The sequence below is a fragment of the Cetorhinus maximus genome, chromosome 3, assembly GCF_964194155.1.
Source record: "Cetorhinus maximus chromosome 3, sCetMax3.hap1.1, whole genome shotgun sequence".
Taxonomy (NCBI): domain Eukaryota; kingdom Metazoa; phylum Chordata; class Chondrichthyes; order Lamniformes; family Cetorhinidae; genus Cetorhinus; species Cetorhinus maximus.
In genome coordinates this window covers 102,052,690-102,124,778 of record NC_135881.1, presented here as the reverse complement: position 1 = coordinate 102,124,778, position 72,089 = coordinate 102,052,690, and the positions used below count along the sequence as shown (strand labels likewise).

Below are 72,089 nucleotides of genomic sequence, written 5' to 3'. Positions count from 1 at the left end.
GCTCAAATTCCAGAGGGAAACTTGAAACAACGACCACATCTGTTGTGCAATTTGTATTTTTATTTCGAGATTTCATTGAATTCAGCAGTAATAAGACCACAGAGTCTTAGAGGTTTTTTTTACAAAACTAAATTAAACATTTATTAATAAAATAATTGATTTTAAGCACTTACAGAGGTCTATATTACAAAATTACTGCTATGATAACTCCCAGCTCCCCTAATTAATCTCACTCCCAGGTACACCTCCATTAAAGCAATAGTAAAACAACATAGATTTCAACAGACCCAGGCAAAACACACAATACCCTGGACAGAGATATTTAAAATGAATTCTCTTATTTTTGGTTCCTGGAGACAGCAGCTTGGTACATAGAGGCTGGAGGCTTTTCACACTTGTTGGATCTTAGAATGCCTTCTTCTTTACATATCTCATCTCCTTTATACATGTTTCTCCCTTCTTAATGTAAATTCCATGGTTTCAACATGTCTTTGCAACTTTGCATTCCCCATGATATAAATCTTTCATAGCACTCAAATTATCATTAATTTTGGGAAAATTAAACAGACTGTTTGGCTTAGCCTCTGTTGGCTAGGTGTAACACCTTACCATCTCTTTGAAATTCACTACTCGGGTTTATCTAAAAATGCAAATGTTCTTCACACCTCATATTCTAAAACTTTAATTACGTTTATGTATTTAGCATTTCAAACCTACTTTCCCTTCTGATATACCAAAGCACCCAGACTAGCTGTCTGCAATTCAATTCACACATACACACCTATACACAGAAACTACTCCAAACCCCACTTATTAACCTACCTTTACAATAAATTACAATAATATTATGAAAATTATTATATTTTTTATTATATATTTTCATGACACCCCCCCTCCTTACCAGAAAATGAACCGCCATAATTTAAAAAGACGGTTTCATTTTCTTAACCCATCTTACATTATCTCATATATTTATCTATATACCCACTATATATATATATACTATAACATTACCAGATGCATGCTTTAACATAACAATATATATACAAATCCTTTGTATCAACAGAAATCATTCCAGTCCAGTGCCCAGGGCCAGAAATATCCCCCCGTTGGGGGGGGTTGTGCAGGGGCGGGTGCAAGCCTGATCAGTGCCCCCAATTGGGTCTGCGCCGCCATTTTACTTGGGCGGGCTGAGCGCTCCCTGTGCGGGCGGGGGGGAATTCCCTGAGTGGTTCCTTGCGCTCTTTCGTACATGCACAGAGGTGCCTCAGGGAGATTTGTTTAAGTTTTAAACATCTAAATAAAGGAAGTAAAAATTTTAAAACAGTGTCACATGAGCTGGGACATGTCGATGAATTTTTAAAATAATTTTTATTTAATTTCAAAACACTTCATGAAGCCTCTTCCTGCCCGTGGATGAGGTTTCATGAAAAATTCAAAGGCCGCTGGCCTATTCACCCGCCCGCCAACCTTAAGGTTGGACAGGCAGCTCATTTAACTATTTAAGTTAGTTTTTAACAGGCCTTTGACAGTTTGGCGGGTGTGCAGCTGACTCGGCTGTGTGCCCACCGAACCAACAATCTAAATGATGTGTGGTGACATTGGGACTCCCGCCCGACGTCACTGCACGTCATTTTACGTGTCGCCGACTGGAAAACTTTCCCCCAGGTTTTTAAATGTCAAATTTTCCCTTTCAGCTTCAAATTCTTGACAATGTATCTAATTGGCAATTAGATTTTCTCGTCTAGCCACATGTATAATCTGTAGATTAAATGGTTGCAGAAATAAGCTCCATCTGAATGGTTTTGTACTTCCGTCTTGAAATTTGTCCAGAAACTTTATAAGGATTATGGTCTGTATAAACAATTGTTTCTGATGAATTGTTTGCAGTGTAAATCTCAAAATGCCGCAATGCTAACACCAGGCCCAAAGTCTCCTTTTCAATCATTGAATATCTTCTCTGTTATACATTCAACTTCCATGAAAAATAGCCTATCGGTTTCTGAATTCCAGTTTCATCATTTTGTAATAATACGGCCCCAATACCTATATTGCTTGTGTCAATGGCCAACTTAAATTGCTTGGCATAATTGGGTACTGCTAAAACTGGTGTTGTAGTCAATACAGTTTTCAAACTGTCAAATGCCTTCTGACACTGCAGTGTCCATTGAAACTTCTTGTTCTTTTTTTAATAGTTCAGCCAATGGAGCAACCACACTGCTAAAATTTGGCACAAATTTCTGTTAAACCCATTGATGACCAGAAATCTTAAAACTTCTTGCTTTGTTGTAGGCATGGGGAAATCTATGATAGCTTTGACTTTCACATCTTTCAAAGCCATCTTACCATGTCCAGTGATATGCCCTAGATATGTAACTTGCGCTTTTACAAATTCACTTTTAGCCAATTTCATCACCAAATTAGCTTCTTATAATCAATTAAGTAATTCTTCCAGATGTTGTAAATGCTCCTCCCACGTTTGAAAACTATCGAGTCATCAATATAAACAGCACAATTGCTCAGTCGTGAAATTACTTTGTTTGTCAGTCTTTGAAATGTTGCAGGTGCATTTTTCATACCAAATGGCATGACTTTAAACTGTTATAGCCCATTTGGCATTACAAAACCTGATATCTCCTTTGCTTTCTCCTATAATGGTATGTGCCAATATCCTCTTAGCAAATCAATCTTTGTGATAAATTTTGATTGTCCCACTTTCTCAATACAATCTTACAGCCGTGGTATAGGATATGAATCCGCCTTTGTCACTGCATTCGCCTTTCGATAGTCCACACGCAGTCTTTGTGTTCCATCCGGTTTCGGTACCAGTACAATAGGCGAACTCCATTTACTGCAATTATGAAATTTTGAAGCATGAATTCAATTCATTTCTGTACTTGTGATAACTTTGCCAGATTTAATGTTGCCTCGTTGAAGATGAAACTTCTACACATATATCATGTATAGCTAATTTTGTCCTCTCCAGCTTATTCCCACAGCTTTATGTAACTGCAATAGCTTCTCCAAATCACTTTGACACTTGTCTGGAAGGTAACTCAATACTATATTTACATTTTCAAGTACCCTCTCATTATCCAATTCGATTAGAGGAAAATCAATTTCAGAATCCTGCATTCTACTTCTTTCTCTTTATCTACCACCACTAATAACTCCTTTTGGTCCTCTTCCCTGTCAAAGTACTTTTAAAGCATATTTACATGACACACCCTCTGCTTCTTTCTTCCAACTGGAGTATATATTAAATAATTTACTTTGCTCAGTTTCTTTTCAATCCTGTAAGGCCCACTAAGCCTTGCTTTTAATGAATCATCCAGCTTTGGTAACAGAACTAGCAACAAAACTATGAGCTGTAGCTTTCCTGTCTGCCTTCACTTTCATCACTTGCTGTGATATTTTCAAATGTTCCCTAGCCAACTCACATGCTCTGTTCAATCTTTCCCTGAAATTTGATACGTAATCCACGAGAGTCGTTTCTGAATTTTGACCAACCAATTTCTCATGAATCAATTTCAGTGGTCCTCTTACCTCATGATCATAAACTAGCTCAAAAAGACTAAAACCAGTCGATGCATTCGGAGTATCCCTAATAGCAAATAACAAGAATAGAATTCCCCTATCCCAATCTTGTGGATAATCCTGACTATACACCCTCATTATAGTTTTTAAAGTTTGGTGCCATCTTTCCAAAGCCCCTTGTGACTCAGGATGATAAACTGTTGACTTAAACTGTTTTAATCCCAAATCGTTCATTACTTCCTTAAACAGCTGTGACATGAAATTTGAAACCTGGTCTGATTGTATTTCTTTAGGTAAACCATATCTTGTAAAATAATTAGTCAACTCTTCCACAATTCTCTTTGTTGTAATATTTCTCAAAGGTATGACTCCAGAAAGCCTTGTAGACACATCCATTATTGTCAGTAAGCACTGCTTTCCCCTTTTCACCTTAGGGAGGGGTCCTACACAATCAATCCTGACCCTAGTGAAAGGTTCTTCAAATGCTGGAATTGGAGTTAACGGTGCCAGCTTAATCGCTGTTTGTGGTTTCCTATCACCTGACATGTGTGACATGTTCTATAGAATTTGACTACATCTCTATGCAATCCAGGCCAATAAAAATGTTTTTGTATTTTCGATGTGTCTTTCTAATTCCTGAATGTCCCTCCATTGGAATTTCATGAGCTATCCTCAGGATCTCATTTCTATATCCAAATGATATTACAACCTGGTGCATTTCCCTCTAGCATGTATTTGCTGAAGCATGATAAATCCACCATTTTCTCATCAAAGCATTACGCTTAAGGTAATAACATTCAGCCTCTGTTTCTGAGTAAGCTGTTTGTTATAACAGTCTTATTTGCATATCTTTTTTCTGTAGCTTCACCAACTGCCTTGAGCTAAATACCTCAACTGCATTCTCCATTGTTTCTTCCTGAACAATCTGATCAAACACAGTGTCAGCTAATTGGACTTACACACCATCACCCTGCCTTTTAACTTCCTGTTCTTCTTGTTTAAATCTGTGAGCCTGTGACCTTGCTATCACACAATCTGGAAACAATCCAGGATTCTCTCTCTGCAACACTTCCGTTGAAAACACTTCATAGGCTGCTCAACTACCATAGGTATCACCCACATCTGTGACTCTACTAAATCATTACCTGAAATAAATTGAACCCCTGCAATGGATAATTTTTCCACTACTCCAACAATCACCTCATCTGTTTTCCATTTACTCTTTAAATTTACCTTCCACAATGGAATAGGTTTATCACCTCCATTAACCCCACTTATTATCACCTGGTCCTGCAATACATCCTCTGAACAACAAATGTCACTATACCACAACATTAAGGGTTGACTACATCTTTACCTACTCCACCCTGTACACATGGAAAGACTTCACACACAAAAGCTTTAAACATTTCTGCAACCTGCCCTTAACTCCCTTGGGTAAACTGTGAACACATTCCCACATATTTACCTTTCACTGAGTCTTCCTGTTTTAGCTGTGCACAAACCATTGTTTTTTCCTGTGCCTGAACCTCAGAATCCACAGTACTTATACTTCCAGAACTTTTCTGCACCCCAATAATCCCAACAGATTTTCCCTGTAATTTCCAACACACTGACTTTGTGTGTCCAACTTTATTACAAGGAAAACACCTCAATTTTTGAGTGTCACTTCTACCCTCAGCACCTTCCTTTTCAGTCTGAGAAAAAACTTCCTGGGAATTTCCACACACCCCTTCTCTTCCCTGACCTTCCTTTCACCTTCCTACTTTCTATCCTTATTTAAAAGGGTGAAGAAAAAAAAGTTTGGCTCTATGAGCTAACTCATAATCATCAGCTATCTCTGCTTCTTGTCTTACCGTTTTAACCCTCTGTTCCTCCATATGGGTTCTAACTACTGAAAGAATTGAATCTTTAAATTCTTCCAAAAGAATTACCTCTCTAAAGGCTATATATGTTGTCTCTATCTTTAATGCCCCTATCCAATGGTCAAAATTATTTTGTTTTACTTTCTCGAACTCAATATAAGTTTGCCCAGACTGTTTTCTCATGTTCCTAAATTTATGCCTGTATGCCTCAGGAACCAACACACGTGCACTCAAAATAGCCTTTTTAAATCACATCATAGTTCGTAGACATTTCTTCGGACAGTGAAGCATAGACCTCATGTGCTCTACCACCAACCTGGATTGTAGCAACAACATCCAGTTTTCCTGTAGCCATTTCATCTGTTTAGCTATCTTCTCAAATAAAATAAGGAATGCTTCAACATCTCTTTCCTCAAAATTCAGAAGAGCTTGTACAAATCTAAACATCTCCCCACTGGGTTTTAGGTTAAAGATTTTCTCATGATCAGAGCTTTCCTTAGCATCTGATGTCACCTTTTAAAAATCTAACTTTTTAAGCTGATATTCTCTGTCTCTTTCCTTCATTCTCTCTTCCATTGCCAGCTTTTCCCTCTGGAGATCAAGTTTTTGCATTTCCATTTTGTTTTGAAATAATCTTTCTTTTTCCTTTTCTTTTTCTGCTGCCTCTAGTTCAGGTTTTTTTTTCCATTTCCAATTCTTTTTCCTTTTTGTTTGCCTCCAATTCAAGCTTTTTAAGCAGGTATTCTCTTTCTCTTTTGCCTGCAATTCCAGTTCCAACTTCCTTTCTTTTTCCTACCTTCTGCTTGCTCCCTTTTAAATGCCATTTCTCTTTCCTTTCCTTTTAATTCAAGTTTTCTCAGTTCCTTTGCTTATTCCAATTCAGGCATCTTCAGTTCTAACTGAAGTCTCCACTACCTCCAGCTGTGACTCACTAGTGTCAAGTGTCACTTCCAACTTTAAATGCTGTGCTAACAATTCAACTATGTCTGCTTTCTTTGCCCCAACAGGTAACCACAACTGAAACTTATGTGCCAACTCTGTTAATTTGCCCTTAGATACTTTTTGTAACCCAGAGTTATATCTTCTACATCCAAAAGGGTTTTAGCCATGGATACAGCCATTTTCACGTTCTCACCACTTTAAAAATACCTCACACCAACTCCTGAATTCAAAGTGCTTCTTGTACTCGTAACCTTAAGATTCGCCAACTCCAAACCACTCAAGGAATTTCAAATATATCCTGAATGTGCCCCCAAATTTGTTATGGCACAGCAGATGGTGAATGCTGAACTGCTCGAATCCCAGGGTGAAACTTGAAACAGCTGCCACAACTATTTTGCAATTTGCATTTTTATTTCGAGATGCATGCCTTGAATTCAGGAGTAATAAGACCACTATGTCTTAGAGGTTTTTTACCAAAACTAAATGAACATTTATTAATAATATAAATAATTTTAAGCACATACGTAGGTCTATAAATTACTACTATGATAACTCCTAGCTCCCCTAATTAATCTGACTCCCAAGGCAGAATTTTCAGGTTGGTGTGCTGGGGTGGGCCCGACACGCCGACGTGTAAAATGATGTGTGATGATGTTGGGCTTGCTTCCTGATGTCACCGCGCGCCATCGCGATATATCGGTAGGCGGGCTCACTATGAGTTCCGAGGCGAGCGCGCCAATAATTAATGGGTCATTTAAGGCCCTTGAGGCAGCAATTGAAGATGACTTTTTGCAGCCTGTGCGATTTTCAGGGCGTCGCACAGGCGCAACGGTCAGGCGGGTAGGCCACATTTTTAAAAACTTCATCCAAGGGCGGGATAAGAGGGGCGAGTGGGCTTGCTACTGCAAGTAGCAAGAACTTTAGTTTTTAACTTACTGCTACTTGGTTTTGTGAACAGGACAACTTCAATTCTCTTCAGAGCTGCTTTGACAGAAAGAACGGGCTTCAGTTCAGGACTCTGGAGGAATCATAATACTTGGGACCTTGCAGGTATCAGACAACCTTCCCTTACCCTGGGAATGGTTATTGTGCTCTCCGCTGGAGGCACCTCCTCTGAGAAGGAAGAGAGGGCTAGAAGGGGGAGGAGGCCAGAACTCCATATTCAGCCTCCAGGGGAGCCACCTTTGGGGGGGCTGGTGCAGGCACAAGGGGTGCAGGGCCAACAGGAAGTCCAAGGCGGAAAGGGCCGCAAAAGATGCCACTATCCCGCTGCCAGGGCTTACAGGCGGTGATGCAGCTACATCAATATGCCTGAGGTGCAGTGCCGAAGGAGGCTCCGTCTCTCAAGGGAGATAGTCACTCCATCTGTCAGATGATAGGACCTGAGATCAGTTCCAACTGTGTGGGTGGACACCCCATGCCAGTGGCACTGAAGGTCATGGCTGCCCTCAACTTCAAGGCCTCTGGATCCTTCCAGGGGTCGGTGGGTGATCTTTGTGGAGTCTCCCAGTCAGCTGTCCACGATTGTGTCAAGCTGGTGACAGACACTCTGTTCAGGCATGCATTGACTTTCATTTGCTACCGCTCGGATGGGGCCAGCCAGGCAGAACGAGTCAGAGGCTTTGCAGCGATTGCTGGGTTCCCCCGTGTCCAGGGTGCCATCGACTGCACACATGTGGCCATCAAGGTGCCAGTGGGTGAGCCGGGTGTCTTCGTCAACAGGAAGGGATTCCACTTCATGAAAGTGAAAATAGTGTGTGACCATTGAATACAGATTCTGCAAGTCCGTGCAAGGTACCAGGCAGCTCCTATGATGCATACATCCTGAGGCACTCCCAGGTGCCGAGGCTCTTCAGTGCTCCAGCCTGGCTGGATGGATGGCTGCTGGGTGACAAGGGCTAACCCCTCAAAAGGATGCTCATGATGCTTCTCCGCCAGCCAAGAACAGAGGCTGAGCAACGGTACAATAGGAGACACACCTCCACAAGGGCCGTGGTGGAGAGAACCATCGGTCTTTTCAAGATGTGCTTCCGATGCCTGGACCGTTAAGGGGGCGCACTGCAATACCCCCCAGATCGTGTGTCACTGATAGTGGTTGCATGCTACGCTCTCTATAATCTGCCGCTGGACAGTGGGGGACACAGTGGAGGAAGAAGATGTAGATGCAAATGCTCTGGCTGCAGACGATGAGCCCAGTAGTGAGTCTGAGGACGAGCACGCTCAGGAGAACGCTGAGGGGATAGATGCCAACCCGGGCAACCTCCAGGGAGGCAGGGACATTGCTCCTTCAGCTAGCCTACCAAAGATGAACCACTGCCACATGCTAGGGCTGCAGGCTCCATGCTCGATACCTGACAGCAACATTTGCCTGGTCAGCGAAATTAACTATGTTCCTTTTCAATAAAGCTCAATGACAAACAAGTCACTCAGAACATCATGGGTTCCCCTTCACCTGTGGAACTAATGAAGCACCCAGAGGTTTGTTGAGAACCAAAGCATTTGCAGCTTGGCATACAGAAATCAAAGTCCATTAAAAGGTGTTGAACAGCACACCTACTTAAAAACAATGTAAATGTGGGGCAAAAGAAAACCACTAGTGATAATCCCGTGGTGTGCTAAAGTGATTTACGCTTACACTTGTGGATGCTACTTCTAGGTTCTCCCCCCTCGCTGGCACCAGCATTGGAGACAGCCTGCTCACTCTGCTGTCCTGTTGGCCTTGATGTCCTTGGCAGGTGTCCTCTGGCCCATGGAGCCTGTGCTGGCCCCGACTGGGAGGGAGTGGCCAGTGGCACGGCTGGCATCTCCCCAGTCACTGCAACCTCATCGGATCCCACGGTCACTGGCAGAGGGGCAAAGGAGCAGTTGCCCTCATCCGGAATGCCCTGAGAGGACCCCCCAGAGACAATGAGCAGCTCATGCGCCAACGTGAGGTCGCTTTGGACTTCCCTGCTCACCATTGATGGATGGGCACCTAACTGGGATACTAGGTGTCCAATCCATCTCCCACACTGACACTGACCACCTGAGGTCATTGCCACTGTGAGGGTTTGCAGGTCCGAGCGCACCCCCAGGAAGCACGATTGTTCTTCTGGAGGACCCTCTCCATGAGAGTTGCCACTCTCTCCATGGAGGAGGCATTGCGCTCGGTCATAAGGGTCATTGCATTGCTCTGCATGGACTCTTCCATCACGGATACCGTGTTAGGCATTCCCTCATGTATCTCTGTCAGACCCTCCCGCACACCCTGCTGGACACCCAGCATCTGCTGCTTCAGGGATGACTCCAGAGGCCCATCATCAGTCATGACTGAGCATGTTCCTAGTCCCCAGCAGTCCTCAGCCTGCTAGCACCATGGGCACTCTCTGCCTCCGCTGCACCCCAAGCGAATGTGAAGTGCTCTCACCGCTGTGCACCGAGATATTAGCTGACGATCTTATCCCCACCAAGGTGCTGGTATCTGTGCTGGTGCCTGCCTGGCTGAGAGGGTGTGACGCTGGTGCATTTATATCTCTGGGCCCTCAGGGGTCAGTGGCAGTCCCTCTGCCTCCTCAATCCGGGCGTGCTCTGGTGAGGATGAAAGGAAGAACAAGGACGTTTGATTAGTTGAAGTCATTACACTGTTAATGTGCAGGCCTGGCACCCGGATCAGGATGCGCTCCTCCTTCCATAACCAATGGGAAAACCATGTTGGATGCTGAAATTAATATACAGTCAACAGTGGAATGTTTGCACTGACAGACATTGTGACCTCAGCGGATGGCACTCTTACCTCCCATTGCCACCCCAACCTCACCGCGGCCGGTTGACCTGGGCACATGGCGTCTCTCCAGCTCCATTGCCTTCTGCTCGTATCTGGTGATGATGGGAAAGTGGGGCTGCCCTCCACCAGTCTGAAGCCTCTGTGCATTATTTTGTGCGCTGTCTTCTCCTGAAAGGAGAGAGGAGCATTGATTTGTCCACCTGTACCTGCATTGCCATTGCAGCCTGGCCAACCCCACCTGAGGAAAACCTCGCAGGGCTCAGCCGATTCGTGACCCTGGAGCCGCCATACACTCACTCCAAGCAGCCAGGGCTGACCCCCTTGCCCAGATGCTGCCTCCATCACATTTGCCACTCACACTCTAAAACCTTCCAATCCCACGAGCACTTCCACGTAGAAGGACAAGGGCAGCAGACAGATGGCAACACCGCCACCTGGAGGTCCCCCTCCAAGTCACTCAGCATCCTGACTTTGAAATGTTTTGGCGTTCCACCACTGTGGCTGGGTCAAAATCCTGGAACTCACCCCCAAACAGCACTGTGGATGTTCCAGCACCACATGCAGCGGATACAGAAGGCAGCTCAGCACCACCCTCTCAGGGGCAACTAGGGATGGGCAATAAATGCTGGCCCACCCAGCGAAGGCCACGTCCCGTGAATGAATGAATACAAAAACAAAATTCTGAGTTGGGGGGGGTGCTGTGGGGGGAGGGGGGGGTGGGGGGGGGGTGGGCGGGGCAACCTAACAGCTGTGCGAAGTGACCCATGCCAACACGGTAGTCATCCTTCCCGATCGCAAGAGGTTATTAAACCACTTGCGGCACTGCACCCAGGTACATCTCACCACATCTTGGGGGCTGACCCGTTCTGCCACCTCGTCCCAGACACTTTTTGTTAAGTGGGGGGGAGCCTCCTCCTCCTGTCCCTTGGCACCAGGATCTCGAGGAGGGCAGTGAGGCACTCATCTGAGAACCTCAGGGCCAACAGCTCCCCCGACCTGCCCTATCACCTGGCCTGCTCTCCGAGGACGCTTCCATCATCCTCCTGTCCAACATCAATGGCAGCCTTAGGCTGGCTGCCTGCATCGTTTATGAATAGGCCGCCGGGTCGCCATTGGATCTGGCGGCCATTGACCTCCTGCCGCCGCCCGCCCCTCCCTGCTGATCTCAGGAGCCATGATTTACGATGGGCGGGCCTTAATTGGCCTGCCCGCGTAAAATGGCGGCACGGAGCCAATTATGGGTGGCGATTGGCTCCGCCCCCCCCACCCGCCATAGGAAATATCCTGGTCCTAGTTACACCTCCGTTAAGGCAGCAGTAAAACAACATAGACTTCAATAGACCCAGGCAAAGCACACAATACCCTGGACAGTGATATTTTAAATTAATTCTCTTATTTTTGGTTCCTGGAGACAGCAGCTTGGTACATAGAGGCTGGAGGCTTTTCACACTTCTTGGATCTTAGAATTCCTTTTTCCTTACACATAACCTCATCTCCTTTAAACATGTTTCTCCCTCTTTAATGTAAATTCCATGGTTCCAATATGTATTTGCAACTTTACTTATTCCATAATATAAATCTTTCATACTACTCGTACTATCAGTAATCTTTGGGAAAACTCAACACACTGTTTGGCTTAGCCTCTGTTGGCTAGGTGTAACACCTTACCAACTCTTTGAAATTCACAATCCTGGTTTATCTAAAAATGAAAATGTCCTTCACACCTCACATTCTAAACTTCAACCATGTTTACGTATTTAGCATTTCAAACCTAGTTTCCCTTCTGATACATCCAAACACCCAGACTAGCTGCCTGTATTTCAGTTAAAACCCACACACACACACCTATACACAGGAACAACTCCAAATCCCACTATAGGTTAATCTTTACAATAAATTACAATAATATTCTGAAAATTATTATATTTTCATGACACCATCACCCGCATACTGAACTTCTGCCCTGAGAGATCCATTCCTGGTGGCATTACAACCAATCACACTGTGACAGCTGAAGCTGTTGAATGGATTGTTAACCTTGACATCGAACTATAACTGCTTCCCAAACCACACAAACAAAAACAAACTTTCCAGGATTAGAAACCGGTACTAATGAAAGAACCCAATGTTGCAGATAGGGACCAGGAGTTCATAAAAGCTACAGTCTGACCGACAACAGAGTCAATTTGTCAGTGTTAACAATTCTCCAAGGAAATGGAAAACAGGCGTGCTGCCTGTCATTTAATGTGGTTGATGTACCAGAGAACCTACACTCAGAACAGGAGGGTAGACTCAGTGTAATGAATCATTCCTGATGAAATCACACACCAGCATTTTAACTGTTGCCATGATGCATTATTATCTTTTGGTTGTAAACATTTAAAATGTCAAATCATTTAAATTAGAAAAGTACCCAGTTTTAGTATATTAAAAATTATTAAACTGAAAGTAAGAAGTAATCTTTTCATTACTTACTTTGAGTTTTTTAATGTATCTTACTACTACCTTCCAATGTCTCAATGCTTTCCAATGGCTAAATTATTTTATTGGATGTCCAGGCAAGAACTCCCCTTGGCTTACCGGAGGAAAGAACGCCAGGTTTACACCTATACTAAACATTTGAGAAAGGGACAGCTGAACTCTGCCTCTGACCCTTGGTGGGGCTTTGAGGGGTAAGTAAATACCAACATACCATGTCGATGCCCAGAGGATACTACTAGCAAACCCAAGGTTTCAATCTGTAGAAACAATAGCTGCAGTAATCACTGTTGTAAGAGAATCTTTAACCTTCAGGGCTAAATGAGACAGAGCTGATGAAAGAGATGGAACTGCTCAGAGGTGCATAAGAGGGGTGTGGATTTATTCATCCTCTAATTGCCACTCCATCTCTCTCTGGGAAAGGATCCTTCTATTCCTCAGTAACTCAGCATGTGGGACATTTTGTGGTAAGATGTTGATTACTCCCAGTGTCTTGGTTGACTTAGTAGCTTATTGACTAAATTGCTGCTTGAAAATTCACAATGGGGCTTTTCTGAATATAACTGCTAAGAAATGTTGACCAAGAGTATCCAAGTATGTTGAACTTGCCAGGATCAGGAGGAGGTTCCACAATTTGGGTCCCAATGTCATATGTCGACACAACTAGGGACACATCTAGGCACCCACTGGCAAGTCTGGAAGTCTGGTCAAAGATGGCCTGGCTAGGGGAATGCTGGTCTCCCACCCCCACCGTGACAGGGAGTTGCAACTACATATCATTTGGCAGGTGGACCCCAAATTCACCAGTACCCAGGAAGTTACAGTTCATCTGAACAGGCATACCACTACTGACCATATGCCATGTCACTGGAGGGGCAGAATTTAATGCCCCCCTCTCCTGGGAGTGGACTAGGAGGAGAAGGGGCTGTATAATCGGGTAGGAAGTTGCGAGATGGAGAGCCCATCTTCCTGAATCTCCCAATTAAGTCAGGGACGAGGAAGGTTGTGATCGGCCTTCCAATTGAGGGCCTTAAATGACCTCGAGCTCTCCTGTCCCACCCCTTCTACCAGCTTATATTTCATTTCATTTCTATATGTCTTAGTTCTGATGGAGGGTCATACGGACTCGAATCGTTAACTGTATCCCTCTCCGCAGATGCTATCAGACCTGCTGAGTTTTTCCAGGTATTTTTGTATTTGTTCTAGTAAAGGCAGAAGTAGGTTTACCCACTAATAATGGGGTGATGCACAAAAGACCAGAGTTGGAGGATGAAAAGGTATGGGAGGAGATTTAAGGCTAGAAAATAGGATGATAGCGTTGAGGGATTTTAAAACAAAGATGAGAGTTTTAACTTAATTGGGAGATAGACCAGCAAGGATTGGCCAGTGGGGTTTACTTTGGCATGGGAAACAGTTGGCTGAGCTTTGAACACATTATGGTTTATGGAGAATGGAGGATGGGAAGCCAGAAAGGAGGCCTTGGAGAAATTGAGTTTAGAGCTTGCAAAAGTATAAATAAATATTGGTGATCAAAGTGTGCTAGAGTCAAAGGGAGAGAAGGTTTTGGAGTTGGAAGTATATGATCTTGCTGGTTGATGCGATGTTAGGTTTGAAGCTCAGCTGTGGGACAATAGGAGGCTAAGGTTTCATACAGTCTGGTACAGCCTGAGTGAGTAGCAGGAGGAGAAGACAGAACCAGTGGCAAGAGGGCAGAGCTAATATCTTGGAACAAAAACTATGATGTTTGCCTCCCCAGTATTCCGTTGCAGCAAATTGTAGCTCATTGGGATTTGGTGAATAGCTCTGTGATCATACACGAAGTCAGAAAGACCTGGGTTTAAGTCCCACTCCAGGACTTGAGCAAGCAATCAGTGTGGTACTGAGTATGTGCTGCAATGTCAGAGTTGCTATCATTCCAATAAGATGCTAAAACAAGGACCTGGATATTTCCTATGGCGGGCGGGTGAGGGTGGGTATGGAGCCGATCGGCTGCGCGCCACCATTTTACACGGGCGGACCAATTAAGGCCCGCCCAGCATAATGCATGGCCGGTAGCGCCCAGAGCTAGCTGTGCGGGTGGGGGGAGGAGGGAAAGTCGAGGCTCATGTGTGCGAAAGAGCGCAGCAATCTCCCTGAGGCAGCTCCGTGCCTCAGGGAGATTGAATGGTTATGAAAATTAATGAAGAATGGATTTAAACATTTATTCAAACATGTCCCCTCATGTGACAGTTTCATATGAGTCGGGACATGTTTGTAAAGGTGGGAAAATTAATTTATTGATTTTATAAAAGCATCAGGAAACCTCATCCTGCCCGTGGATGAGGTTTCCTGAAAAATAAGAAGACTGCATGGGCTTTTCACCTGCCTGCCAACCTTAAGGTTGGACAGGCAGCATTCTTAACTACTTTCATTACTTTCTTAATGGCCTTAATAGACCGTTGACATTTCGGCAGGCATGCGCCCACCGAACAAAATATCGCGATGGCGCAATGACATCGGGACGCACACCCGACGTCATCGTGCGTCATTTTATGCGTTGGTGTGTCGGGCCCACCCCCGCATGCCGACCGGAAGATTCTGTCCAAGGTATTTGTTGCATTCATCCCTGAACCAATATCACCGAAACAGAATAACTGGTAATTTGTCTTGTTGCTGTCCACAGGATCTTGCTGCGTGCAAACTAGCTGCCATATTTCACCAGCTAACAACAGCAATTAGATTTAGAAAGTCACATATTGGCTATGAAGCACTTTAGAATATATTAAGGACATGAATACTATCTAAATATAGACATTGACATGGGATCATAGGAAGAAGAGCCATGTGTGATCAACACACGTGGAAGCTAATTCCATGCTGCAGATGATGTCACCGAAAGGCAACATGTAAATGAGAAAGCAGAGAGCTTGATTGTTGATTATTTTTGCTGTTGTCCTTTTTGTGTGCCTTGTTTTTCATTTAAGTTGAAACTTGAGTGATATGGTAGAATTCCTTCCAGAAGAAAAGCAGCAAGGGTGAACTAAACCTAGCAAGAGAAAGTTAGGGAGAATATTTTTGTCAATAAGTATAATTATCTCTGTGGAGCTATATAATATTGTTTTTACAAAGGTAATATGATGTAATTCCTCTGTAACAAGCAGCTTGTTCGAGTCCTCAAACAAAATACTTTTTTGAATAATCAAACATATCTCTAAGAATATAAAGAATGTCTATTGACATTTGGTGGCAATCCTTTGTTCTGATAGGTAGTTTTTTTTAAATAAGAGTTGGGTTTGTAAGGGTTCCTTGTTTGACATTGGTAGTGATATTTTTTATATGTCAGATATTTGGTTTCTATCAAAATATTTGCCAATAACTTTAAAGGTGAATTGAAATAACTGGCATGATTAAGTAAATAGATAGTACTTGTTAAACCACTCAGAAAATTTAAAAGCTGACTTTTAGTGCTAGGTGTGTGACATTTTAGTATAATATGCAGATGTGTTTCATATCCTATATACAATATTTTTAATTATATAGATGCAAGAAGTACAATAATTGACAATTGTTAATAGCCTGCAACTCTCACAGTCAATATATAGATAATTAGTTACTGAGGCAGGTTTCTTGGGCATTGTAATGTAATAGTCTCAAGAAATTTAATATTCCAGAGGTGAAGTTAAACAGATCAGGAAGGGAAGAGTGAAAGGATAAGCAGTTTCATGGAGATTACGTGATTGCTTTTTAACATAACATATGAGGTAGGTTGGCTGTTAGGGCGGCTGCTGTATTGAATTAAATATTTAACAGTCTATCCAAAATTATTTGTAGCCTGGAAACAAATGAACACATGTTCTAGAGCACTAGAAGCAATACCAAAAAAATGCATTGTATTAGGAAAATAAACTTTTAGGACTAAATCCCAGAAATATGTGAGAGGAATAAAATAGCAAAACAAAGACAGTGGACAAATAAAGGAGGTCAAGAGGCAAAGTTAAACACTATTTCAAAAGATTAACAACATCAATAAGTTATGACAGGAAATCACATGAAAATAAGTTTATGATTGTTAAGATTGACTTTGGAATATATAAGGGAAAAAAAGGCAGCAAGAATCATCTGCAGAAATTTTTGCGGTTAATTACAAAATAGGCAGAATGTCAAAGCTCAGCTAAGTCCCATAAATAGGATGTTAAATAGAATTGAGTTCAATAATTTAGGCTGAATAGGAAATCAGGAAATGGCAGATGTGTCAAATTAATTATTTATATCAGTCTTGGCAAATGAAAACTGGACAAATTCCAGATTCAGTCAAACTGGTTTGGGAAACTATAACATATGTGGAGGTCAGTAAAACATGTGTTGTGAAGAAACTTAAAGAATGTCTGCAGGGCACTAGGGCCAGATGGGATTCGCTTTTGAATCTTCAGGGAAATTAGTTAAAGGAAAACGTGGGACGCTGATTAATATTTTTTGAGTTCCATAGATGTGAAGGTGAACTTGAATACTTGAGGTTGGCATATGTAAAAAAGAAAACAGATCAGTTGATTTAAACATAAATGGTGCAGAAATCCTCAAGACCATCCTAATGGACCCTTGCATGCATTTGTTTAAAGATCCTAGAGTCCCATAATTAGTAGTCATATTGTTTTTAGGAGCAACAAGTTGTGCCTCGTGAATTTACAGAATTTCTTTGTGAAGAGACCAAATTACTGATGAGGATTATCCAGTGGATTTAAATATAAATAACAATTTAAACCCTACCTTCCTGGTGAAAACTGGACGGACAGTTAAAATCAGCTAGGTGACTTACCTGTTGACACTGCACAGATCCCGCAGTCTCCATTTTTAACCTGTTCTTTAGGGCAGGTGACAAGGGCACCTGCTTGCAGCTGGTGGGGTCCTTCTTTAAATATGCAGATCAGATTCGGAGAATGTAATTTGGTCCAGCCTGCAATTGTAAATCTGGTCTGAGTGGGAAAGCCAAAGTGTCTAACCCACCAGGTGAACAAAGCGAGAAGGGGATCCAGAACTGGAAGAGGAACAAGGATTTTTAAAAAAAACTTTGGCCAGGGGATACAAGGGTGCTTTACACCTCCCAACGTCCCAACGCACCCCACCCCCCCCAGCACACCCTGAACCCCCCCCCCCCCAACCTTGTTTCTATCCCATGCGGCCCTCCTGAATCCCCTACCTCCAATGTACCTGAGTGTCTGTGAGCCATGAAAATAAGTTGGTGGCTAGTGCTCTCCTGATGTTCACTTCCTGCCCTGGTCAGCAGCAACTTCCCACCCATAATGGCCTGGCAGCTGACCTGGAACATGCATGTGAGGCCCAGAAATTTAAAATCACCTGGGCCTCCTGCTGGCTTCAACCAGCCATCTCCCACCATCTGTCTGATTACTAATGTTCCACATGGTCATTGTAATCACCGTTCCTTCACTGTCGCTGGGTCAAAATCCTGGAACTCCCTCCCTAACAGCACTGTGGGTGTACCTACACCACAAGGGACTGCAGCGGTTCAAGAAAATAGCTCACCACCACCTTCTAAAGGGCAATCAGGGATGGGCAATCAATGCTGGCCCAGCCAGTGATGATCACATCCAATGAATGAATAATAATAAAAAATAACCAGAGAATCTGTTTTTAGTGGTGTTGGTTCAGGGATAAATATTGGCTAGAACACTGGAAGAACTCCCCTGCTCTTCTTCAAATAGTGCCATGGCCTTTATATTCACTTTAAAAGGGCCCTGGCTGCACATTTCTTCTGATAGACAGCACCTCCAGCAGAACAGCAATCTCTTAGCACTACACTGGAGTGTTAACTTGAATTATGTTCTCAAATCTCTGAAGTGAGTCTTGAATCCACCACCATCTGGCTCCTTTTATATTTGATCACCTTGTTCCCTGGATTGAGACTCTATCTGGCTAGTACCATCTGCAAACTTGGAGTGTTTTATTTCTGTCCCTGCTTCCAAGTCATTTATGTACATTTTAAAAAGGGAAGGCCCTAGTACAGAGTTCTGCTGCTTATTTTCTTCCATTCTGACCTATTCCCATGTACAACCACCCTTTGCTTCCTATTTGAGCTCATTTTCAACCTGACTTTCAACGTTGTACATAGTTATCTAGGTGACGTTTTACAAAAGTTTTGCTGAAATCTAGTAAACAACTTCACTGAGTTCCCCCAGTTCACAAGGATTTTTTTCTCCATAACAAACTCCCAGGAGATTCATCAGTCAGGCCTGCTGTGCATTTCCTGTTTTGATTTGTGATTTCTATCGTTTGCCATTTTTCTTTTAACTGTTGGTAGGTGGCCTGCTTTCCTTCACCTGTTCACTTTCCCCTTTCAATGTTATTTTGTAGAGTTAGATTTAATGTTGATGTGACAAATAAGAGGGAGTCAACTAGTCTTTGTTTAGCATTCAATCAAGTTCCATCATGTTTTTCATGTGTTTGAGGTTTCTGTACAATTAATTATTTATAACTTTGTAATACATCTATTTTAAATGGAATTAAAATTAAGAGAAACCACTTACAAAGTTTAACATGTTTTAACTTACTGATGTGACGTGTAATTATTCGCAAGTTGATGGCAGATAAGAACTACACAATGCCATAACAAATTCCTCTCCTTAACTACCACCACCCCACCATTTCCCTCCTGGCTTTTTGCCATGTTTTTGTGGGGAGGGGGGAGGAATTAAGAATGAAATTTGACCCTTGTTCGCTACACTTTCAATGCTGAAGGAAAGCAACAAATCTGAAAAGCTTATGGATCAGAGCAGTCTATTCCCAAGTTCTAAGGAGGAGGAAGTATTAGCAAAGTCACGCAAGGTGCTCCGCTGAACATTCTTAAGTGACATCAACCGCAGCTCATTAAATAGGAGGGTGGCAAAGCTGATATTCACAATACTCATTTTAAATAGTGCAGCTCCTCACTCCACAAAACACCTTTTCATGAGCAATGAATTGGCACCTGCTGTGTGGCCTGAGAATGCACTTGCTCCACTGGGGAGTGGGCAGGCCCAGGCAGGATGGAAGAGCAACAGCAAACAGAAGCCACATGCTGAGAATACCTTTGTTTCCAAAGGACTCAGTAAAATCATTGTGACAAAAACCAACATCCGCAGCATGCCACTTACCAAGCAATGATCTTCTTAAACCTTTGAAAGGGAGGAAATGAACCTCCGCTCAATTGTGTACTGATTAAGGTTAGTTGGAATGCTAAAACAGCGAAGTCCAAAAATGATTGTGATGTCAGATACCAACTTTCTTGATCTGCAGTGATGCAGCTTTTTAAAATATTATTCTCAGCCACTGGCATCAGGTATGTTGACAGATGGCGCTAAAGAAAATGAGACTTCAAAGTGCCTAGTATGCCAAAAAGGAATGTAATTTAATACAAGTCCATCTGAGTCCTTCAATCGTACTATATGTGCTCAGTTCAGAGGTGCAATCATGGCTGTATCTGGTGTACTAGCTTCCAAAAACTGATGCTAACACATGTTTTTACAAGAAATCATAGCAAATTTTACATATTGTAATGAATTAATCAGTTATAAAACTAAAAGGAACATTACTGATTAAGGTTTACTTTCTATGTAAAAATGTCAAAAAAATAATGAATGCAGCATTTCAAAATATGAATAAATGATGCAGTACATGTGGTGTCAAAATCTGTACAAACATCCCGTAGCGAGAGATGAATGTGATGAGTAGAGGGAGTAAAATGTGATCAGTTCAATCAGGAATCAAGAAGTCCAGTTCAGGTCAGGAAACATAGGACAACATTTTTACCTCGATGGGCGGGCACGTGCCCAATCCACTCGAGTGTAAAATGAGGCGTGTTGATGTCGGGAGAGCGTCCCGACGTCAACATGCAGTTGCACGATATTTCGGTCGGCAGATGGGCGCTGGAGTCGGCAGTGCGCCCGCCAACAATTACAAGGCCTTTTAAGGCCATTAACAAGGTTATTAAAAGAAATTTTTCACTGCTCATCCAACCTTACAGTTGGCAGGCAGGCGAAAAGGCCAAGTAGCCTTTGCACTTTTTAGGAAACCTCATCCACGGGCGGGATGAGATTTCCTATAGCAAATAAAAATTTTAAAATGTAATTAACAACATGTCCCTGCTCATGTGACAGAGTCACATGAGGGGACATGTTTCATAACTTATCTTTATTTTTATTTTAAACACTTTGTCTCTGATGGCACAGATCTGCCTCAGGGATATTATCAAGCGTGCACTTGCGCGCATGCACAAATTTCGTACTCGCCCCGCTCAACCTCCCGCACTGAGCGCTGCCGTTCGCGTTTCATGCTGGGTGGGCCTTAATTGGTCTGCCAGCTTGAAATCGTCTTTTGGCCTTGATTGGAGGAGGCGGGCAGCTTCTTGACCTTCCTCACCTGCCCCCGCAAAGCTCTTCAACAAAGGCAAAATTCTGCCCATAATTTTTATAATCAAAATGATCTTTCTTCTGTGCATGTTGAATTATATTCCCTGCTTTATTGCCACTAAATACAATTAGTTTTAGCTGGATTTAAATATTATACATAAAACAAATGGTGAATAAAAGCTGTTCCTGAGTGACTTGGTCATCAATTATCCTGTGGGATAAAACCATAATGTTTCTCTGTGTGACTGGGACCACTCCCCGGCACAGTCCATTGCACAAATAACCATTTCACAGGCCTCAAGATCTCTCAAAGAGTTTTATAGCCAATTAAGTACTTTTTGAGGTGTAGTCTCTGTGTAATTTGGGAAAAGCATAAGCCAATTTGTACAGAGCAAGCTCCCACAAATAGGAAACATCTTCTTAAACCCTTCTCTCCTGACTCTTCCACCCTCACCTCCAACAAGTGCAAGGAGTTCATGGACTTCTTGGTCACTAAGATTGAGGTTTTTTGTTCAATGGTCAATGGTCTACCAAATTCTTTTTATTTATTTATGGGATATGAGCATCACTGGAAAGGCCAGTATTTGTTGGCAATCACTAGTTTCCCTTGAGAAGTTCCCTTGAACTGCTGCAGCCCTTCTGGTGTAGGTACACATAGTGATATTAGGAAGTTTGTTCCAGGATTTTGACTCTCCCTCCCCCTAGTCCACTGGGCCAAACTTCCTTTAAAGCTCCCCACTGTCCTAGCCCTAAACTTCCTCCAGTACATTTCTCCAGTTTCTCTCCTCTTTCCCTTCATTCCCTTTCCGAGATTTAATTCCCAATAAATTTCTGACCACCCAACTTCCCTGTCTGGTTCTCAATTTAGCTGATATTGTTAACGATTCTTTCACTTAAGGTACTGTCCCTGTCCTGTTCAAATCTGCTGTCGTTACACCTTCCTGCAAAAGCCACCCTTGACCCTCTTGTTCTTTTAAACAACCACCTCATTTCCAACCTCTGTCTCTTCTCCAAAGTCCTTAAATTGGTTGTCGCCTGCCAAATTCATGCCCAGCTTTCCTGGAACGATGTTGTCAGACCTGCTGAGTTTTTCCAGCATTTTCTGTTTTTGTTTCAGATTTCCAGCATCTGCAGTATTTTGCTTTTATCTTAGTTTTTTTCCTGGAACTTTGTTTGGATCTTGCTGAAAAGAGAGACATGTTGCCAAACCTTTTTGACTTGTACTCATCAGGACTAATGCAAGAATGCCAAATTTTAAGCAATCACAACAACTTATACTACAGGAGAAAAGGGTGCTGATTGGTTGGCAAGCCCATTCTGAATGACTGAGGTGTTGCAATGGAGAAAGCAACAAGGAACTGTAGGCTTCCAAAGCTCCCTGGTAATTCGAAAAGGTGCAAAGCTTGAACATATTCCTTTTATTTGCAGAGAATGGGTCTCTGCATATGAATGTATGTCGCTTCTAGCAGGCATAAATGAGCCATGTTACAAGCTGACTGATTATCTTAAATTGGTTGTTAGTGTAGCTATTAGCCCACTCTTCTTACACACCTTAATCCTCTCTATCCCGCATTCAAATTCAATTTGAGATGGAGCAGTCTAACCGCGTTGTGCTAGTTGAGAAATCTGCTAATGGGTTCTCCACTATGGTCTACCACAAGCCTACCTTCAGCCGGTCAATATACATGGGTTTCGTATGCCTCCACGTGCAATAAGATTGGCCTTATCAGCAATCTTGTAAATAGGGCCCTCGCCATTTGCTCAGGATTGTTCAGCAAGTTCTGCCCAATCACGGAATCACATCTAACAGTAGTCACTTTGTTTTGGGTTTTGCAAGCGCGGGCTGGTTGAGTACGATCTGTGCTCTGCCTATTACGAGCAATCAAAGGAACATGCTGGTTGGTTCGATCAGCCAATAAATACCTGGCAACTTCATGCACAACACGAGTACAGACCGTACTCAATCAGCCCGTGTTTGCAAAACCCAAACCAAATATCTACTGTTGGATGTAATTCTACAATTGGGCAGCACTTGCTGGACAATCCTGAGTATGCTAATAGCTATAGTAACAACCACTTTAAGATAATCAGTAAAGCTCATAACATGGCTCATTTATGCTTGTTAGAAATGACATACATTCATACGCAGGGACCCATTCTCTGCAAACAAAAGGAATATGTTCAAGCCTTTCTTGAATTACCTGGGATGTTGGGGAACCTATAATTCCTCACTGCTTTCTCCATGTCAATGTCTTGGCCAATCAGAGTCAACTTGCCAACAAATCAGCAGCCTTTTCTCCTGAGGTATAAATTATTGTGATCATTTGAAATTTGGGATTCTTGCATTTGTCCTGATGAGTGCAAGACAAAATGGTTTGCCAACATGTCTCTCCTTTCAGCAATATTCAAGTTCTGTACTACCAAGTGATTGTTTGCTTGAATCCCTCCAATCAGGTTTCCTTTCTAGATGGTACTGGTTGTGGGTTTGGAAGATGCTATCAAAGGAGGCTTTTTCGACCAAAGTTTTGGTCCTTTGCCCTAATATCCCTTTACCTTGTTACCTTGCTCAATGTCAAATTTTATTTGCTAACACTCTTCTGAAGCACCTTCATACATTTTACCACGTTGAAGGCGCTATATAAATGCAAGTTGTTGTTGTGATAATCTAAATACCCAAACATGGGGAGATAGTGGTGTAGTGGTAATGTCACTTGACAAGTAAATCAGAGGCCAAGGCTAATGATTTGGGGACGTGCAACAGGTGGAATTTAAATTCAGTTAATTGGTAAAATGCTGCAAATTAGATTTAAAGATATGACAGTAGGTAAGTAATAACAAACATTTAAAGGAATAATTCCTAATTCTTCATGAATATACACAACCTTGATTCCCTTGAGGAATGAAAACTCTACTGGAAAATTAGCTCAACTGAGACTAACTAGAGAGGTTAAGGGCAGTATTAGATTAAGAGACTTATAATGTTGTCAAAAAAAGTAGTAAGCCTGAGGATTGGGTGGGTTTTCAATATCAGCAAAGGATAGTCAAAAGATTGGTGTAAAGAAGGGAAAAATAGAAAATGAGAGTAAACTAGCAAGAAATATAAAAACAGATTATAAGAGCTTTTATAGGTATGTTAAACTAAGCAATTAGTGAAAGTTAACATGGGTCCTCTAGAGGTAGAGACAGGAGAAATTATAATGGGGAATAAGGAGATAGCAGAAATGTTAAACAAGTATTGGCGAAATTATTGAGACTAAAAGCTAACAAATCCCCTGGATCAGATGGCCAATCTCTTGGATTTTAAAAGAGGTAGTTGCAGAAATAATACATGTGTTAATTTTGATCTTTCTGAATTCCTTAGATTCCAGAATGGTTCCCATGGATTTAAAGGTAGTAAATGTAACCCCACTGTTCCAGAAAGAGGGAACAAGAAAAAAGGGAAGTATAGGCTAATTGGCCTAACATCAGCCATTGGGAAAATTCTGGAATCTATTATTAAGGATGTGCTGACAGCATAATTGGAAAATCACAACATGATGAGGCAGAATCAACACGGTTTAATGAAATGGGAAATCGTGTTTGACAAATCTATTAGAGTTTTTTGGAGGTGTAACTAGCTAGGTGAATAAGGGGGAATGAGTGGATGCATGTTTTGATTTTCAGAAGCCATTTGATAAGGTGCCACACAAGAGGTTGTTACACAAGATAAGAACTCATGGGATTTGGGGTAATATTTTAGAACGGATTAAAGATTGGTTAATGGACAGAAAACAAGAGGATACAAATAAATGAATTATTTTTTGAATTGCAAGGTATAAAAGTGTTGCAAGGGCATGCTTGGGCCTTAGCTATTAATAATTTAAATCAATGAATTTAATTGAGGGGACCAAATCTAATATATGCAAGTTTGTTGACAACACAAAGGTAGATGGGAAAGTAAGCTGTGAGGAGGATGCAGAGAGGTTGCAAAGAGATACAGAATGTTAGCATTGCTGAAAAAAGAGATATGTTGAGGCCTTTGCACTCATCAGGACACTTCGCAAGAATACCAATATAGGAGGAAAACAACAATTTATACTGTATGAGAAGAGAATGCTGATTGGTTGGCAGCTTGATCCTGATTGGTCAAGGCATTGCCTGAGGAATGTGTCTGCAAATGGCTGTCACATATTTTGTTTAGCTGAAAAGGTTCAATGTGTGCATGTTTTTTCTGTCTGCAAAGAACAGGATCAGGAAAATGTATTAATATATGTAGCTTCCAGTACATGTAAATGCACCACACTGCAAGCCCAACTGATGATCTTAAATTGGTTGTCAGCATAATCATTAGCACACAGAATTATTTAGCAAATGTTGTCCAATCGCAAAATCACATCTAATGTTGGACACTGTGTTTTGAGTTTTGCAAGCATGGGCTGGTTGGGTATGGGCCCGTTACGGACAGCAGCTGGGACATGCTGTTTGATACGATCCACTAGTCTTTGGGATGTACGGCCGACATACACTAGCACTGAAATTCATGTACCACATTACTCAATTGTGTGATAGGCAGAAAGTCTTTTTGGCTTGATGGCAGTACTTTGTTAGTGGTGAATACGAATCATGTTGCTGCTGCAAAGTAGCAACGTGAAACACCTAGCTTCACCTGTTGCTCAAATTTTTGAGATACCTTGCCCTATCAGGGTAATCTGCAGGAACTTTTCAGGGCCAAAAGTGACAGCCTTAGGTCCGTTCACGAGTTTGTGTGATATACAGTGCAAAATGATCTGATCAGGGCAGCCTGTATTGCAATGGGGCTAGAATATAAGAGTAGGAAAGTCTTGCTGAAATTATATAGCGCTTTGATTAGACCATACCTGGAGTACCTGAGGGTATTCTTGCCTTGGGTGAGGTGCAACAAATGTTCATTAGACTGATTCCTAGAATGGAAGACTGATCTTTGAGGCAAGGTTGAATAGAATGGGCCTATGTTCTTTGGAGTTTAAGTGAAAGAGGCGACATCATTAAAATGTATAAAATTCTTAGAGGGCTTGACAGAGTAAACGCTGAGAGACTGCTTTACCTGGCTGGAGAGTCTAGAACTAGGGGTCATAATCTCATAAGGGTGAGCCTTTCCAGGTACTGCTCATTATATGAAGTGCCTCTTGACATCAGTCCTAAACTTGCCTTTTAGCAATTTTTACCTATACCCTCTTGCTCTAGTCAGACTTTAGCACTCAAAATAAATTTTATTTATATCTCACTGGTGTCTAGTATAGCTCCAGTTCTTCACTTTCAGTAACTTGTATTTACATAGCACTTTTAATGCAGACAAACATCAAAGCACTTCAGCAGTGCAATCAGGCACAGATGAATGTCCAGCCAATGAAGAAAATATAAGGCGGGGTTACCAAAAGCTTGGACACAAAGATGGATTTTAGCATCTTAAAGACAAATAGTTTAATTTTTTTCAATCATAACACAGCCCTCCTACTCTAAGGATCAGCCTCATGTTCAAGACCATGATATAATGATGGGCTATTTCCTGAGGTTAAGAAATAGCATAACCATATAGCATAACCTTTGCCATTCAATAAGATCACGGCTGATTTTTTACCTCAATTTCACTTTCTCACCTGATTCCCATTTCCCTGAATTCCCTTAGGATCCAATGAGCTATCAAATTCAGCCTTAACTATACTGAACAATTGAGCATCCACAGCCCTCTAGGATAGAGAATTCCAAAGATTCACAACATTTTGAGTCAAGAAATTTTTCATCTCAGTCCTTAAATGGCCAATTCCTGAATTCTGGATTCTCCAACCAGGTGAAAGTGTCTCTTAGCATCTACCCTGTTAAGCCCTATGAATTTTATTTGAGATCACCTCTCATTCTTCTACTCCATGGAACATAGACCAATTCTACTTAATCTCTCCTCAAAGAGGAACCCTCTCATCCTGAATCGAGTGAACCTTCACTGCACCCCACTAAGGCATGAGTATATCCTTTCTTAGGTACAGAGACTCAAACTGTGTACAGTACTTACTCTAGTTAAGATCTCAACAAAGCTCTGTACAATTGCAGCAAGACTTTCTTATTCTTGTACATCAATCCCCTTTTGCCATAAAAGTCAGCATACCATTTGCTTTTCCAATTGTTTGCTGTACCTGTATATTGTGGATTTTATGTATAAGGACACCAAAATTCCTCTGAACATTTAATAGTTACTCACCATTTAAAATTTTTAAGTCCTTTCCACCAAAGTAAATAACCTCATTTCCAGATATTATACTCCAACTGTCACCTTTTTGCCTGCTCACTTAACCTGTATCACTTTGCAGCATCCCCCTCACAGCTTTCTCTCCCACACTTTGTACCATTTGCAAACTTGGATACATTATACTCCATTCCTTCATCCAAATCATCAATATGTAAGAAGCTGAATCCCCCGCCCTACCTTTGCAACAACCTATTAGCAACAGCATGAAAATGTTTATTCCCAATGATTTCTGTGCTTTAACCAATCCCCTATTCTATGCAATTACCCGCAATCCCATGAACCCTTATCTTGTGCAACCTTTTAAGTGGCATGTTATTTCCCCCCCTCAGCCTCTTCAGAACCCATGTTTGCTTTCAATACTCTTCTTTTATCCATACTTGTGGAAGCTCTTACTTTTATATTTCTTGCTAGTTTGCTCATTCTACTTTCTCCATCCATCAATATTTTGATCATTCAGCTGGTTTTTAATTTTCCTATTCTCATGCTTACGATTCTTAGAAATATAAGCTTCTTTTAATCTAATACTATCCTTAGTCTCTTTAGGAAAATTGGATTATCTGTGACTAAGAGTTATTTCTCAATGAAATGTATATTTGAGAATTATGAAATATTTAAACATTTGCCATTGCATATCTACCATCTTACGTTTTAATCTCATTTCCAAATCTACTTTAATCAACTCACTACTCGAGTCACATTGAACATTGTCTTGAGGGATCTGGCTACCATATTTTGGACTTGGATTCAAATGCAGTCAGTGTCAAAATGTAAGCCTTCCTTGTTGACAGTAACTTTTCCTTTGTAAAAGGAGCCCAAGTAGTCTCAATTTGGTGGGTGTGGGCCAAAATGCAAAACTCTTCCTAATGTAGCATTAATTGGCAAACCTAAGCTAAATTGCTTAATGGAAAAGTTGCTTGGGTTCAGTGAGAAGTGACATAGAAATAGAGGGAGCCTTGTTGTACTACTGGTTGTTATAATTGATGTGTGCTTGATGATTGGTATTGAAACAAGAAGCATTTAATTTTGAAGTACGAATATCGCACAATGAGCACAAAATTTAAACAAAGGAAGCGAGTGTTCAAATTAAGTGATGGCAAATAGGAGTGAGCTGCAGCAGGTTTTTAAGTTACTTTAAATATTTCAACTTAATACTACATTTTAAGAAAATAAAACTGAGCGTGAACTTTAGAATTTATTTTGCAATGCCATTTTATTCATTTGGTGCAATTTAGAGATATACATAAAAAAGCACAAATCCTACCAGGCTGATCTCAAAACCAAGGTTTTGGTTATGTGAACTCTTGATCTTTTGCACCTACTCAAAAATTATAGGTGGAAATCTGTAATGTTCTTGGAGTGTAGAGCTTTTGTCCATAGCTACACTCAGCATAATGTTCTGCAGTAAATGTGATCATTATAGAATAACAGTAAAGGAAACTATTTAATGCAGACCAAATTACATTTCAAAACAATTTATGAAAATAAAAAAGGAAAATTCACAAAAAGAATTGTGTCCTCCTTTGCAACAGAATGCTGAGTTACATTTCGTTCTCCACTGCATCTTGCTTCCAGTGTTGGTGTGTCACAATAGCATTTAACACATTTACACAAAATTCTTCATTCTACATCTTCCAGGCATTCACATCATGCAGCATCTTGCCAGCTAGGAGGTTTCCATCTTGTATCCAAACTTTTCTAATTCAGCTCTGGAAAGAGAGTCAAAATACCTCGTCATTACCTTTGGACAAGAGGGCTCATGATCCAGAGTAAACAGTAAATTCAGAGTTCTCTAATTCTATTCCTTTCTTTGAACATAAAGCCAATCATAACTCCTCCAACTAAGAAGTCATCTTTTCATTAGTAACCCATACAAGGCGATATCCAGGCTAAAAATCAAAAAATATTTCTCTAACCTTCTGTTTCAAGTACGAACACTTTGCAGTACAGATTTGAGGGCTTTGGAGTTGTACAGGACTTAATTTATTTAGCCAAGCGTTTGAGGGCTTTTGCCAATAAAAGGATTAACTTAGTTATATCATTGACAACTACTGAAGATCATAGTTGAATGCAAGTTGATTGGGGTTTGATATAGTAATGTGTTATAATATATAGAAGCTACAGCATTCCTGTAGCAAGTTAATGAATCTCAGCCACTCCTCATCCATTCATGTATAGCAGCATTTCTTGTTCAACTAGCCAACTTTGGAAATGAGAGCAAGAGAAATTTCCCCAACAAATATTTTGTTTTTGCCAGTCTTATATTTTAAGGGAGTTGAATGATTCCCAAGGATAAATGAAACATATTTTAACCCAGAGAAATAAAGGAATAGAAGGACTTTTAGAGATACTGACTGAACTCTAAGGTTCTGTGTAATGAAATTGAAGTGAAAAATGCGTTATAGTTTCAACCACGGCACAAAATGAGTTTTATAAATACTTGATGCAAAAATAGCATTCAAATCTTGGAAAAATGCTGTGGAAATTGATGAACGCCATTTGGACGAAGGGGCTTAGGTGCAAAAGAGTGGATAAATGAAAATAAAAAGGACCTCAGCAATTTGACAAACTTCTGAACACAGTAAAATAAGATTCTAGTGCCAATAGTAGTAGGAAGACCTGATAAACCATTGCCTGAAAATAACTGAATAATGAGCAAATAAGTGTTAGCGCAAAATATCTCAGCTTTTTATTTTAAAAGGTAAAAGATGAGCAGCTATCATCCATGCATGCAACCAAACTTGGCAAAGAGCTATGGATCAGTGGATCATAGAGTCATAGAGGTCTACAGCACAGAAAAAGGCCCTATGGCCCATCAAATCTGTGCCAGTCAAACCAGCACCTAATCATTCTAATCCCATTTTCCAGCATTTGGCCCATAGTCTTGTATGCCATGGCGTCACAAGTGCACATCCAAATACTTCTTAAATGTTATGAGGGTTTCTGCCTCTACCGCTCTTTCAGGCAGAGTTCCAGATTCCCACCACCCTCTGGGTGAAAAAATTCTTCCTCACATCCCCTCTAAACTTCCTGCCCGTTACCTTAAATCTATGCCCCCTGGTTATTGATCCCTCCACCAAGGGGAGAAGTTCCTTCCTGTCTACCCTATCTATGCCCCTCATCATTCCTTAATTAGATAGATTTTAAAAATAGTATTGGCACACTATATTGATGTACAATATGAACATTTCTGGAAGGTCCTGAGTTGGAAATCGTGATGCCATGTGCCATTCCAATTCTATCTGGGATAAACAGCAGTAGCTGAGCTAATTGATTCTGGGGTTAAGAGATAGAGAAGTTTCAGGAATTGTGGATGATGTTATATTGTTACCATCTTTGATAGAATTGTCACATTTCTTGCAAAACTGAAGCAAATAAGATTAAAGGGGCAGTGGCCACATGGATACAAAAAATAACTAAGATAAAAAGCAGTGATGAAAAATTAATTTTCAGACTGAAGGGATGTATACAGTGGAGTCCTCCAGATGTTGGTATTACCACTGTGGCTTTTTTTATGCATATTAATGACCTAGAATTAAGTATGGGGACACATTTTCAAGTTTGCGGATGACAAAGTTGGAAATGTGGTAAACAGTGAGGAGGATTAACAGATTTCAGGAGGATGGACAGACTGGTGAAATGGGTAGACATGCCTGGTGAAATGTGATGCAAAGAAGCATGAAGTGATGTGTTATTTGGAGGGGTTCAAGTACAGACTTCACGTGTGCCTTATGTACTTTACAACATCTACAACCATTCGGTAACTAAGGAAGTATGGCACTCAAATCAAAAAAACACTTACATCCTGGTTTTCACCTTACCAAAAAATGCACACAGTTGAAGTACATATGCATTGAACTCCTAAATGCGCAATTCTGTTGAACAAAATCTTGGCTTATATTTCAATACAGTATTAAGTGCTGTACCATCAGGGCAGGTTTTCAGTGGAGACATTAAACAGAAGCCTTATGTGCCTGCTCTGCGGGATTCAGGTGGGTGTCATAAAGAACTGAGACTGTACAGATTCAGGAATTCTGATCAACATTCCTCTCTTAACACAACCAAAAATTTGTTGTATGTTGACTCACCACATTGATCTTTATGCTGTGTATACTTGTGTCATTGTAGGTGACATAATGGGACATTTGAGATATGATCAGGTGCTTATAATTGTGAATTCTGATTATACAAGTACCTGGATTTTCTTTCATGCACTTAGAAAATGAAAACTTAGTTGGCTAACATTCAAGATTTAGTTGTGATCTGGAAAGAACTGCCCAAGAGAGTACTGGAAGCAAATTCAATAGAAATCTTCAGAAGAGAACTGAATAATTGTTTGAAGGAGAAAACATTACAAGGCTATGGGGAAGTGCAGGGGATAGTCCTTTCAAAGCTGGACAGGCACAATGGGCTGAATGGTCTCCTTCCATGCTGTACAATGAGAATATCATTTAAAAAAAAATTAATTCACGGGATGTGGGCTTCGCTGGCTGGGCCAGCATTTATTGCCCATCCCTAGTTGCCCTTGAGAAGGTGGTGGTGAGCTGCCTTCTTGAACCGCTGCAGTCCACGAACACCCATAGTGCTATTAAGAAAGGAGTTCCAGGATTTTGACTCAGCGACAGTGAAGTTGAAAAGTTAATATTTTGTATTATTTATATAAAAACAAATTTATCCATTTTAACAAGCATTTTTTTCTAAACAGAAAAATGTTTAAAGTATGATTTTGTATCTGGACTATATGTTGCAATTTTGGACAAACTTGCATGGTAAGCTTCCATTTAACTATTTCTTTAATTGAAAAATATTGTATATGGAAATATTTATGATGCTAACTCCCATGCCAACAGTATTCCCTGATCTTTGAAGTGCCAGTGAGTGGAATGCATACTACAGAACGTACCATAAACAGCTGAGATCATGCTCAATATACTACGATGCATCCCTCACACTCCTGGTTAAATACAATCCCTTTATGTTGTGGGAGTTCCTTGTGATTGGCAAATGGAAGCACTCTGATATTATAGAAAATTACAGCAGAGGGAGGCCATTTGACCCACTTGTGCCATCTCACAATGAACAGTCGTGCTTAATCCCACATCCTTGCTTTTTCCAAATACTTGTCCAATCCTCTTATGAATTTAATTATGGAATTAGTTTCCATCATCTCTTCAGGTAGAGTGTTCGAGATCCTGATGCTGAAAAAAACCTTCTCCACTTTAGATTCAAAATAATTTGTAAAGATCTATAGCCTTAGGTTTTGATAGAGTAGAGAAAAAATATTCCCTCTGGTGAGTGGGCTAATAACCAATCTTGAAAAATTGTATTAGGTCATCTCTTAACCTTCTCTGATCCAAGGAGAATAGTCCTAACTTTTTCAGCTTCTCCTCAAAACTGAAGTCCCTCATCCCTGGTAACTTTTCTGTAAGCCTGCTCTAGACCTTTTCTATACCTTTAATCTTTCCTGAAGTGTAGTGCACAGAATTGTCCACAATATTCCAGATGAGGCCTAACCAGTGATTTATAAAGTTCCAGCATGATCTCTCTTTTATATTCTATTCCTCTATTTATAAACCCAAGTAACCTACAAGAATTTTTAACCACCTTCTCAACTTGTCCTGGCACCTTCAAGGATGTGTGTATATGGGCACTAAGAGGTCTTTACTAGCTTACACTTTTCAAAATCATCTCATTATTGTCTTCCCGTGAGTTCTCCATTGGTGCAAGACGTCTGCACTGAACTCCGTCTTCTCCTTCTGCCCATTTCACTATCTTCATCACTATATTACTTTCCAAGTTTCATATCTCCACCCAATAGTTTAAACAAGCTCAGTTTCCTCATCTCAACGCATAAACACCATTAAGAGCGGACGTAGACCATACGGCCTGTTGAGCCTACTTGACCATTCAATATCATGGCTGATCTTGGGCTTCAACTCCATTTTCCTGCCTGCTCCCCATACCCCTAGATTCCCTGGAGACCAAAAATGTCTGCCCCAGCCTTAAATGTATTCAACAATGGAGCATCCACAACCCTCTGGGATGGAGAATTGCAAAGATTCACAACCCTTTGAGGGAAAAAAATTTATTCTCATCTCAGTCCTAAATGATCAAACTCTTATCCTGAGATTGTACCCCCATGTTTTAGATTTCCCCAGCAAGGGGAAACCTCTCATGATCTACCCTGTCAAGCCCCTTCAGATTATTCATGTTTCAATGAAATCACCTCTCATTCTTCCAAACTCCAGGGAGTATAGGTCCAATTTACTCAGCCTTTCAAGGGACACACCTCTCATCCCAGGGACCTCATAGTGCACTTCACTGTACTGCCTTCAATGCAAGTATATTCATCCTTAAATATGGAGACCAAAATGGCACACATTATTCTAGGAGTGATCTCAAAGCCCTGTACAACTGTAGAAATAATTCTTTATTCCCATATTCCAATCCCCTTATAATAAAAAGCCATTTGCTTTCCTAATTACTTGCCGTACTTGCATACTGTGTTCCATGTACAAGCACATTCAAGTCTCTCTGAACATCAACCAACTGGCCTACTTCTGCTCCTACTTCTTTTGGTCTTACCTTTTAAAAAATATTCTGCTTTTCTATTCTTACGGCCAAAGTGAATAACTTCTCAGTTCCCCATGTTATACCACATCTGCCATCTTGTTGCCCACTTACTTAACCTGTCTATATCTCTTTGCAGCCTGTGTACTTCTCATAGCTTTCATTTCCACCTAGCTTTGTACTGTCAGCAAACTTACGATACATTATGTCTCTTTGTCTAAGTCATTAATATAGGTTGTAAATAGCTCATGCCCAGCACTGATACTTGCAGCATGCCGTTAGTCACAGCCTGCCAACTTGAAAATGCACCATTTATACCTACTCTTTGCTTCCTGTCTGTTTGCCAATCTTTTATCAATGCTAATATATCACTCCCAACTCCATGAGCCCATATTTTGCATTAACCTTTTGTGTGGCATCTCACTGAATGCCTTTTGGAAATCCAAGTACAATACATCTATTGGTTCCCCTTCATCTATCCTACTAGTTACATCATCAAAAAACTCTAATAAATATATGAAACACTATTTCCCTTCAGTAATACCATTAGATTGTGTCTGATCATACTATGATTTTCAAAAGTGCTTTGTTAAGACTTCCTTAATAGATCCCAGCACTTTCCTGACAAGTGATGCCCGGCTAACTAGCCTTTAGTTCCTTTTTCCCTATCCCTCCTTTCTTGAATAGCGGTGTCACATTTGCCAACTTCCAATCTACTGGGACCAATCCTGGACCTAGGGAATTTTGAAAAATCATAACTAGCACATCCACTATCTCTACAGTTCTCTCTTTTAGAACCCTAGGATGTAGGCCATCAGACCCTTGGGATTTGTCAAATTTTAGTCCACTTCAGTTTCTCCAGTATTTTTTCTCTGCTGATATTAGCCAGCTTAATTTCCTCACTTTTTAAGCACCTAGTTACCCTCTATTTATGGAATGTAACTTGTGCCTTGTATGGTGAAGATAGACACAAAATATTGTTCAATGTCTCTGCCATTTCCTCATTCCCCATAATAATTTCTTCTGTCTCTGCTTCTAAGGGACCAACATTTACTTACCCCTACTCTCTTCCTTTTTCTATACTTGCAAAGGCTCTTACAATCTATTTTTATATTCCTGGCTAGTTCACTCTCATTTTATTCTTTCCCTTTTTAATCAACTTTATGGTGGCCCTTTGCTGGTTTCTAAAACGCTCCCAATCCTCAGACTCAACATTATAAGCCTTTTCTTTTAATTTAATTATATCCTTAACTTGCTGAGTAAGGCACAGATGGATCTCTCTCATTGAGTTCTGCTTTCCAATGGAATATACTTTTGTTGAACACTGAACTGTTTTTTAAAATATTTCCAGCTATAGCTTTTAGTCTATTTACTCAATCAACCTTAACCAGTTCTCCCCTCATACCTACGTATTTGGTTTTAAGTTTAAGATTTTTGTTTGTGATTGGAGTATGTTGCTTTCAAACTTAACATGGAATTCAATTGCTTTATGATCACTAGTTCCCAGCAGATCTTTTACTATGAGGGTATTGATTAACCCTGCCTCATTACACAATACTAGATCTAAAAGAACTGTCAGTTGTTGGTTTCACAACTTTCTGCTCCAGGGAACTGTTATGAAAATTGTTTATAAACTCATTTTCTACACCACCCTGGTCAATTTGTAACTGACTGCTGCAGCAATCAAACATCAGCTCTGTTACAAAGAGTCCTTACAACACTGCAGGCACACAAAACATGAGTCTACAATTCTTTCATCAGGACAAGTTAGCTAGTTTTGGCATTGTAAATGAGGAATTTTGTCCCACAAACTTGCTATCTGAAAGGCTCCATACGTACTGCCATTACTCCCAGTGCAAATGCAAAAACAAGAGTATCACAATGTCATTCTCCTAACACAGGCATGCCAAAACAATCAGGATTCTGAAAAAATATATACATTTAACAGACATGCACTTAAGTGCATGTCACCATTAGAAAATCTGAATTTGACCATTGTTTTGTCCATGTGAACATTAAACTGGTTCAGTCGTCACGATTAACATTTGGAGAAAAAAAACTTGGAAAGCAGATCAATTCACTAATAGGACAATCAATTCCATCTTTCAAGAAACACTAAGCACTGGTTCAGATTAACAATATTTATTGTATTTATGCTGCCATTTTAAAAAATGGGATCCGAAGTATATAATGTATAATAATGGAGTCAGTCAGTAGTTTGCAGTTTTCAGACCATCTTGCATTCAACAAAACACAACTTAGGCTATGTCTGCTCTACAAGTGATTTAGATCAAAACAAAACATTTTTAATGATTTAAACTAGTGCAGCCCAGTGCAAAGAGACACAATAATGAATATCAAGTCATTATCAGTAATTATTTATTATACAGAAACTGTAGCACAATACATCCAAAAGACAGCACCTATGAAAATGCTGCAACAGTGCCACGTCAGTTTTGTAATTAGTTCCCAGAGACCCTGGTCACTGGTCCAGTAGTAAATGAAGTCTTAACTTGTAGTTAGTGGCAGACAGTGAAGTTTCATTCATTTTAGTAAATGAAAATCTCATCATTGAAATGACTTCAACATGGTAAAGCATTTTACAAAATCTAAAATAACTATTCTTTAAAAGTTTACAGAATGTACATTCCTCACTAATCCTGAGCAGCAAATAAAACCAAATACTTTCATATAGAACCTAAAATGCCAATACATCCCTCCTGTGCCATTGTCTACCCTAGGTAAACTTTTCTCCTATCCCAATTTCGGACTCTAAATTGTAGCCTTAATAACAGCCTTTATATTCCGGGGAACTGTATGGATTTTAACATGTAAGGAATGAAAAAGGCGGCTGAAATTCTTCCATCTGGTACCTTAAATTTTTCAGCATTGAACATGTTTTCAAAATTCCGTGTGTGTTTGTATCTATACTCTGTCCGGTGGATTATTCCAAGTTCTAAATCCATTTCCACAAATTCCCATTCACCCTCTGGTCCTATATTGCTCGTGTGTTTTGAACTGATATTTAAGTTAATCTACACCATTTAATAATTTATATACTTCAATGAAATCCCCGCTTAAGCATTCTCAAGCCTTAGCACTCCTCGTGGATTTACACTTGGAAGCAGTTTTAATGCTCTTTTCTGTACCATTTCTGTAATGCAAGTATATCTTTATAACATAGGTGACCAAGACTGAACACTGAATTCAACTGTGCTCTGACCAGCATATTGTAAAACTTTAAATATAAATTCTATATTCAACTATTCTGGCTATCCCAAATCACTTCACAAGTCTGTTTGTGCTTATTTAGTTCCATTCATTACACTTCTTGCCTACATAAAATATTTTACATTGGTCAGCGCCAAATTTTAATTTGCCACCGATTGCAGAACTGTTCCAAATCCTTCTCTAATTCTTTAGCCGCATGCTCTTCCTTTACTGCTCTGACAAACTCTTTTTTTTCAGAATCCAAGTCATCTATTGTTAGATACAAGATCTAACCCATGTGGCACTCCAGGTAATACCTTCTCTAACCTGAAAACTACATCCCACAATTCTGGTTTCCTACTGAGCTTTAGTTCCATATTCTATCCAAGAATTCTTGTGGTTTATAGCTTAATTAGAAGTCTTTCTTGTGGAATGTTACCAAAAAGTTTTCTGAAAATTCAACGAGAGTTCTATTATCTACTTTAAAAAAAAATACCATCCAGATTAGCCTTTCAATCAGTATGTTCTAGTTTTAGTAGCTGAGTTATCTGATTTGAAGGAAACACTGATACTACTTGACATTTGGTAAACTATTTCCCAAAATATGATGCCAATTATGGACTAATTTACCCCCATTGCTTGCATCGCCAATAGTTGTCTAGTTCAGTTAAGTCCAGTTTATGAATGCCAGCCTGAAAAAAGGGACATATGTGCCATTTTGAAGACTCCCTTTTACAGATTATGGTTTGGTATATCCTGTTGAGTGTATGTGATCATTCTGACAGTCAAACCTGTATATTCTGGATACAAAATGTGACAATTGTTCCATCTCCATTCAATGAACTCTTCCAAAAGTTTATCATTTGGTAGACTGCTTTAAGTCTTTAAGTTTAAACATGAATATTACAGAAACCTGCTGAATCTATAAAAGGATTTAATTCTTAAAAAATCATGTATCACAGAAGTTTTACAGTATAAGGATAACTCACACACTTGATTTAGTCAGTGATCATGTGAATCTCACTTCAGAATCAAACATGAATCAAAAGTTATAGAATTGCATCATTTCCTTTTCTGTAAACTAACATACATGTTATCATTGAAATGCACTTCCAATTTTATTCTGCAAGCAATAGTACACAGAATGATGACATCTTACATTGTTAAGATGTCCAATTTTGTTGTACTGTTGTGTGTTCCATTTCTAATTAGATGATGCGTTTTCCCTTCAAATATTCTATGTATACAGGAACATCCATTAAAGAAATCACATGCTTGTGATAAAATGAAGCTTTTTCCTAGATTTAATATGGTATTTATCCTCTAATTTGGTCACTACGTAAATGAGTTCAAAAACAAATTTACTAACTGAAATCATGTTCCAACTTAAATTGATACAACTATTAGAGATTTTAATCAGTTTGTCTATTGATGTCCATGGCGGGTGCGGGATGGGGAGGGTTTGCAGGTTGGAGGAGGGAAAGCTATTCAATTCAAGTACATACATCTTGTGGAATATGTTCAAATTTGTTTGGCAGATTTTTGAGTTGACTATTTAAATCTTTAATTTTTTTAAAATATAAATTTTTATCAACTCAATGTTCGAAGCATTGAGGCTATTTGGCCAGATAAAATTTTTTAGATGCCAAGTAAAGGAACAAAAGCCCCACAGGAAAATTACTTGTGTCAATTGACATGGTAGTTGTAAACTATTATTTAACACTATACGTGGAGTTAGCTGAAAATCAACTTCTGTAAAATCTAAAATAAAAACAGAAAATGTTGGAAATACTCAGCAGATTTGGCAGCAAATGTGGGCTGAGAAACTGTTAACGTTTCAGGTCATGACTTTTCATCAGAACCCTGTAAAAATGTGTTGTTAATATTTCCTCGTTCTTGGACCGTTGAATAAGTTTGTTTACCAGTAAAAGTCTGGTGTAGCGTTATTCTGCTGCTTTTTGAAGACAAAAATGGATCACATGAAGGCACAGGATAAAAACTGCTGAAACAAATTAAAAAGCATTGTGTTCATTCACACTATGAATTTACCTATAAGTGAAAACTATCTTTCTTGACCACAGGGGCCAAGGGTTTAAAGAATAGTCTGAACATCAAAACCAAAAATTCTACAGGGAAGAAATCCCCAAAATGCAACAGCTTCCATAAATAAATATTCAGTTAAAGCTTTTCTTACCATTTCCAGGTCTTAAAGTTGGCTAAATTATAAGGCTATTTGCTGCTTTTAAAAAAAAAAGCCATTTTAAAAACAAAAATGTATTGCAACCACAGAATTAATACTTTTCTTTTATAACTTAGAAATCACCTTTTGCTCAGTTGGTTTAATTAAGCCCAAGTGATGACTATAATATGAAGATTTTTTGACATACCTTAAACACTGAAATGTGGTTTTAGGATTAACTTTGGAGTATTCATACACTAAAATTTTATAGATTTTAAAATTTTGTTCGACAGTTGCTTTAAGGTATTGTACCACATATAGCTTTTCCTAATTAAAAATTGATGGAAAAATAAATTGATAAGGAACTCAAACTTCTGAATTTTTATAACAAAATACTAGTCTTCCAAAAATTGAGTCTTAAAATGCAAACTTACTACCTTACTAACAATTCTCACATGTCTTGGTTTCCCTTCCCTTTACTGAAATAATTTAAAAGTTAATGCTTGCAGACAATCCAAACTATGTTTCATGGTAGAAAATAAGCACAGAAAGTTAACTGCAAGCTTTCCCATCCTTGGGTGATTATGAATTTGCTATGCGAGGAACTACATACAAGACATGTGTACTACACAGGCAGTAACATCAGTGTACCAAAGTAGTCACAACAGAAAGCTCCTAGCCAATTTCATATAGGTTTTAGATTATTCAGCTCTTCCTTCCACAAATATACATGAGATGAGATGTGATAAAATAGCCAACTGCCAAATTTTATTTTCACTATATCTTTTGTATAAACCTAAGTGAATTCTGTATATAATTTGAGAGATGATACACCCTATTAATGGAAAAATGTTCAAAACAATGCAAGAATTAACTTCACACAAACAGCTACCTACACACTGCATCTAAAACTACCCCTATTGGAAATGGGTGAATAAATTAAATATCAGGGAGGAACATTAAATGAATGTATTAAATTATTTGAAAGTTAATAGCCCACAGCATAATTTTGGGTCACAATGTTAAAACACCAGTCAAAATTATTTTACAGAAGCTCATATACCTAAAACTTAATTATCAGTTTCTTGACTGAAATTTTAAATATTGCCAGATCACTATCTTGCTAGCTCAAAAAACATTCAGATCTTTATTTGAAACAGAGATTTCCTCCAATGTCACAGGATACAAGATTAAGTTTGATTCATAATACCTAGCTTTTTCTTTAAAATAGCACAAACTCAATGGGATACAGAGGAGAGGCCTGGCATGTCTTGGCAATCTTAAACGGTACACCTCTGAACACCAGCAGCACGGAATTTTCAATACAAGTTCACAGCTTTAATAATTTTAATTTTTCAAGTGTCTAGAATGCAACATTCAAGACAACTGTAAAACTAATGCTTTCTAACTGCAATTAGAAGATAAAAATCGTAAAGAACAAGTTGCAAATTTGATATTTAGAAAAATGGCAACATAAACTAAACTATATAGTATTCAAAGAGGAACATTATTGTAGGAAACAATACTTTCAGTGTAAAGTCTCCTTCCATTTTATATTAAAATAGGCAAAAGAATTTTCCGACTCAACGGGAGATACTTCGTCACTTCAGACTCAAAGTGATTAGTCTCCAGGAATTGCGGATGAAACTCAGGAAACAGCCATTCAGGATCATTATTCGCAGCAGATTCCAATCCAGTGTTACTTGCTTTTAAATTCAGCTCTGACTGTGCTTCACGAAAAGAATAGGGGAGTTAAATTTAACTATATATCACAGGCCGATTATCTGCCAATTTTGAATCGGTTGCCTGTTTTGCAACCTGCTCAATTTTTTTTTTCTTTGACTGCACTGGAAGAGTAAATGAGCAGCTGATTCCCTATCACCAGTATCCTGTGCATGGGACAACATTTAGTACATTCCATATATGTCAGGCTAACCAACCAATAGTTCCCTGGGTTACCACTTCTGCCAGGTACATCTATTTTTGTCAGAAACTTTTCCCTTTCTAGAAACTCTATGCCAAAAGTAAGGCTGCCTGGGGATTTTGCTGATTCAAGGCAAATAATTCATTTAGAAAACATCTATTCATTCTATTCCATTCACCAGTTATTTAAATAACCTCCCATTTGAAACCTTGCATGTCCAGTTGCTTTGAATTTACTTATAAAAGCATTTCATATTGCGCTTATATCCTTAACAGTCCTGCTGTGATCATCTGTTTTGGCTCTCTTGGCCAGTTTCTCAGCCTCCCCAATCACATTCCTATATTCATCCATGCCTTCGAGGCTATGCAAGGTTTTTCTTTATTTGAGGAAAGCTCTTTTTGTCTTCATATTATGGTCACTATTCGAGATGCTCCCTTACTAGCGGGTCACTATTTCTCCTGCATTATTCAGAACTCTAAGTTCATCCTTCATTCATGATTGACCCTGCAATTCCCTCTGCCCCAATGTACCCAACCTTCAGTTACTGCCAAGAAACTAAATAGCGAGCTTCACCTTAACTGGTTAGAAAAATCGTCCTCTACATTATCGTCATCCCAGTTATCTTCCCAGACATGGGCATCTTCGTCTTCATCTAAACCAGTCCAGCCTATATATAAAATAAAATCAAGAAAAACAAAGTTAATTTTGTTTGGATGTGTGATTTAAAAAAAAAATCAATTTAAATAAGAAAGAGGTATAAATTTCTCTCAGAACCAAAACAAAAACTACTTTCAAAGATCTTTAGCCATTTGTAGATGCTCAAATCAAAATACAAAACAAAAATTGTACAAGATTTGTCATTTTTACAAATTGTTATTGCCTCATATTTTATCTTATTGGTTTAAATCATATTTTATAAATTGATTTAGGCAGGATGAAGAACAAATGTAGGTATAACTTCTGTTGCTATGAGATGAAAGTAGTTTACTTCTGTCTATATACATAAAGTGTACACAACCTATCAAAAGTATAACCGTTTTAAGAGTTCCCTCTCTTCCTGGAACAAAAACAAAAAATGCTGGAAAAACTCAGCAGGTCTGACAGCATCTCTGGAGAGAAAGACAGAGTTAATGTTGAGGCCATATGATTCTTCTTCAGAACCTTTCTTTCTGGTTTGATTTCAAAGAGTGGAGGAGCCTATTTTGCCCAATGGTTAATGAAACAAGGGTTATGGAGGGATTGATGAGCATCCAATCTCACGCAAATCAATTACAAACACTTAGCCAAACTAAGAACACCCTCCAGTTTCCACATTTCAAATGATGAACCCCTCTACCATCCTTGGTCCTACTCTCAAAACTGCCTCCTTAGATCCTCCTGCTTCCCCTCTATCTTTAAAACATCCCCGAATAAGGTGACTGTAACACCTCTCAGCTCCTCCATAAAATCTTGGCCTATGTTCTTTTTCCTCCGAAGTGCTTCGGGAATCTTTTCAATGTAAAAAATGCTATACGTAGCCTACTCCTTTTAATCCAGTCTACTCCTTTTAATCCAAAATTGCTTAAGGCAGATTCTGATAATTCAAGTTTTCTACTGCAGAAATGACTGGTAACAGGCTCTGATTTGATATGCAAGTTGCTGTTGACCTTAACAGTTAGCACTCAGATACAATTCCAGCAGGGGTTGCTGGATAATGGTCAAGAGTAATGATCTTGGTCAATTTTCCCCCTTGCTGTTCTAACCTGTGCTAGCAAAGTTAGCAGGATCAAGCTTGTCTTGTTCAATAAAACAGCTACTCATTGCTTCAACCAACAGCAGAATCAAGAGGGCCTTCCTTCTATTATTAAGTGCAAATAGCACATTAATATAAATTATTAAGTGGAAGAGGGTAAAGAAAGAGCAAACTTGCATTTATATAGTGCCTTTCAATGCGTCAGGATGTCCAAAGTGCCTACAACCATCGGAACACTTTCAAAATGTAGCTACTGCTGTAACTAAAATCTATTATTAGGGATTTGATAGCAAGAGATTTAAATCCACGTTGACGGCATGTGTTTATGAAAGGAAAAACAATTTTAACAAGTCTGTTAAGAATTTGGGTGGTTGTAACTAGTACGATTGGTAAAAAGACATTCTATTTGGATTTTCAGAAGCATTCAATAAGGTGCCACACAAGAGTTCACATAAAATTAGCCCTTTTGGAGTTCCAGCTCTAAACTCCTTTCCCTAGCTACCGACTCCATCTCTCTCCCTGGCTAATCAGATTAAGCCAGTCTGTTCACAGCCTTGGTGCCAGGTGATCAAGATGAGTTTCCAACCTCACATTCAGGCTATCATCAAGACCACCTATTTCCACTTCCATTTACATTACTCAACTTCACTCGTCTCAGCTACACATCAGTCAAAATTCTTAGTCATGCTTTTGTTATCTCTACAGCAGAATATTCCAATGCCCTCCTGGCTGGTCTCCCACATTCTACTCCTTTAAACTTGAGGCCATCTAAAACACTGCTGCTCGTATCTTAGCTTGCAAGAAGTCCTGCTTCCCCATCACTTATATGCTTGCTGACCTGCGCTAGTTCTGGTCAAGCAACAACGTGATTTTAAAATTCTCATCTTGTTTTCAAAACCCTTCATGGCCTCACCTCCAAAACCCTCAGATATCTGTGCTCCTCCAATTCTGGCTTCTTGTCCTTCTCAATTTTGATTGCATTACCATCGGTGGCCACGCCTTCAGTTGCCTCAGCCTCAATTTCTGGAATACTCTACCAACATTTCTCCGCCTTTCTACCTCGCTTTTCTCCTTTAAGGTACTCCTTAAAACTCCTTTTTGACCAAGCTTATTGTCACCTGACCTAACATCTCCTTATGTGACTCAGTGTTATACTTAAGTTTTATACTTTTATTCATAACATTCCTGTCAAGAACCTTGGGACATTTGTTATGTTAAAGATGCTGCATAAATATAGGTAGTTGTCACAGGACACAATATGTTAAGCACGGATTGAGGATTGGCCAACAAGCTTCAAAGTAGGAATAATAAGTCATTTTCAGGTTGGCAGGCTATAGTTTATGGAATACCATAAGGGTCAGTGCTTGGGTCTAAACTATTTACAATCTACATCAGTGTCTTAGATGAGGGGACCGAGTGCAATGCATCCAAGTTTGCTGACAATGAACTGCAACCAATGTAAACTTAAATGTTTAAACTACTGTGAGGGACTAAGACCTCACACTAGTTTTTTAAAAATTCATTTTACGGGATGTGGACATCACAGGCTAGGCCAGTATTTGTTGCCCATCCTAATCGCCCTTGAGAAGGTGATGGTGAGCTGCCTTCTCGGACCACTATAGTCTCTGTAGTGTAGGTACACCCACGGTGCTGTAAGGGAGGGAGTTCCAGGATTTTGACCCAGTGACAGTGAAGGAACTGCGATATATTGCCAAGTCAGGATGGTGTGTGACTTGGAGGGGAACTTCCAGGTGGTGATGTTTCCATCTATCTGCTGCCCTTGTCCTTCTTCCAAACCCACAACCACTACCATCTAGATGCTGCCTAAGGAGTCTTGGTGAGTTCCTGTATTGCATCTTGGAGGTGGTATACACTGCTACTCCTGTGCGTCGGTGGTGGAGGGAGTGAATGTTTGTGGGTGGGGTGACCGTCAAGGGGGCTGCTTTGTCCTGGATGGTATGTGGCTGCAGCTGCACCCATACAGGCAAGCAGAAAGTATTCCATCACACTCCTGACTTGTGCCTTGTAGATGGACAGGCTTTGGGAAGTCAGGTGGTGAGTTCCTTGCCACAGGATTCCTGACCTCTGACCTGCTCTTGTAGCCACAGCATTTATATGGCTAGTCCAGTTCAGTTTCTGTTCAATGGTAACCCTCAGGATGTTGATAATGGGGGATTCAGTGATGGTAACGCCACTGAACGTCAAGGGGTGCTAGTTATATTCTCTCTGGTTGGAGATGGTCAATGCCTGGCACTTGTGGAATGTATGTTATTTGCCACTTGTCAGCCAAAGCCTGGATAATGTCCAGATCTTGTTGCATTTGGACATGGACTGCTTCAGATCAGAGGAGTATATTTTTTTGAATGTATTTAGATATGCTCATTGCTTTTTCTAAAATTTTAAAACTGAGCAATGACCTTTAAAATGGTTGTATCTATGTCTGTCTGTGACCTCTGAACAAAAGCTGCTTGGCAGTTTTGGGAAAGTTCACACTGCGTTACCTCTGAGGAGCCACTAATGACCATCTGTTGACTGCACAGCCCAACTTCAAAGAGAGCTACACAAAGTCCATCTGCATTTAATAACCCAGCTGGCCTGGAGGCGATGGATCATCTGCTCAGACAAAGACCTCGCAACCTTCCTTCAATTCCTAATGGCTGAGACGTTTAACAGTCTTTATAATCCACATAATGGATACACATTCTTTGTCAAAGACCTGGTGGAGAGGTGGGAGTCATGTGACATGAGCCTCTGGCTTGTGGAACAAGTAATATTGTCTGGCTGAACTGCACAGCTTAGTCTGCTGTTTACCATTTAAATAGCAGTCTCACGAACAAAGAGCTCTGTCCAGGTGGAATACCTGGCCCCCATCTACAATGCTTCTGCTGGAAATTCCATACCATTACCTATAAGACGGATTCATTTCTGCATCCTATCATACAAGGTCGACAACACCGAAAAAGTGAATCATCTAGCATCGGTTTTCAACCCACTGACCTCGGCAAAGGAATACCTCAATGGACTTCGATTCTGGATTCTGGAGCCCACATAAAACAATATTTCTTTTCTCTGTGGTCTCTGCACTGTAAATCTCTCTTTTCTCTATCCTTCTCTTTACTATCTAAATGGGAAGGGGATGTTGCAAACCCTCATTTTGCATTTTGAGTGTGTGTAAATAAACTAACCCTTTGAGTTTATCCTATCTCGAGTTTGCAATGGGGTTATTATTAGAAAATTGGATTGCACAAAAACCAAGGGGTTGGGAAATATGCCACCACTTATAAAGAGGGAAACAAATCAAAACACCTTTCTGTTTACAGACAGGTGGTGAGAGGAGAAATTGGTACTGTTTAAATTACCCCTCTCCTGCCCGTAACACTGCACTTAAAGCCAACTCAATGAACTGCATGAATTTTTAACCTTCAGAAATTTTATGAGCCAAAGTTGGTGAGCAACCAAACATCTGTATAGGAGTTCCCCCTGACATCAGGCAATGTTCACTGCCAAAAATGGACTTTTAAAAAAAAATACATCAAGAGCAGTTAAAAAATAAGTGCAGTTTTGAGCACCTATGATCTAAAATTGACTTCCCAATGCTCTGGAATTCATTCACATTGTAAGGCAAATTAAATGGCCAGACATTTTCAGTAAAAACAAATTTTCATTTATATAGCATTTCTCATGTACTTGGCTGCTTCACGAGTCCACACTTAATCACTTCATTGATAATTCATTTTTCTATTTGATCAGTTAAAAAAAAAATCTCCATTTCCTTTTCCCTTGTTCGGTTCCTCCTTACAGGCTGTTCATCTGTTACATCTCCAATGCTGATAAGGGTCATAGACCTGAAATGTAAATCTTACCTTTTTCCATTCTGCACAGATGCTGCCTGGTTTGAATGTTTCCAGCATTTTCTGTATTTACTTCTACTTTACTCTCAGTTTACTGAATTTTTGATCCAATTTAAGAACAGCCTTCCTTTGTTGCTTTCCCATTTTAAATTCCACATTGGGTACCCAACCCCTACAGTGCTGCTGATTTTCATTAATGCAGTGACCCAGAATTCAAACATAGGAGTTGCTCACCACATTTACACAATTAAAATGGATCACTCCACTAAAAGCAAACACAGACAGAATGGCTGCCTCCCATATTACAAGTTCTACAACAGCCATAATATCAACATACTTGAAGACTCATTTTCATGGATTTATTATAGTTGATGGAAGAACCACGCTCAGCAGGGGTGTGGGAAAATATTAGAGGGGAATACCAGGGTGCACAAAATACTGGGAAGGACAGATTGCACTAGTATAGAGAATAGTAAGTTAATAGGTAAAGTTGGGTTGAGGGAGAAAGTAACAAAATCTAAATCAGGATTACTATGCATGTATGCAAATGCACGGAGTATAGTAATTAAGATTGGCGAGTTACAGGCGCAGATTGCCATGTGGAAAGATGATGTTGTGGCGATAGCAGAGAACTGGCTCAAGGAAGGGTAGAACTGGATGTTAAATATTCCCAGGTACAAGGTGTTCAGAAAAGATAGAAAAGGAGGAGTGGTGGTATTGGTTAAAGGAGAGCATTGCAGTGCTGGAGCAAAAGGATGTCCCAGAGGGTTCAAGTACAGGATCAATTTGGCTGGAGCTAAGGAACAAAAAGGGTGCAATTACATTGCTCTCTGTAGTCTATAGGCTGCCAAATAGTGAGAAGGATGTAGAAGAACAAATCTGCAGTGAAATTACAGAGGCATGTAAGCATTATAGAGTAGTTATAATGGGTGACTTTAATTACCCAAATGTAGACTGGAGCAGTAGTAGTGTAAAGGACGGAGAGAGGCAAAAGTTCCTAGATTGTGTTCAGGAAAATTTTCTACAGTCCAACAAGAAAAGACTCACTATTGGACCTGGTTCTTGGAAAAGAGGTGGGCCAAGTCAATCAAGACTCAGTGAGGACACATTTAGGGGACAGTGATCATTGTATTGTATGTTTTAGGATGATGATAGATAGGGGCGATAGGCAATCCAGGGTAAGTATAATTAACTGAACAAGAGCCAACTTCAATGGGGCAAGAATGGAGCTGGGCCAGATAGACTTGAATGAAAGATTGGTGGGAAAAAATGTAGCTGAACAATGGGCCACCTTCAAAAAAGAATTGGTTCAGGCACAGTCAAGGCATATTCCATTGAAAAGCAAAAAGTAGGGCAAACAAATCCAGAGCTCCCTGGATGAAAAAGGAGATAGAAATTAAGATAATGAAGAACGTGCGTTTACGACAGGTGTCAGGTAGAAAATACAATTGAGAACCAAGAGGAATACAGAAGGGAGGTGAAAAAGCATATTTGAGAAGCAAAGAGGGATTGAGAAAAGGCTGGAGCCAACATAAAGGGGAATCCCAAAGTCTTCTCTAGGCATATCAATAGTAAAAGGGAGGGTAAAAGGAGGAGTAGGGCCGATTAGGAACCTAAAAGAGAATTTTCACATGGACGAAGGGGCCATGGCTGAGGTATTAACTGAATACTTTGCAACAGTCTTTGCCAAGGAGGTAGATGCTACTCAGGCCATGGTGACAGATGAGGAAACTCTGTCACTAGAAGGGTTCAAAATTGATAAGGAGGAAGTGTTGAATAGACTGTCGGTATTTAAAGTTGACAAGGCACCGGGACCAGATGAGATGCATCCAAGGATATTGAAGGAAGCGAGAGAAGAAATTGCAGGGGCACTGGCCATAATCTTTCAGTCTTCCCTAGACTCACGGGTGGTGCCAGAGGACTGGAAAATTGCAAACATTATGCCCTTGTTCAAAACATATTGTAAGGATAAGCCCAGCAATGACAGACCAGTCAGTTTAACTTCAGTGGTGGGCAAGATTCTAGTAACAATTATTTGGGATAGAGTTAGTAGTTACATGGAAAAATATGGGTTGATAAGGAAGAGCCAGCATGGATTTCTAAAGGGGAAATCGTGTTTAACTAACTTGCTGGAGTTTTTTTGAAGAGGTAACAGAAAAGGTCGATGGGGCCAATGCTGTTGATGTGGTGTACATGGACTTTCAAAAGGCATTTGATACAGTGCCACACAACAGACTTATGAGAAAAGTTATTGCTCGTGGAATAAAAGGGACAGTAGCAACGTGGATACAAAATTGGCTGAAAAATAGGAAGTAGAGAGTAATGGTCAATGGATATTTTTCAGGCTGGAGGAAGGTTTGTAGTGGAGTTCTCCAGGGATCAGTATTGGGACCATTGCTTTTCCTGATACACATTAATGATCTAGATCTTGGTGTGCAGGGGACAATTTCAAAGTTTGTGGATGATACGAAGCTTGAGAGAGTTGTGAACTGCGAAGCGGATGGTGTGGAACTTCAAGGAGGGCATAGACAAGTTGGCAGAGTGGGCTGATAGGTGGCAGATGAAGGTCAATGTGGATAAGTGTGAGGTGATGCATTTTGGTAGGAACAGCATGGGCAGACAATATAAAATAAGGGGTGAAATTTTGAAAGGGGTGGAGGAGCAGAGAGACCTCAGTGTATACATGCATAGGTCACTGAAGGTGGCAGGACAGGTGGAGAGAGCAGTTAACAAAGCTTTATTAATAGGGGCATAAAGTACAAGGGCAGGGAGGTTATGCTGAATTTATACATGACATTCATTAGACCTCAGCGGGAGTATTGTGTACAGTTCTGGTTGCCACAATACAGGAAGGATGTGAACACATTGGAGAGAGTGCAGAAGAGGTTTACAAGAATGGTTCCAGGGATGAGAAACTTCAGCTATGGAGGGGTTGGGACTGCTCTGCTTGGAGAGAAGGTGGCTGAGAGGAGATTTGATAGAGATGTTCAAAATCATGAGGGGCTGGACAGAGTAGATAGGGAGAAGCTGTTCCCGCTCGTAAAAGGATCAAGAATGAGAGGGCACAGATTTAAACTAATTTGCAAAAAAAGCAAATGTGACATGAGAAAAAACAATGAGTGATTCAGGTCTGGAATGCACTGCCTGGAATTGAGGTAGAGGCAGGTTCAATCGAGGCATTGAAGAGAGCATTAGATGATTATTTGAATTGAAACAATGTGCAGGAGTACTGAGAAGAGGCAGGGCATTGGCACTAGGTCATCATGCTCATTTGGAGAGCTGGTGCAGAGACAATGGGCCAAATGGCCTCCTTCTATGCTGTTAAAATTGTGATCCTGTGTATGTACCTGCACAGGGATTATAAAATATATGCTGGGCTGCAGTAAAATATTCCCTGTCATTCAGAGGTTGATTCTTAGTTTGTAAAACCATCATCCCAAGTGTTTACAAACTGCAATTTTGAACTGCAATGTCTTAGGCGTGTAATTAAAGTAGACTTAAGAAATTTATGAAAATACCTTCCAAGCAAAATGTGGCAATAAACTCGCACATAGTCTGATGCATTTGTGCAACATTAGTAATCTCAAACATCGATCTTACTGATGCAGAGTAATGCTAATTTTCTAAAAAGATGTGTATTAAAATCCATACAAAAATCTAACCAAATTTATATTTAAGGGTAGTGCAACATACAATACCGCTTGAACGCTCATGTAATGCATGAAAGTTTCTGCAGCAGAGGTCAATGTTAGGTGCTATTTACATGCTCAGGTCAGGTCACTGATTTCCACTCGAGGCAAGGGGACCTTTTACAAAGTGATGAGTACGCAAATTTTCCTAAAAATGACTAGGATAAATATTTATAATAGATGAGATCAAGATCTAATTTAGGTTTCTGTTTGTACTAGAAATCTAAACAAAGCAAAATTGAATTAAATGGAGGGGCATAAGTTTAGGATGAATCCAGGGATGATTCTCATTTGAAATAAGTCTTTTATTGCATATTAAAAAATGTCTAATCATTAATTAGATGCTATTTTAAAGATTGAAAAAAAGCGAAGATCAGCTCAAGCTTTATACAAAGTACACTGATAACTTCTACGTTAAATTCCTTACACTTTCAGATCTCTTATTGGTGCAAATGAACTTTTAGATGTTGACCATGAAAATACAGTGTTGCATTATGATTTCTAAACTCCACATTGCTTCTATGAGGCTAGTTATTTCATAGCTGAACTCCAATAAGCGGTCAGCAATGACAACAATTACTGCAATGTCGCAACTTCTTTGCATCATTCATGAACTGCTGGGCCATCTTCACTTAAAAGCACATCAATGGTATTTCCAGATTCTCAGCAAAGTTGATGTGAAGACCAACTGGTGGAAGTCATCAGCATACGGTGACGACAACATAATGATAAAGATTTAAATGTCAGGATGAAACCTGAGCTAAACAAGGTAAGTAAATGATAAAGTGACATCAAGATCGCCCATCATTCGGGCAATCATAACACGCAATTGTTATTCCATGCTATAGACTGGAGCAGGCCATTCGGCCCAAATGACCTAAGCTGCTATTTGTGTCCACACAAGTTTCCTCCCACACTTATTTAAGTCTTTCTCCCATATGTGCTTATCTAGATTACCGTTAACTACATCTATGACATTTATAGCCACATCTTATGGTAGCGAGTCCAACATTCTAACCACACTCAGGGTAGAATCTCTTGAATTCCTTATTGGGAGTTACTAGTGACTATCTTTTACAAGCTCCAGTTTTGATCTTCCTCAAAAAGTGGAAACATTTTCTCCACTTTTACCCTGTCCTTATCTTAAAGGGCTCTATGAGATCACCCCTTAGCCTTTCAAGAGAAGAGTCCCAAGCCTGTTCAGTTTTTTTGCAATTGTCCTCTTCAGTTCTGGTGTCACCTATGCAAATCTTTTTATTTGTTCATGGTATGTGAGCGTCACTGGCAAGGCCAGCAATTACTGCCCACACCTAAATGCCCTCGAGATGGTGGTGATGAGCCCAATTTGAGACCTGCTGTAGTTCATGTTGAATAGGAACAGCCACAAAGCTGTTTGATAAGAAGTTCCAGGATTTTGACACCACACGGCCGTAAAGGAACAGCGATATTTCCGAGGCAGGTTGGTATCCAACTTGAATGGGAACTTGCATGTGGTGGTGTTGCTACAAATCCCAAAGGAAAAAAAAAACTTAAAACTTCCCTTTTAAAAATGGAGATGGGCCTTGAAGTTTGGGAACTACAGGTTCCACGGGCCCCGGTGGTCTCTGCGCATGCGCTGGCTGGAGAATAGCCGCACATGCGCAGTTGGTGCATTTTCTCAGTTTATAGACCGGTAAACAGCCCTGCGCATTTTGTTTCTTTGATTTTTTCAGCTGGAAACTGTTCCTGCGCAGAAGGAAAACAGGACCAGAAAGTGAAACAGTGTGAAAAAGATCAGCTGACCGTCTACATCTCCACGGAAGCCATTCTGGAAAAGGTGCCTAGGAGCAAGACAGGCGGGGAACAGGGACAAGGTCCCAAGAAGAGTCAAGTCAAAGAAAAAGAACAGGAATCTGAAAAAGGTCCCGTAAGTGAAGTCAAAAGTAAGGATTAGAGGAAAAGGACTCTGAATCAAAGAGAGGCCAGACGGGAACAAACCTAAAGCAAAGCGGGCTGAGAGAAGCCAGAAGATCAGAGGAGACAGCAGGAAGTTGGTGACTCCTTACTATGGGCTTTTGGAGCAGTGGTGCTCTGTTAGGATGGCTGAGATATGAGTCTAAGAACATAAGAAATAGAAACAGGAGTAGATCATTCGGCCCCTTGAGCCTGCTCAATAAGATCATGGGTGATCTTGTGTTTAGATATCCACATTCCCATCTAACCCAGATAACCTTTAATTCCCTTTCTCGTGTAAGGTGAGGTTTGAATGCATGTATAGAGATCCAGGGGAAAGGACCATTGGAAGGAGAGCTTGAAACCCTGGAGGTGGATCCTTATTGAAGATGTCCAAGTGAAAGCATCGTTTGGGAGAGAATTCCAAGGGGGATGTGGAAAGAGAAAGTTTCAGTGATACCAGTTGGCTTACGGTGTAACAAGCGTCCTGTGGGTGGTGGGGGTGGCAGTTTCATGAGAAATCCATAGAAGCTTGGTTTTGGAGTGTGCTGTGTCTGACCGTAGCTTGCCTATTAGTTTACAAAGTCTATCTTATACTCTAATGTTCACAGTAAGTATACAGCCCATGTAAATTCTGTAATCTTTACAAATTTGCATATATCTAGAAAGGTATAGTTGGGGTGAAGGAATAGTGTAATAAAGTTAATCTTTTCTTATTTAATAAACGTTTTATTCTTTTGTTAAACGTTCATCAGCAGACTCCTGCAACTCTGTTCAGTAGCCATGCTCCACGTTTCTAAACAAAAAACAATAATAGTTAGGATCTATCAGGCCACGTTCCACCCTGGGATCTTATCTGGTGATATAATCAGCTGGGATCATAGCAGTATTCCTACGTGCCTGATGTCCTTGTTCTTCTAGGCTAGACTAGATTTGGAAGGTGCTGTTGAAGGAGCCTCGGCAAGTTGCTGCAGTGCACCTTGTAGATGGAATACACTGCTGCCAGTGCGCAGGTGGTGGAGGAAATGGATGTTTAAAGGTGGTGGACAAGGTGCCAATAAAGCAGGCTTTGTCGTGGATGGTGTCGAACTTCGAATCTTGTTGGAGCTAGGTAAGTGGAGAGTATTCCATCAAACTCCTGATTGGTGCCTTGTAGATAGAGGGCAGGCTTTGGGGAGTCAGGAGATTAGTTCCTTGTCTCAGAATTCCCAGCCTCTTGACCTGTTCTTGTTGCCACAGTTTGTGTGGTGCTGGTCCAGTTAAGTTTCTGATCAATGGTAACCCATAGGACGCTGATAGGGAAGGATTCAGTGATGGGAATGCTGTTGAATGCCAAGGGAAAGATGTTAGACTCCATCTTGCTGGAAATGGTCAGTGCATAGCACTTGTGTGGCAAATGTTACTTGCTGCTTAGCAGTTCAAGCCTCAATGTCATCCAGGTCTTGCTGCATGGACTACTTCATAATCTGAGGAGCTGCAAATGGTACTGAACACTATGCAATCAAACATCACCACCTCTGACCTTAAGATGGTGGGGAGATCCTTGATGGAGCAGCTGGCGATGGTTGTGCGTAGGATACCGCTCTGAGGAACTGTAGCTGTGATGTCCTGGGACTGAGATGATTGATCTCCAACAACCACAATTACCTTCCTTTGCACTAGGTATGACTCCAACAGTGCAGTGTGTTTCCAGATTCCCACTGACTTCAATTTTCCTAGGACTCCTTGATGCAACATAATTAAATGCTACCTTGATGTCAAGGGCAGTCACTCTCACCTCAACCCTGGAATTCAGCTCTTTTGTCCATGTTTGGACCAAGGCTACAGTGTGGTCTGGAGCAGAATGATCCTAATGGAATTCAAATAGTGCATCGGTGACCAGATTATTGGTGAATGAGTGCTACTTGTTGGAATGTCATCTACACCATCCGTCACTGCTGATGATTGGATGCAAGCTGATGGGGCAGTGATTGGTCATATTGGGTTTATCCTGCTTCTTGTGGAAGAACATACCTGGGAAATTTTCCACATTGTCAGGTAGCTGCCAGTGTTATAGCCGTAATGTAAGAACTTGATTAGGGTTGCAGCTAGGTCTGGAGCATGAGTTTTCAGCATTACAACCGGGATGTTGTCAGGCCCCATAGTCTTTGCTACATACACTACGCTCAGCCATTTCTTGATATCACGTAGAGTAAACAAATTGGCTGAATACTGATAACTTTACTGCTGGGGACCTTAGGAGATGGGTGAGATGAAATCATCTACTCTGATTTCCAGCTGAAGATGGAGGCAAATGCTTTATCCTTGCATTTGCACTGATGTGCTGGATTGCCTCATCATTCAGCATAGGAATATTTGTGGAGCTCCAAGATAAGAAATAAAAAAAATTCAAACTGGGTGACCAAAATAGGAAGTAAAGAAAAGAGTAGGCATCAAAGGCATTAATTTACTGCAGCCAGTAGGTCATCAGGCACGGCAGATATAATATTAATCAGATGTGATCCATGGCAACCACTTCTGTAGTAAACATCTGCAGCTCGAGGAACTTCAGATTAGAGTTGATGAGTCAGAAGTCTGAGCTTCGGACAATGCAATGCATCAGGGTGGGGGAAAGTTACCTGGACACTTTGCTCCAGGAGGTAGTCACGCCCTTTAGGTTAGTTACTTCTGATATGGTCTATGATCAGGGACAGGAGGGTGTGACTGCAAGTAAGGCAGGTATGCGGACCAAGAGGTAGCAACAGAGGAGCATCAGGCTGCCCAACACACTCAAGGTTCTTGCAGCTTGTGTGGAGGAGAGCAGGGACTTCAGGGTGAAATGAGAAACCTGACCACAGCACCGAGGTACAGGGAGCCACTCAAGTGGGGCAGGGGTGGGGGTGGGGGGAAGGAATGTAGTAGTAGTAGGGAACCGTATAGTTAGGTGGATTGATACTTTTCTCTGCAACCAACAGTGGGAATCCCGAAGGCCATGTTGCCCGTCTGATGTCAGGTTTAAGGACATCTCCTCAGGGCTGGAGAGGAAACTGGAGTGAGAGGGGAAGGAACCAGTTTTCATGGTCCATGTGGGTATCAATGACATAGGTAGAACTAAAAAAAAAGGTTCTGCTGAGAGAGCACGAGCAGCTAGAGGCTAAATTAAAAAGCAGAACCACAGAGGTAATAATATCAGGATTATTACCTGAGCCATGAGTAAACTGAAATAAGATCAGAGAGTTGAGTGCATGGCTCAAAGACTAGTGTGAAAGAAATGGGTTTTGATTCATGGACCACAGGCACTAGTAATGAGGTAAGAGAGAGCTGTACTGTTGGGATGGCCTCCATCTGAACTGCATTGGGACCAGTGTCATCAATTAGAGGTTGACATCTATTAAGGGTTGCCTTATGTCTTCATGTGACTGAACAGGCCAATTCTTGATCCACAGATCTTTGGGCACATGGGGCAGGACATCCCACAAGGTACTGAGATCCAAGTGCAGGATTTACTTCCTTTTCTTTCCTTCTCTGCTGTCACTCTGATTTATTAAGACATTGTGACTCAAAGCCTGGCGCAGCTTGATGGACAGGTTGTCATTATTTTGAAAGATTGATATAAGCTCCTCCCAGTCATTAATGTCAGTGCTGCTGCATTTCAAGGAGAGCTTCAGAGTGCCTTTGAGGGCTTTTCTTTATCCTCACCTGACATGTGATCATTTCAGAATACAGAAAACAGGACTAGCAGGGGAGACACTTTTTGGCCATCTGGACAGTGTCCAGTCCAAAGCTAGGTGGGGATGCAAACTGAGGGGGGGAATGCAAAGAGGCTGCAAAGAGATACAGATAAGTTGTGTGAGTGGGCAATAAGGTGACAGATGGGAGTATAATGTGGGAAAGTGTGAGGGTATTCACTTGGTATGTAAGAATACATTTTAAAAAGGCATGAAACTTGTTGATGTTGATAGAGACTTGGGTGTACTTGGACAAGAAACAAAGTTAGCTTGCAGGTACAGCAATCAATTAAGAAAGCAAATGGCATGTTGGCCTTTAATGTAAGGGAATTGGAGTATAAGAATAAAGAAGCCTTGCTACAATTGTATGGGCACACCTAGAATACAGCAGGCAATTTTGGTCTCTATATTTATAAATGAACATATGAATTATGAGTAGGCCACTCAGCCCCTCGAGCCTGCTCCGCCATTCAATAAGATCATGGCTGATCTGAATGTAACCTCCACCCCACATTCCTGCTTACCCCCAATAGCCTTTCATCTCCTTGTTAATCAAGAATCTATCCAACTCTGCCTTAAAAATATTCAAAGACTCTGCTTCCACTGCCTTTTGAGGAAGGGAGTTCCAAAGACTCTCAACCCTCGGAAAAAATGTCTTCTCATCTGTCTTAAATGAGCGACCCCTTGTTTTTAAACAGTGACCCCTAGTTCTAGAGATTTTCCCACAAGAGGAAACATCCTCTGTACATCCACCCTGTCACGACCCCTCAGGATCTTACAGGTTTCAATCAAGTCGCCTCTTACTCTTCTAAACTCCGGTGGATACAAGCTGAACCTGTCCAGCCTTTCTTCATAAGACAACCCACCCATTCCTGGTATTAATCTAGTAAACCTTCTCTGAACTGCTTCAAACACATTCACATCTTTCTATAAATAAGGAGACCAATACTGAACACAATACTCCAGATGTGGTCTTGCCCAACGCCCTGTACAACTAAGCACAACCTCCTACTTTTGTAATCAGTTCCCCTCACAATAAATGATAACATTCTATTAGCTTTCCTAATTACCTGCTGTACCTGCATACTAACCTTGTGATTCATGCACTAGGATACCCAGATCCCTCAGAATCTCAGAGCTCTGCAATCTCTCACCATTTAGATAATCAGCTTCTTTTTTATTCTTCCTGAAAAAATGAACGATTTCACATTTGCCCACATTATACTCCATTTGTCAGATCTTTGCAAACTCACTTAACCTATGTCACCTTGTAGTCTCCTTACATCCTCTTCACAATTTACTTTCCTACCTATCTTTGTGTCATTAGCAAATTTAGCAACCAATATTTCTGTCCCTTCACCCAAGTAATTTATATAAATTGTAAGAAGCTGTGGCACACCACTTGTCACATCCCGCCAACCAGAAAAAGACCCATTTATGCCAATTCTCTGCTCCCCGTTGGCTAGTCAATCTTCTATGCATGCCAATATGTTACCCCCTACACCATGAGCTTTGATTTTCTGCAATAACCTTTGATGAGGCACTTCATCAAATGCCTTCTGGAGATCCAAGTACAGTAAGTACATCCACCGGTTCCCATTTATCCACAGCACGTGACTCCTTCAAACAACTCTAATAACTCGGTTTAAACATGATTTCCCTTTTATAAAATCATGCTGACTCTGTCTGATTGCCTTGAATTTTTCTAAGTGCCCTGTTATAACATCTTTAATAATAGCTTCTAACATTTGCCCTATGACAGATGTTAGGCTAACTGGCCTATAGTTTCCTGCTTTGTCTCCCTCCCTTTTTGAATAAAGGAGTTATATTTGCTATTTTCCAATCTAATGGAACCCAAATCTAGGGAATTTTGGAAAATTAAAACCAGTGCAAGAACTATCTCACTAGACACTTCTTTCAAGACCTGTGGGTGAAGTTCATCTGGACCTGGGGAGTTGTCAGCCCACAGCTCAATACCACTTTGTTTGCTCAATACCACTTCCCCGATGATTGTAATTTTCCCTGAGTTCCTCTCTCCCTTCCATTTCCTGATTTACGGCTATTTCTGGGATGTTACCTGTATTCCTCTATAGTGAGGACCAAAGCAAAATACTTGTTTAATTCATTTGCCATCTCCCTACTTTCCACTATCAATTCCCCTGACAGACACTCTATAGGACCAAAACTCACTTTGTTAACTCTTTTCTTATTTAACTATATATAGAAACTCTTACTGTCCATCTTTATATTACTAGCTAGCTTTCTCTCATAACTCTAGTTTTTCCATCCTTATTAATCTTTTTGTCATTCTTTGCTGTTCTTTATCTTCTTTCCAATCATGACCTGCCACCTATCTTTGTGTAATTATATGCTTTTTCTTTAAGTTAAGTTTGATACTGTCTTTAACTTTGAGTTAGCCATGGATCGTGGGCCCTCCCCTTGGAATTTTTCTTTCTCATTGGAAAGAACATCCCTTTAAATGCTTGCCACTGCACTTCTATTGACGAATCCCTTAACCTCATTTGCCAGTTCACTTTAGCTAGCTGTGCTTTCATGACCTCATAATTGCCCTTATTTAAGTTTAATATATTAGTCTTGGATGTACTCATTTCTCCCTCAAAATGAATGTAAAATTCAATCATATTATGATCGCTGCTACCTACGGGTGCCTTCACTAGGAGGTTATCAATTAATCCTATCTCATTGCTCAATACCTGGTCTAGTATAGCCTGATCTCTGGTCAACTCCAGAACATGCTGTTCTGAGAAACTATCCCGAAAACATTCTATGAACTCATCTACGCTACCTTTGCCCACCTGATTTTTCCAGTCTATATGTAAATTAAAATACCCATGATTATTGTTGCATCTTACTGGCAAGCTCCCATTATCTCTTTTATATTCTGACCCACTGTGTAGTTACAATTAGAGGGCTTGTACACCACTTGCACTAGTGGCTTCTTGCCTTTATCATTCTTCATCTCAACTCAAACCACTTCTACATCCTGGTTTCCTGAACTTAGGTCATCCCTCTCTAAGGTGCTAATACCATCATTAATTAAAAGAGCCACCTATCCACCTTTTCCTAACTTCCTGTCCTTCCTAAATGTCACGAACCCTTCAATATTCAAGTCCCAATCTATGTCATCCTGTAGCCACATCTCTGCGATGACTATCAGATCATACTTACTTATTTCTATTTGCACTATCAGTTCATCTGTTTTGTTTCGAATGCTACATTTAAATACAGAACCTTTACATTTATTATTTTTGTAGTGTCTAGCTTTATCTGCTGACTTACTCAAGATTTGTACTCTGTCCCTTCCTGTCAGTCTGTTTATCATTTCCCATGTTAATACCCATCTCCTGCCTTGTCTCCACTCTTTGGTTTACCACATTTTCCCAAATTTAATCCCTTGCCCCGACTATTCAGTTTAAAACTCTCCCTACTTCGGTAGTTAGGCGGCTCATGAGGACACTAGCACAAGCATGGTTCAAGTAGAGACCGTCCCAATGGTAAAGATCCTACTTTCCTCAATACTGGCCAATGCCCCACAAACTGGAACCCACTTCTCCTCCATAAATCTATGAACCACGTATTCATTGCTCTAATCTTATTTGTCCTATGCCAATTTGCATGCAGCTCAGGTAATAATCCAGAAATTACCACCTGTGAGGTTCTGCTTTTTAATTTGGTGCCTCGCTCGTCATACTGACTATGCAGAGCCACTTTCCTCATCCTGCCTATGTCGTTAGTACCTACACAGACCACAACCATTGGATCCTCCCCCTCCCACTGTAAGTTCCACTCCAGCCCTGAGCAGATGTCCCAAACCCTGGCACTGAGCAGGCAGCAAAGCTGTCTGGACTCTCGCTCTTTGCAACAGAGAACAGAGTCAATCCTCCTTACTATCACTACATTCCTTTATGCTCCCCCCACACTTGGATGGTTTCCTGCACCATGGTCACTTTACTCATCAACCCTGCAGCCCCCACTCTCATCCAAACAAGCTGAGAGAACCTCAAACCTGTTGGACAATTGCAAAGGCTCACACTCCTGCCCTATGGGTCCCCTTATCTGCCTCACTTGCAGTCACACCCTCTTGTCACTGACCAAATCTAAAGACCCTGTCCTAAGTGGTGTGACTGCCTCCTGGTATAAAGCATCCAGGTAACTTTCCTCCTCCCTGATGAGTCACAGAGTCTGCAGCTCAGCCTCCAGCTCAATGACTCTGAGTTGAAGTTCCTCAAGCCGCAAACACTTACTGCAGACGTGTTTGCCCTGGATCACAACGTTATTCAGGTGTTCCCAGATGCTGCAGCCTTGGCACTTCACCTGTCCTGTCATCCTTAATGGTGTTTTAAATAATTACTTAATTATATTAATCACTTATGTTGCTTTCTTATATATTTTATTAACTTTACCACCAAATTGTGTACTATTTTAAACCTTAGGGATAGAATAAAACAGAACTTACCCACTTGTCAGATACTCACCAAAACAGCTAGCCCCTTTCCCTGTAGTAGAGCAAGAACCAATTTCTTTGGGGTGAGAAAGCTAGAAAGAGGAAACGAACAACTCTCTCTCCCTTCACCAAACTCCCAAGTCTTCAGTTAGTTAGCTGCACTAAAGAACCCTGAATTTATAGTAAACTGAACTGGGGAAGGATATACATGCATTGGAGGCAGTACAGTGAAATTTCACTAGAATGGTCCCTGGGATGAGAGGGTTGTCCTATGATGAGAGGCCGAGTAAATTATATCTATATTCTCTGGAGTTGGGAAGAGTTAGAGGCGATCTCGTTGAAACATTCAAGATTATGATGGGGCTTGACAGGGTAGACAGAGGCTATTCCCCCTGACTGGGGAACCTAGAACAAGGTGTGGTTGGGGGGTGGGTGGGGGGGGGGGGCTGTCAATCAGGACTGAGATGAGGAGAAATTTCTTCACTCAAAGGGTTGAGTGTTTTTGGAATTTCCTACCCCAGGGGGTTGCAGGTGCACCATCATTGATTAAATTTAAGGCTGAGATAGTCAGATTTTTGGTCTCTGAGGGATGCAAGGGATATGGGGAGCAGGCAGAAAATTGGAATTGAAGACCAAGGTCAGGATGATAATGCTGAATGGTGGAGCAGACTTGATGGGCTATATGGTCTCCCCGTTCCTATTTCTTATAAGCCTCTACCCGCCAGTAGTTGTTTAATTGTCCCTTGCCATTCACAACTGGATGTGGCAGGACTACAGAACTTAGATAGGATTTGTTGGTTGTGGAATTGCTTAGCTCTATCACATGCTACTTCCACTGTTTAGTATACACTTTGTCCTGTGCGACAGCTTCGCCAAGTTGGCACCTTATTTGCAGCTCCTGGCATGCTCTCCTACATTCCTCATTGAATCCCTTGGCTTGATAGAATTGAAGGAGTGAGTGATATGCCAGGCCATGAGCTTACAGATTGTGGTGAAATGCAATTTTGCTGCTGTTAAATAGCTTACAGCACCTCATGAATTTCCAGTTTGAGCTGCTGGTTCTGTTCTGAAACTGTCCCATTTAGCATGGTTGTGGTGCCACACAACACAATCAAGGATGCCCTCAGTGTGAAGTAGGGACTTCTCCACAAGGACTATGTGGTGGTCATTCCTACCAATGCCGAAATGGATTGATACATCTGCAACAGGTAGATTGGTGAGGACAAGGTCAAGTAGGTTTTCCTCTCTTGTTGGTTCTATCACGGGTCCACTCTGGCATAAATGTTATTCAGGACTTGGCCAGCTCGGTAAGTAGTGATGTTACTGAGCCACCCTTGGTGATGCACATTAAAACCCCCCACCCAGAATACATTGTGCCCTTGCTACACTCAGTGCTCTTCAACCTAGCATGTTCTCAAATGCCTCCAACTTATTTATAATGGAGACACCAGAGCAGTACATGGTACTCCATGTGTGCACTAAGGTTCTACACAAGTTTAATATAACTTTTTTGCAATTCAATTCTATCCTAAAGATGAACTCACGTGCTTGGCTTGTTTTCTTCAAAGTGGCCTTATTAATCTCCTTCACTACTTTTAGTGATTTATACTTCTAGATTGATCTCTTTTCTTTCCACTCCATTTAGACTCATTATCCAAGCAATTGTGGTCTCTGTTCTTCCTACTAAAATGTAACACCTCACAATTTATCTATAGTGGCATTAATTTGTCAATTACACACACATTCTCTATGTTCATTATGTCAAACTGTATTTTGTTACACTCTTCCTTTATACTAACTATAACCTGTTTGCTGTTGTCTGCAAATTTTGAAACTGTACTTCTAACTTCCAAGTTTGAATCATTAATGTAAGTTGTGAACAACAACAAATCTTGTGGAACACCACTTTCCACCATTTTTCAATGAGTAGCTACCCTTACCCCTACTCTCTTTTCTTGGTTTTGTAGCCAGTTTGCTATCCATTCTGCTACCTGTCCAGACTCTACAAACTCTGATCTTAGTCTTGTTTCTAACATGCACTGCTTGTTGAATGCCTTTTAAAAATCTAAATATATTATATCTATGTTGTCCTTCGCTTACTTCAAAACAAAAATCGATAAGGTTGATCAACCATGACCTTCTCTTTGAAATTCAATCTATTACATTTCTGGTTTCTAGCTGTGTTTTTCAATTATATCTTTGAATAAAGATTCCATAACTTTTCCTATCACCAAGATTAAACTAACTGACCTATATTTCCCTGGTTGTGTTCTTTTTTGAAAATATAAGTATTAGCTGTCCTCCAGTACTTTGGCAATATTCTCTTTTCAAATGATTTTATTGATATGCATACAAAATTGCTTCTGCTAGCTCTTCCATAACTGCAACATGCACAGGTACAATCCATCTGGTTCAAATCTTCTAAATTTGAAAGAACAGGGGAGATAACTGTTAAGCCATCTTAAATGTCTTGATCTCTTCTAATGGCATGGCTACCTTATTAGTCTCCCTGGTAAATATAGAGGCAAAAGAACTGTTTTCATGAGTCATGAAGACATCAGCTGAACTATCATTTTTCAATACAAGCAATACTATTTATAGAACAGATGTTTTGACAAATACTTGAAAGAAGCTACCATTTCAGCAGTTACAACCCTCATTGCCTCAGCCTAACCTGCTTTCCTCTTGCTTTAAAGCAGCAATATACGATGAGTCATTTAAGTTACTTTTAGAAATCAATATCAATGATACAGCTCATCAGCTCTGCAAGATTATTTAGCAAATTGCTGTGCCAAATATCACAGAATCAGAAACACAGTGCAGAAGAGGCCCTTCGAGTCTGCACTGACACGTGAGAAACACCTGACCTACCTACCTAATCCCATTTACCAGCACTTGGCCCATAGCCTCGAATGTTATGACGTGCCAAGTGCTCATCCAGGTACTTTTTAAAGGATGTGAGGCAACCTGCCTCCACCACCCTCCCAGGCAGCGCTTTCCAGACTGTCAACACCCTCTGGGTAAAAAAGTTTTTCTTCACATCCCTCCTAAACCTCCTGCCCCTCACCTTGAACTTATGCCCCCTTGTGACTGACCCTTCAACTAATGGGAACAGCTGCTCCCTATCCACCCTGTCCATGCCCCTCATAATCTTGTAAACCTTGATCAAGTCGCCCCTCAGTCTTCTCTGCTCCAACAAAAACAACCCAAGTCTATCCAACCTCTCTTCATAACTTAAATTATTCTTCCCAGGCAACATCCTGGTGAATCTCCTCTGCACCCCCTCCAGTGCAATCACATCCTTCCTATAATGTGGCTACCAGAACTGCACACAGTACTCCAGCTGTGGCCTCACCAAGGTTCTATATAACTCCAACATGACCTCTCTACTTTTGTAATCTATGCCTCGATTGATAAAGGCAAGTGTCCCATATGCCTTTTTCACCACCCCACTAACGTGCCCCTCCGCCTTCAGAGATCTATGGACACACACGCCAAGGTCCCTTTGTTTCTCAGAACTTCCTAGTGCCATGCCATTCATTGAATACTTCCTTGTCAAATTACTCCTTCCAAAGTGTATCACTTCACACTTTTCAGGGTTAAATTCCATCTGCCACTTATCTGCCCATTTCATCATCCTGTCTATATCTTCCTGTAGCCCAAGACACTCAACCTCACTGTTAACCACCCGGCCAATCTTTGTGTCATCTTACTAATCCTACCCCCCACATAGTCATCTATGTTGTTTATATAAATGACAAATAATAGGGGACCAAGCACAGATCCCTGTGGTACACCACTGGACACTGGCTTCCAGTCACTAAAGCAGCCTTCTGTCATCACCCTCTGCCTCCTACAACTAAGTCAATTTTGAATCCACCTTATCAAATTACCCTGTATCCCATGTGCAGTTGCCTTCTTTATAAGTCTCCCATGTGGGACCTTGTCAAAGGCTTTGCTGAAATCCACATAAACTACATCAACTGCACTACCCTCATGTACACATCTGGTCACCTCCTCAAAAAATTCAATCAAATTTGTTAGGCATGACCTCCCTCTGACAAAGCTATGCTGACTATCCCTGATCAAACCTTGCCTCTCCAAGTGGCGATAGATACTCTCCTTCAGAACTTTCTTCAATAGTTTCCTTACCACTGACGTGAGACTCACTGGCCTGTAGTTCCCTGGCTTATCTCTACAACCCTTCTTAAATAGCGGAACCACATTAGCTGTTCTCCAATTCTCTGCCACCTCCCCCATGGCCAGAGAGGAATTAAAAATTTGGGTCAGAGGCCCTGTGATCTCCTCCCTTGCCTCCCTTAGCAGTCTGGGACACAAATCATCCGGACCTGGAGATTTGTTCACTTTTAAGCCAGCCAACACCTCCAATACCTTGTCACTCCCTATATCAATTTGCTTAAGAACCTCGCAGTCTCTCTCCCAGAGTTCGATACCTTCATCCTCATTCTCTTGGGTGAAAACAGACGTGGAGTATTCATTCAACACTCTAGCGATGTCCTTTGGCTCTACACATAGATTGCCTCCTTGGTCCCTTATGGGCCCTACTCTTTCCCTGGTTATCTTCTTCCCATTGATATACTTGTAGAATATCTTGGGATTTTCCCTACTTTTACCAGCCAGAGCTTTCTCATATCCCCTCTTTGCTCTCCTAATTGCTTTCTTAAGCTCCACCCTGCACTGTCTGTACTCCACTAATGCCTTTGCTGATTTGCTTCCCTTGTACCTGCTAAAAGCCTCTCTTTTCCTTCTTATCGTAACCTGAATATCTCTGGTCATCCATGGTTCTCTGGGCTTGTTACTCCTTCCTATCGCCCTAGAGGGAACATGTTGAGCCTGTACTCTCCCCATTTCTTTTTTGAACACCCCCCCCACTGTTCCTCTATAGATTTCCCCACAAGTAACTGTTTCCAGTCTACCTTGGCCAGGTCCTTCCTTATTTTACTAAAATCCACTCTCCCCCAATCCAAAACATTTTTTTGCAACTTATTGATTTCTTTGTCCATAACAAACTTAAACTGTACCATGATAAAAGCAACTGTACCACGTTGTGGCCGCTATCGCTAAAATGCTCGCGCACCACCACCTCAGCCACCTGTCCGGCTTCATTCCCCAGAATTAGGACCAGCAATGCACCGTCCCTCGTTTGACCCTCTACATATTGACCTAAAAAGTTCTCCTGTACACATTTCAAGAAATCCGCTCCATCCAAGCCCTTAACACTATGTCTATCCCAATTAATGTTGGGAATGTTGAAATCACCTAATGTAATTATCCTATTGTTATTGTTTTTACACACCTCCACAAATTGTGCACATATTTGCTCCTCAATTTCCCCCTGACTATCTGGGGGTCTATAATAAATACCTAATAATGTGGTTGCCCCTTTTTAATGCCTAAACTCTACCCACAAAGCTTCATTCGATGCCCCCTCCAAGATAGCATCTCTCCTTACTGCAGTAACTGACTCCTTAACTAATAATGCAATGCCACCTCCTCTTTTACCCCCTCCCCTGTCTCGCCTGAAGATTCTATATCCCGGAATGTTGAGCTGCCAATCCTGCCCTTCCCTCAACCATGTCTCAGTGATAGTTACTATATCACAATTCCACATGTCAATCCTCACCCTTAACTCATCCGTTTTACCTGTAATACTCCTGGCATCTATCCAGCCTTGCCTTACTCCCTTGAAGCTTATTGCAGCTATGCTCCCTCTGACTTGATTGTTTTACTGTATTATGATGTGTCCCTATTCTGCTAACATTCTGTGTCCCCTCCCCTTGCCGAATTAGTTTAAACTTCCCCCAGCAGCACTAGCAAACCCGCCCACAAGGATGTTAGTCCCGCTCTGGTTCAGATGTAGACCGTCCCGCTTGTACAGGTCCCACCTTCCCCAGAAACAGTCCCAGTGATCCAGGAATCTAAAACCCTCTCTCCTGCATCAACTCTTAAGCCACATATTCATCTGCACTATTCTCCTATTTCTGAGCTCGCTAGCATGTGGCACTGGGAGTAATCCAGAGATTACAACCCGAGGAGTCTTGCTTTTTAGTCTACTGTCTAACACCCTGAATTCTTGATGCAAGACCTCATCCCTCTTTCTACCTATGTCATTGGTACCAACATGTACCATGACCTCTGCCTTATCACCCTCCCCCTTCAGGATGCCCTGCAGCCGTTCAGTGACATCCCAGACCCTGGCACCAGGGAGGCAACATACCATCCTGGAGTCACGTTGATGGCCACAGTAGTGCCTGTCTGTTCCCATGACTATAGAATCCCCTATTACTATTGTTCTTCCTCCCTTCCTGTACAGACAGGCTGCTTGTGGTGCCAGAAGCTTGGCTCTGTCCGCACTCCCTGGAGGAACCAGCGCCCTCATCAGCCTCCAAAACGGAATACCGATTTGCAAGCGAGACCCCAGAGGACTCCTGAACTACCTGCCTGTTTCTCTTGGACTGCCTGGTGGTCACCCATTCCCTTTCTTCAAGTCCCTTCATCTGCAGTGTGACCACCTCTCTAAATGTGCTATCCATGATGCTCTCAGACTCGCATATGCTCCACAGTGTCCCCAGCCGCCGTTCCAGGAGTTGCAGCTGGACACACTTCCTGCACACATGCTGGTCCGGGGCACTGGAAATGTCCCCGGCTTCCCACATGGAGCACACCACGGCATTGAGCACTCCTGCCATGACTTATCCCTTTAAATTAAACATTTTAAGTCAATTACTCTCGGGCCCTTCTTTCCTGATCCGCGTTACTGTAGAACATACAAACTGTAAACCACAAAAAGACCTTATCCACCGCTTACCAGTGATTCTTTTCCCTTGTAGCCTCTCCTGCTGCAGCACACTCTGAAGATTTACAAAGTTGGATAGCAAGGAAAAAATGCAAAGAGCACCTCGTCCCCTATGCAGTTCAGGGGAAGAATGTGTTGATTTTCTCACTGGGAAATGTGCATATGAACAGGATCAAACTAGATGCTGATGGACCCCACAATCAGTTTACCAGTGGTCACATTCCAAGTTCAGTGGTCAATTTGACTCAGCCCCAGAGCACAATAGACAAATTCAGCCTAAAGACATAACTTTAGGAGAGAATAAAATGTTTCAGACAAAAAAGTTTAACCAAATGTGCAATATGTTCCTCCATTATTTTCAAAACAAACTAAAGCTAGTGTAAGCACCATGCACAAATACTGTAACTCTGAGGCAGATCTTTGAAGTAGTTTTAGTAGAAACACCTACACCAACACAAGTTGTAAGTGAGAATCTTAATGAATTTATACTAAACAGCTGGGCACAATGTTTCTTACCGGCAGAACTTACTAACTGTTCACTCTGCCTGGTTGTTGGCAAATTCTGTGGCAGAAAAAGGTTAGTGTTCCCAGCACCTATTACCCACAGCCAGGCACTGCCCGCAGCAGCCCACGTGGGGAAAAGAGGACAGTCTCCCCTCCCCCGAACCACAGTCCCACCATCCCAAACAGCCCCCACCGATCCCCGCCACTCTGGGGTCTCCTCTCCCGGCTCCCAACCTCCGCGCCCCAGGTACCTCTCCCCTCGGCCGAAGCCAGACCTCTTACAGGACCCACCCCCCATCCCACTCCACAGGTCCCATCCTCCCCAACTGGCCAAAGCCACCCCCTCCCCGAGACCACCCTGGTCAGAGCACCCCACCCACCCGCTCCCAACCACAGAAAACGCCCCCTCCATCCCCGGCCAAGGCCTCACATCCCCCCCAAAATCTCCTCCATTTACTCCCGCCGCCCGCAGGTCATTGGGACTAGGCCGCAGACCGGGGGGTGGGGTGGGTTGAAGGGCGGCTTAGAAAGGACCAGGAGGAAAAGTCCGTCCCACGCGGGAACGGGGAGTGAACGGTGCTCACCTTCTGCCGGAAACTCCTCGAACTCATCGTCCTCCTCCAGCAGGCCCAGGTCTACAGGCGCCTTCTTCTCCGACATGATTCAGCAATGGCCGCGCACTGAGGGCGGAGCCTGTCCCTGAGCAGCTCGAACCGCTCCTCCCACTGACACCCGTCAACACTTTCAGCGTCTTTCATTCCATAATCAGACCCATTGACCGTCTATGTCTAAGTAAATGTAATTCCTCTTTAATTATATGGCATTTTATGAGTTTTTAAAAAGTGTTTTGAGGATTACGTCAATAAATATTTCAATTTTTTTGGGCAGCAACGTGCGCGACCATCCAACTGGAACTTAAAAAGAAAAAGTTTGCAAATCTTTGCGCAGAATTTTCCCAGCCCATTGGAGATGAATTGAAGGGCCAGAAGGGTGGGAACGTCAGGGAAATTGATGTTGGTTTTGGATCTGGCTTTCTCTGGGTGGGATTGAAGGAGAGAAGTGAACCCCTTTGATCTGTTGGGTCAATAATTAAGAAGTTGAGATTTTTAAGAGGCCAGTTATGCACTGCATTGGTCCTCAATCCTGGATTTCCTGCCCATGGAACTGCTTCCTGACCTGTCAGCATTTCACCAGGGTCACCAAGATGAGTGCACAGCGAGATGGGCTTCTTCAGTAAAACTGACAAGCTGATTATTTACAGGGAAGACACCCAGCCATGGCCATTGAGACTGTCCTTCACAACACTTCTCTCAGAGAATGCTATCACTGCTTGACAGATGATTGCCAGCTTGTTGGAAGGCACTTCAGCTGTCTTGCACTTCATTGACCTGCTGCGACACTACCCTGCTGCCAGTCTTCACCATGGCATATTTATGCAGCTCCACCTTCCAACTCTGCTGATAGTCAAGAGCAGAGACACACTATGGGTAACTGCTCAAGCAGTAGCTGGAGCAATAACTGCAGCACCAGCTGTCTCTCCTCAGCCGCAAAACCCTTCACAGAGCAAATGGGATGGATGCAGAGATCCAACTGGAAGGAGGCGAGAACTCCAGCAGAGGCGGAGGATCAGCTCTCGACATGTCTAAGCACCAGTGCCTCAGAAGACTCAGGCTGTCATGGCAGGTTGCTACTGACATTTGCAGCCTCCCGGAGCAAGTCCTCCTGCCCATTGGAGCAGGTGGACATGTTGTTAATGGCTGATAAAGTACCTGTTACTGGAAGATCACCGCTCCACCAGGGGGATAGTGGCATAGTGTTAATGTTACTGGGCAAGTAATCCAGAGGCCAAACTGATGCCCTGGGGACATGATTTCAAATCACGACAGCAGGTGGAATTTAAATTTAATTAATTAATAAATTTGGAATTGAAAGCTAGTCTCAGTAATAGTGACCTAACTACAGGATTGTCCTAAGAACCCATCTTGTTCACTAATGCCCTTCAAGGGAGGAATCTGCCGTCATTACCCAGTCTGGCCTACATGTCACTCCAGACCCACAGCAATGTAGTTGACTCTTAACTGTCTGAAATGGTCTAGTGTATCATGAAATCTAATTTTACCTCTGTGTCCTTGTGTGCTAAATTGGCAGTCTGTGGAGAATGTAACATTGAAGGTACAGGATGTTCCCATGCTTGTTATATTGGTTCCTGCCTAATAACAAGGGTGGGACCCTTCTGGAGTGCTGTGATAGGTCACCTGATCAGTTCAAGGGTCAGTGAATCACAGTTCAGAGGCAGTCAGTTTTGGGAGTCAGCCAGCAAGGGTGTCACAGAGACAGAGACGGGCAGGGGTCCCAGTTAAGTTAAGCTAAGTTAAAGAAAGAGCTGCAGGGAGCAGACTTTAATTAAAGAAGGCTGTTGGGCCAAAAGTACCCCTTTGGAGCAGTGGTGCTCTGCTTGGCAGAGCCGAAGATCTGAAAGTGTGCTTGGAAGGTGAAGCTTGAGCGTACTCAGAGATGCAGGGAAAAAGGAATCTCGGGAGGTAAAATTGAAACCCTGTGAGGAAGCCATTGTTGGAACCATCCGATTGGGAGCGACTTTTGGAAAAAATTCCAAAGAGAGATCTTCAAATGTGGAGATTAGAAACCCTTATGAGAAAGATGAAGTTTCAGTGAGAAGTTGGCACACAGTGGGACTAACGTCTAGCTGGGTTGTTGAGAAATCTATGGAATATGTTTTGGTTGCTTCTGTCATTTATTCTGTAGCGTGGTGTGTCTGACCATAGTTTGTCTGTTAATTCACATGCACCTCATACTTAGCCTGAATGTTAAGAGTATAAGATAGTTCTTGTAAACTGTTTTATCTTTCTGAACTTGTAAAGTTTGTTTTGTTTCAAAAACCCGTGGAAACTTGTGGTTTTATTCCAAAGCAGGGGTCTTGAATCTCAAACATTGACTACTTTAAACAAAACATTATTGGTCCCTAATCAAATCTTACCAACAACTGGGGGATGAGGGGGTGCAGTGGCAAGGGGGCTTCTGGCCATGAATTGTAAACCAAGCCACTCAATTTCAGCAAACTTCTACAGAAAAGTCAGAAAAGAATAAAACCACCCCACATCGACTTAGGCAACGAAAATGACAGTGGCAAACCCAAACCTTGCAAAGTCCTCCTTACTAACATCTGGGGAATTGTGCCAAAATTGGGAGATCTGCCCTACAGGCTAGTCATGCAACAGCCTGACATAGTCATATAGTCATACTCACCGAATCATACCTTATAGACAATGTCCCAGACACTTCCATCACAGTCCCTAGGTTTGTCCTGTGCCACTGGCAGGATAGGTCCACTAGATGTGGACTGTGATATACAGTTGGGAAGGAGTTGTCCTGGGACTCATCAACATTGTCTCTAGACCCATGAAATTTAATGGTATCAGACCAAACTTGGGCAAGGAAATTACTGCTGATTACCACCTGCCACCTTCATCTGATGAATCAGCACTCCTCCATGTTAAACAACAGTAAGAGGCGCAAGGTCAGTGAGGGGAGACTTCGTCCTGAGTGAGACAGAGACCAAGTGAGTTATATTTGGGAATTTGGTTCAAAGTAGGAATTCAACTTGTAAATCTTTCTCAAGTTCAATTTTAGAGTCAGAATCTGACCTAGAACTAGCAGCCTTTAAGTAAGTTAAATAGCCTAGTTAAACAGATAACTGGCTTAGTGGCAGTTAACTGTAAATCACCTGAAAGCCCTTGCCTGAATAGGTGTCGGAATCGGTGTTGATTGGAAGCTAAGCTAGAGAGTGACTCATCACAGCTCTATATAAGAAAGGGACTTTTAAAGCACACGGTTGGTAAGAGGTGCGTAGTCAGTGAGGGGAGACTTCAGCCTGAGTGACACAGAGACCAAGTGAGTATATTTAGGAATTTGGTTCAAAGTGGGAATTCGGTGCATAGGAGGAAAAGAGGTGCCTTGGGTAAGGTTTACTGCAAGAGTAAAGCGTGCTGAGTGGGGAGTTTGGTGAAGGGCAGGGAGGAGGTGCTTTTTTTCTTCTACTCTTCTTCAGCTTCCAGTATTTGATTTCCACTTTGGTGCAGCCAAATTTCCCAGTTGTTTGTAGGATCTGGTTAGGGAGCAGAAGGAGCAGGTAAACAAGTAACTGGTGTTATTAGTTTTATCAATATTGTAAGCACTGTATTGTTTTATCAGTATTATAAATTTTACTGGCAGTGCCAAAACCTACTGGGGGACGTAAACCTATTTGATTAATTAATTAGCAATTATTAATTA

General features: G+C 41.3%; 1 long non-coding RNA gene across 1 annotated transcript; it reads right to left on the bottom strand.

Annotated features, from left to right (window-relative positions):
- Positions 1–28,406: 28,406 nt before the first annotated feature.
- Positions 28,407–68,506, bottom strand: LOC144678827 (uncharacterized). The gene is made up of 2 exons (XR_013576189.1): positions 68,384–68,506; positions 28,407–28,928 (listed from the first exon to the last, which is right to left on the bottom strand). It is a non-coding gene; the product is annotated as an uncharacterized LOC144678827 (long non-coding RNA).
- Between the last annotated feature and the right edge of the window lie 3,583 nt (positions 68,507–72,089).